Genomic DNA, 52467 nt, shown 5'->3' with positions numbered 1-52467 from the left:
GAGGCCAGCGGAGCCTCGAGAGCTGGGAGACGCGAAAGAGTTGGCCTTGGTTGCCCAAAAGTTGGGTCAGTTGACGTATCGTTCGAGCAAGGCGTGGAATTTGGCTGAGTATGAACCGTGGCCGGCAGCAGCGTGTACTGCAGGTACTTGCCCGGGTTCCGATCATTCGGACGATGCCGGAAAACAAGACAGTGACCGAGTCCTTGAGAATTTTAGTAAGCACAGGGTGCCGTTCGGCGGCCAACGTATTGCGACTTCGGTGCGGCAACTAGATGTGCTTGAAGAAGAAAAGTTAACCCGAAAGAACTTCCACCCACATAGAGGCGTAAAAAGGAAAATGGGAAGACTTCTCGAGTGGAAACAGTGTTGCGTGTATCATGTGGAGAGCTACTTAGGGCGTGTTGCAGGTTCCTCTTGCCGGGTGCCTGATGATGAGGAGCATCCGGTAGTCAATGGCTTGAGTGTGCCAACCATAGGGACGAAGCTGATAAAATTTCAGGCATCGTGTCGAGAATACCTAATCCACGGGCTAAATTACGCGGAGGTAGGTTTTCTGAGCTAACGGGAGAGCGGGTTGCGGACAAAGTTGCGTGGGCGGATGGGGCGTCTCGGCGGCACGGAGCCACACTGCGCTAGGCAGCGCCATTGATAAGAGTAGATCCCGAAAAGTCACATTGGATCGTAGTGAACTTGTCCATGGCCACCTCTGAAGTCTACCGATCGCGGTGGGCGAAGAGCGACGCTGAGGCGTCGATCCCGTCTACACGGCACGGGTTTTCTCCCACTCAATGCCGCGATTCTTTGTCAGTCAGCTGGAATTCGGGAGCGGTCAATTTCTGGCTCTTGAGCGCACTGATGACCATGGTCTGTGGCTGCCACTCACTATTCTTGCTGATGCATGCACACTGTCGAAAGCACCTAATGGTCGCTCGGGAAATAGCAGCGGTGCCTCAGGGGCCGTTAAACACTAGAGGACTAGGCACGTGGTGGACACTCCTTTAGTTAAAACCGACGTGCGCGAACCTGAAGACACTTCAACAGCACCATGCGTTGAAATGTGTGTGTGTCTCAGTGAAGTGAATTGTTTTTCTTGTGCATGTGTGTGTAAGCATGCAGGAGTTATGATTTTTTTTCGTTAATTTCAACAGCACCATGTGGGGGATAGTGTGTGTGTTTCGGAGAAGTGTTACTCAGTTTGGCGCATATGGCTGTCTGATTTATCCATTGTACTTGTGTACCCAGTGTTTTCTTTTTTGTTTGCTTTGTGGTGGCACCAGTTTGGTGGGGCCAAAAGGTTTAAGCAGAAAATATTGCACGTGTTGCAGAAACGCCTCTGGCGTTGAAAGGACTGCGGAGTAAGGCCGCAGGGTTGGGGACGTTCAGCCCCATCCCTTTATGTTATTGTTATTCGCGTAGCTGCACTTAAGCGCTTGCGCGAATCTTGGGAAGGGCGTGTAATGTCCGGCGTCGCAGGCCAGGGGGGTGAGTCTTTTTTGTCTCAAAAGGGCGCGCTTCCCGAAGAGCCGGTTCTCGAGAGACGATAATCCCGGCGCAAAAACGCCAGTTCTGGCAAGAAGACCGTGGTCGGTCGCCGCTTTTAACAACCAGCTAAGTGGTACCCGACCAGCGGAGTGCCGGTGGGCGACATGAGGACATCCGGTGTATAGACGCCCATCCATCTGGATTAGCGTCTGCGCGACGGCTGTCATGCTGGACAGAATCGAATTGAATACTGGGGTTAAACGTCCCAAAACCACCTTATGAGTATGAGAGACGCCTTAGTGAAGGGCTCTGGAAATTTCAACCGCTTGGGGTTCTTTAACGTGCACCAAAATCTGAGCACACGGGCCAACAACATTTCCGCCTCCATCGGAAATGCAGCCGCCACAGCCGGATTCGCTGGACAGCGTAGTCATCTCGCAGTAATGGTATGGGCCCGCAGCCACAACGGCGCCACCCTAGTTCGCGGAACGTAGTGTGCAGACCGGTCCTTTCGTCTCCCTCTCCGACCGAGAGATCGAGTGCTTGAATAAGAGAAAGAGAGCAAGGCGAGAGAACGGCAACAAGTGTTTAGTCTGTCCAATAAACGAACTGAATTACTTTGGTTGGCCGTGAGGAGAATCGGGAGGGGCAACCGAGGGATTCAAACCTGGCTCCCGTATCCTCACCGTGGTTCGGGTCGCACCAAAGAGTGCTCTGCACTATCGGCTCATCCGAGGCAACATGCGAAGGTTGCAACGGAGAACAGTCTTGTAAATTTGTGCATAGGTTTCTGTACATAAAGTCGAGTTGTTGCACTGCACCGAAAGGCGCTGGTCTCCATCCCTGACAAGCAGCAGCAGCCATGGTGAGACAAGACGGACAGCATGCAACCACCCTTTCACTCCCTTCTGTAGCAACAGCTGCTACACAGCTGAGAGAGCTCTGCTCAAGGGAACAGAGTGAGTGGGTAGAAGGTTGAGTTTTACTGTAGGGGATCAACGCCATTGCATTGTCGTGTACGTAGGGCTATTCATACGCGCACGTCATGCCTTCATTCTCTGTGTGCGCGCCCGCAAAAGGAAGGAGGGGGGGGGGAAGCGTTCATTTTTTTTTACCCATTCCGTGGCACGGCGTTGCAAATTTCAGCAGACGTGGTCATGAACGCCTCATCTACGCATTGCGCTTCTAAGCTCAAAATTGTAAAACCCGGTGAGTGGTCCTTTAATGACCCGTGGTTATCCTGCCTACGCACTACGTGCCCGCCCCATGTACATTTCATCTTCTTGATTTTAACTATGATATCCTCAACGCCAATTTGTTCACTGACCCACTCTGCTCTCTTCTTGTCTCTAAGGATACACCTATTTTTTTTTCCTTTCCATCGCTCGCTGCGTAGTTCTCAATTTAAACTGGACCCTTTTTGTAAATCTCTATGTTTCTGCTGAATAGCTAAGTACGGCAAGATACAGCTGTTATATAGTCTGCTCTTGAGTGATAGTGGCAATCTTCCAGTCATGATTTGAGAGTACTTGGCGAGTGTGCTCCACCCCATTCTTATTCTTCTTGTTACTTCAATCTCGTGGTTCGGATCCGCGGTTATTACCTTTTCTAAGTAGACGTAGTCTTTCACAACTTCAAGTGCACTGTTACCTATCTCGAAGCGCTGTTCTCTTCCGAGGTTGTTGTACATTAATTTCGTTTCCTGCAGAATAATTTTAAGACCCACCTTTCTGCTTTCCTTGTCTAACTCCATAATATTGCGCTGCAATTTGTCCACTGAGTTACTCAGCAATGCAATGTCATCGTCAAAGTGCAGGTTACTGAAGTACTCTTTAGTCACTCTTATCTGTACCTCTTCCCCCTCTAGCCCTCTAAAAACCTCCCATAAGCACGCAGTAAATAGCATTGTCGAGATTGTATCCCCCTGCCTTACAGCCTTCTTGATTGGTATTTTGTATCTGTTTTTATATACTACTTACCTTGGTTATGGGCATTTCTGGTTTAAACTATCGTTTTTCAGCAGTACCAGCAAGATGGCACAAAGAGCGCGCCGAGGCACGCACCCTCACCTCTCACGCGTACTTTGCCTCGCGGAGAGGAGTGTGTGGTCGTAAAGCCCGTGAACGCACACTCGCATGCCCTTATTTCGTGGTTGGGAGCATCTTATTTCATAGTTGTCCTTAAGCTTTCACCGAAACGATTCTGTTGTAGTGGCCGGGATCGAAAAGGTCACTGCAATTGTTGCACTGTCCCCGTTTGCGAAAAGAGCGCGCTTTTCATACACAGCGAAGTAACAACTGAGACGCTTATTCGCATTCATCTGTACGTGTAAGTAGGTTTCGTACATTATTTGTGCGTGAGAAACGCGGGGCACGTTTCCATCTGCTTGCCATTCTGCGCGCAACCTTCCAATTTTTTTCGCTATTGCGTTCATTGCTTCACCTTTGTGGCAAAGCTGTGGCTTATTGTTGTTTCTTCTGTTACTTCTGTTCTTTATTCTGTTTCCTGTTTCTTCTGTTTCTTGTTTTTCCCTGCGCTGCGTCTTACTATGAATATGTGCCAACTCGCTCAAGCCACAACCTTAGCAAGCCTTTCAACGTTCTTAACGACCACCTCGCCCTGTGCAGGCTCGCTAACTTAAAGGACCCTTCCGGGTGCCTCGCATGTTAAAGCCTAATACCTCAAGAATTTGACATCACCGTCGTTTTCAAGTCCGGAAAAAAAAAAACACTCTGACCACAACTGCCTATTCGTGTTCCCGTCCACCCACCCCCGCAAGACCACCAGGATGATGACTGTTTCATGGGAACCATAAGTGCTGACGACTTTGCCGAACTACAGCTAGCCGACCCGCAGCTCTGAGCTTCCTATACTCGGCGACAACTTTTCTTGGCACTGAAGGGAAGGGTAGGTGGAGCTATACTGCACATGTGACACTACGTGATGTAGTACATTCTGGAGTGCATCTCGTAACGCTATGGAAAGTGACGGGGGCGCAACATCAGCATTTCATGTAGACGCACATGCCGCTTGGCGTTTGAGGCACACGTAAAAATGCGGGACTTGCTCTCATACTCAAAAACCCGAAGTCAGTACGAGTAATTTAATGTAAATGCGACTATTTTATTGGTGGGAGCTGCGTCCTGTCTTAAATAGCTCCGCGTAAAAAATAAAAGGGGAACTTTTATATTTCACGGTGAAGATACGGGCGCTGTTGTGGAACTACATTCACCGGTGGTAGGATGCCCGCGATTTGGCTCTGTAGCCATCCCTCCGATGCCAAGAAAAGCTATCGCCAAGTATAGTAGAATACCAGGATAGAAATAGAAGCACAGCCTGTTCGAAAAGTGTATCGGTGAGTATTTGCTTTCTTTTAAGGAAGTGCTCTTAAAAAATAAGTTTTCGGCGGCGCGAGCCTACTACCTTATCATTGTATCATTGGCACTAAGACACCAATCACCGAGCTGCGTGTTTGGAACATAATGTTTCTTTACAAACAGAATATCGCCGTTGACACACCTTTCGTATCATGGACACGCTTCGTGAACGTGCCAGTCGTCGGCACAGTTGAAGCACCTAATACAAATTAAGAGGCACTAATAAAAGGAACCTAAGTGAAGCATTTTATTTTCGCACCTGTTTACCACCCGTTGCTAGGTTGATTGATATGTGGGGTTTAACGTCTCAAAACCACCTTATAATTATGGGACATGCCGTAGAGGACGGCTCGGAAAATTTTGACCACCGGGGCTTCTCTAACGTGCACCCGAATCAGAACACACGGGCCTGCAGCATTTTTGCCTGCATCGAAAATGCAGCTTCTGCAGCCGGGATTCAGTCCCACGAACTGTGTGTCAGCAGCCCAGTACCTTAGCCTCTAGACCACCGCGGCGGGGCACCCGTTACTAGGTTATTTGTATATTTGTGTATATTTATGTTGGATATGTAGCTGGGCTCATAGACACTGCTGAACATCCGGTAAGGCGACAAAGTGATTACAAGGCAATGGAAAAATCCTTTAGTTACGTTTCGCCTGTGTTCCACCTTGTAAAAACAAGTGCTTCTAAACAACTTTTTTTTACTTTCCCGCCATTTTTTATTAGCAAACAGTGAGTGATCGTTCCCATTATTTAACTGGACCGTACACACGTCCCGTTGCCAATGTGATAAGTTGGAACAATCAGACCGTGCCGAGGGGAAAAGCAGACGCAACCAAGAGGGCAGCCACTTCCCTTGCCGTTAGTAAAATGGCACTGCAAAGGATAAGTAACATGTTTAGGTGGATGACACCATCTTCCATTAATTTTTGCCGCACAGATAGTGCAGAGTGCATTCCCTGCGCACCACCAAAAAAGTATTTCTATTTGTGTTAAGCACTTTATGAACACTCCATGTGATGTCTTGTCATTACGTAGATGTTCTGTTTAAAGTAGGAAACGACAACAGCTCATATCGCGTCATTCATGTACGTGCATTCCTGTAGCAAAATAGGTCGGGACGTGTAAGCGATGACTTTAATCAGATGAAACGGCATCGCCTCGCCGCCTGACTCGGAGCGTCTGAGGTTGAGGCGTTGCTGCGCGTGCGCGTGCCCTTTCACGCTCCCAGCCATGTCTTTGTACTCACGTGCAACTAGATGACTACATGGAGCGTTTTGCAGTAGGAGTCCTTTCTTTGTTCAATCAGTAACGCGCTTTTTTCAACCGTAGCGCATTGGTGCCGAACTGTACGTGACTCGCACGTGTTCTTGTTAAACTATGTTACCGCGCGGAGCGCGTTGTCATTTCCATGTTCCCCAGAGGTTACATGAAAGTCTATGAGAACTGGTAGCGTAACTTCCATAGAAACCCGTGTATCCAATAGTCAGCACCTCGTTGCCACCGTCGCCATCTACGTATGAAGGAAACAGCTAAAAGCAATAAAAAAATATTCAATATGACGTCACAGCCGGAAGTGGTAGCGACATCGTATATTTGCCCTCCATAGCGCGAAATTGAAGTTTTCTTTTTTAAAGACCTTTACGTGCCGTTATAAGAACGCAATTTTATTGCACTTTATGGCTCACTAATATCGTGAGCGAGCTAAAAGGAAGGAATCAGAGTTATTTTCTTATTCAAATTACGTACTTGCAACATACACTGAAAACTTTGCAGATGAATAAATAATGATATAACTTGCACAACAGCACGATTCTTCAAAAACTCACGTTGCCCAATCACAAGAAACTACTGCAGCGAAAAAACAGCCTTGAGAATGTCGCTTTCGCAGCCGTAGAGTACAGCACCTCGTCGCTTGGCGTGTCGCGCGTTCACTGTCGCCAAAGGCCGTGCTCCAGTTAAGGCAGTCATCTGTCACAGGAACACTATTTACACATCCTGTGAGAGCTAGTTCAGCTCTGAAATGTCACGCTAGCGAACAGCACATAAGCAAATAAACTATGTACGGAAGGTACGCACGAAACTACCACGCAAAAGCGAGTGCATGCCTTGCTGACCCGGCAATGCGCCGAACTTAACACTAGAGGGAGAGTAAAATGAAGGAAAGGCCGAAAGGTTAATCAGAAAATGGAGCATCAGGTTTGCTACCCTGCACTGAGGGAAGCGGGAATGGGGAAGAAAGATGGGAACAAAAGTGAAGAGGGAAATAGACGCGCGCAAAAAAAAGTGGGGGGGGGGGGGGGGGCTGGGATGCTATAGTCTATACAATAGGCCACTGCCACGCAAAAAGTTCAGTAAGGCCTTCGCTGATTTTCTGTGAGCACACAAATCATGTCGTCTTTCCAACACTGATTGTTCAGACAAAGGTCTGTCGTCAAGGCGAGCTAACGCAGCAGCTAGTTGCCGTCTTTGCACGCTGTAACGAGGGCAGTGACAGAGAATGTGCTCTATAGTTTCATCGCTGCCGCAATGACCACAAGCAGCACTGTCTTCCATGCTGATTCGGAAGGCGAAAGCTTTGGTGAAGGCAACACCAAGCCATAGTCGGCAAAGCACCGCTTTCTCGAGTCGAAAAAGTCCAGACAGAGGCCGGAGTCGACGAGACGTGTCCAGTCTATGCAGTCGTGTGTGCCATAAGCACTCGGCGTTCCACAGGACTTTTAATTCTGCATTAGTGATTTTTCGGATTGTCATTGCTGCATCAGTCCTTGAAAATGGTATAGATTCTTCTTCACCATCTTCGTGGGCTGATCGAGCAGCTGCATCAGCATGTTCGTTGCCCAATATGCCGCAGTGGCTTGGAAGACACTGAAACGTGATTTTCTGTCCTTCGTCAAAGAGGTGGTGAAGCAGCTCTCTAATTTCCAGCACTAGCTGTTCATGAGGTCCCCGGCGTAAGGCGAATATCAAACGCTGTAGTGCTGCCTTAGAGTCCGTGAACACGCTCCATTTCTTGGCTTCTTGGTATTTAATGATTTTAACTGCGCTACGTAGAGCAGGAAGTTCCGCAGCTGTCGATGATGTCTAGTGGGATAACCGAAACTTCACCGTTGTCGCTGTTGCAGGAAAGATCACCGACCCTGCAGACCCATCCACTTTAGTTGAAGCGTCAGTATATAGATGAGTATGTCACTGTACTTCTCATATAACAAGAGAAGAGAAAGCTGCTTTAGCGCTGGAGACGAGAGCCGGGCTTTTGACCCTATGCTTGGAACCGTGAGTTCAACATGTGCATAAGTCATACTCCATAAGGGAGTTGAAATTCTGGAGGAAGTTGTATATCCCGTAGGAATGCGAGTGCGACATGAGAAGACTGTCTGGCAAAATGAGGCATGACGTCGGTCTTCTGGCAGTGAAGCTAGATGATGGGCAGGGGCGGGAGTAAGATGCCTCACATATGCTCTGAGCACTTCCATTATGATATGCGTCTTGATCTGGTAGTCATTAGTGATCTCGATTGTCTCAGCTGTTGATGAACATCGCGGTAGCCCCAGACAAACTCGCAGAGCCATAGCCTGGATGCTTTCGAGAGTCCGAATGCTGGTTATACAGGTACTGGTCAATACATGCAAACTGTAGCGCAAATAGCCAAGAAAAAACGTCTTGTACGATTGCATCATTGCATGTATTGAAGTCTCCCAGACACGGTAAGGGCATCGATGAATAGGTCTTGCATCTGCGGTGTCAGTTTGATGGGTCACCAAAGATATTTGTCGAAGTTTTGGTAGAGCGAAATCAAAAACATCACTGTAGGATGCCTACAAAAGGCGTAGGTACAGGCTTTGAGAAGGGTCAAAGTCCGGGGCAATCATGAAAAGATGCGAGCCGCGGTACTTGAAGTGTTCACTACATATACGCAATATACGAATGGACAGACAGACGGATGGATAGACGGACGGATGGATGGACGATTCATGGCTCACCAATAAAACCCTCCAAAACTATACCCCATTCATTATCATTTTTTTAAAGACGACTGTCTTTCTTGGGATACTTCAGCACAAAAAAGTTGGTCTGTCTGTTTGTCAACCGAAACGGCTCAATCATGACCACATCCACAGCACCCATGAATATTGCTCAGGTTTTTGCGTTTATACTTGTGCAACTGTTGATAAAAGAGCAAATATTTCGCACATCTGAGGCACAATATCAACACGTAAATATAGTGCAGTGCGTTATTTCATACTAACAAAAGGCATACATGAGCAATTTTAAAACTGTAGCGTTTATTAAGCTGCGCTGACAATGCAATGCCATACACAAACTGCGAGTTTTCTATGTTTAGCTAAGATGATACGGTACTGCCACTTACCTTAAAATTTACGAAACGTGGCCTCCAAGATTGTGCGCACATTCTATCGTACGCTGCGTGCTTGCTCCAATAGAGGCCATATTTTCGTTTTCGGAGATTACCGCCAGATAATGCTCATGTTTCAAGCAGCGCCTCTCGAATCCTTTTCACCGAATTTGTCGCACAAAACATATGGTGAATGTTTTGTTCTGCTCACTCTTTTCAGACGGAATAATATCAACTTTTGACGAGGTTGGCAGTCGAACATGCAGACAAAGGGCCATTTTTTTACTACAGTCGGTGATAAACTAAGAATAAATGTAAGCTCCGCTCACAGTGGTCACCATTCCACACAATCTGAAATGGCATAAACGTCCCATTTTTTTCCAAGAAACATTTATTGTCACAGACGTCAATAGCATTTCAACGGAACATTTTCTTCTTAGACATAAAATAACAATGAGGACACAACAGACTTCATTTACATAAACATGAATATAAAATGACGTGGAAAAAACATGTACATTCGATGGTTCACACAAACACAACCACACAAAATGTGTCACAAAAGGAAACAGAATTCCAATCGGTTATTAATGTGAGATGTGTCAGGCAGGGTTCACGGACTTAACGCATATCACTTGGCTTTACAGGCTCGTGTTCATTTCACTAGTTTTCGTTCAAAAAAAATTATTTCTCTACAAGTTTCATCAAAAGGCCTTACTGCACTGCATGCCTTGTCAAACATAACGCTTCAAGAATAAACGACGAACCTTTACCTTATAATATGTGTAGCGCTTGCGTTACCAGCGAAATTGTGCCTATATGGTTAGAACGTAAGTCGCCAATCATTTCTCTTTTGCAAGGATGAAGGACAGGTGCACAGCAGTTTGGGGGTGGAGTGTGTATCTACTCTTAGGTGGTAACCGACTGCGTCAGACGCTGCCTGCATAGACCTTGCGAGATGAGAGAGGAGGAGGCAAGCAACAGTTATTGCAGGTGTCTTCCTGGGCCGGTACAAGACACGAGCATGTGAGTCTTGGCACGAGGCGTAAGAATGCGGCCCGAGATGCGAGACGCGAACATACACAGGATGGATGGATGGATAGATGGATGGATGGATGGATATGGCTGTACCCTTTAGATCGGGCGGTGGCTAGCGCCACCAAGCCGTAACACCTAATGAACCAAAAACTATATTTATTTTTTTTCCTTAAAAAGTGAGTTTGAGGATTCGTACTTTGCAGTGAAGAGTTTAATTTTCACTCGTGTCTTGACTTTAGCCACCAATCAGATAACCTCCTTCTGGTTAAGTCTACCCGCTTAAAGTTTATTTTGCCCTCCCGGTCCCTAAACCCCAGTGCTTTGAAAAACTCTGCGCCATCATCCTGAACTATAGGGTGAAGCCCTTTACAGAACATTATCAAGTGTTCGGCAGTTTCTTCTTCCTCTCCACACGCACTGCATACTGTGTCTATTCCTTCGTATTTGGCCCGATATGTCTTGCTTCGCAGTACTCCCGTCCTGGCCTCAAACAGTAGAGAACTACCCCGAGTATTATCATAGATCCTTTCCTTGGCAATTTCCTGCTTAAAAGTTCGATAGATCTCTAGTGCGGACTTCTTAATCATGCCCATTCTCCACATGTCAGTCTCCGTTTCCTTCACTTTCTTCTTAACCGATAATTCTTTTTGGTTTGGCCACCTGCTGTTTTCTAAGTATTTACCAGTCAACTTCCTGGTTCGCTTCCTTCATTTTGTATCGACATTCTTCATGTACAAGTAGCTGAAAACCTTCCTAGCCCAACGCTCTTCCCCCATTTCTCTCAATCGTTTCTCAAATTTTATCTTGCTGCTAGCTTCCCTGCCCTCAAATGATGTCCATCCCATATCACCTTGTACTCCCTGATTTGGTGTGTTCCCGTGAGCTCCTAAAGCAAGCCTACCTATTCCACGTTGCTTAATTTCTAATCTTGCTTGAACTTCTGATCTCATGCACAAGACCGCATTGCCGAACGTCAGCCCGGGAACCATGACCCCTTTCCATATTCCTCTCACAACATCATACCTATTGTAATTCCACAGTGCCCTATTTTTCATGACTGCTGCATTCCTGTTACCTTTAGTCGTCACGTATATTTCGTGTTCCCTCAGATACTCGGTTCCATTGCTTATCCATACGCCCAGATATTTGTATTTATCTGTTATCTCTAGCGTGACCTCCTGTATTCTAAGCTCACTACCTTCGTTGTCATTGAAAATCATGACTGCTGATTTTTCCTTACTGAATCTAAAATCTAACCTATCTCCCTCATTACCGCAGATGTCCATCAATCTCTGCAAATCTTCCTTGTTGTTGGCCATTAGCACTATATCATCTGCGTACATTAATGCTGGTAGTGCCTGATCAATAAGTTTTCCTTGTTTGACTAAAGAGAGGTTGAAGCCCAGTCCACTTCCCTCTAATTTTGCCTCCAATCCTTGTAGGTACATCATGAATAATAAGGGTGACAGGGGGCACCCCTGCCTAAGCCCCCGTTTTACCTCTGCAGTCTTGGATACCTGTTTTTCCCACTTTATAACTACCTTGTTACCTTTATAGATACCCTTTAAAAGATTAGTGACTACATGTTCCATGCCTAGTGTGTCCAGTATTCCCCACAATTCCTCTTGAACCACGCTATCGTACGCTCCCTTGATATCCAAAAATGCTAGCCACAGGGGCCTGTGTTCCTTTTCTGCTATTTCGATGCACTGCGTCAGTGAGAACAGATTGTCTTCCAACCTCCTGTGTTTCCGAAACCCATTCTGCAGTTCCCCCAGCACCCCCTCATCCTCTATCCACGCCTGCAGTCTTTCCTTTATAATTTGCATCGCCAGCCTGTAGACCACTGATGTCACTGTTATAGGACGGTAGTTGTTTATGTCAGCTTTTTCCCCCTTTCCTTTATAGATCATGCTCATCCTGCTAAGTTTCCATCCATTGGGAACTTCACCATCGATTATTATTTTGCTCACTGCCTCCCTCAAAGCCTGCTTAGACTTCGGACCTAATGTCTTTATCAGCCTAATTGGAATGCCATCTGGGCCTGTTGATGTACTACCAGGAACCCTTTTCTCGGCCCTTTCCCACTCTTGTTGTGAAAATGGAGCCATTGCACCACTTGATTCGTCCTTGTCTATTGTGGTGCATAAAGTACTTCTTTGTTGAAATTTTCCTGTCACCCTTGTTCTTATATATTCAATAGCTTCGTCCCCTTCTAGCCTAGCACCTTGGGCTGTAGTTATAAAACTCTGCTCTAGGCTCGTCTCATTTCTTAGGGAGTTTAGATGGTTCCAAAATTTCGCAGCTGCCTTTCTATCTTTTTTATGTACTTCTGCCAGCCACTGAGCTTCCTTCCTTCTAATTTTTTCATTAGAAGGAAGGGAGCACAGTGTAGGTATGGACGGCGCCACCACCGACGCCGAAGCGCGACATCGTGCGACTAAGCATTTAAAACTCAACATTGCTTCGCGGTGCATTGAGCATGCAACGCGAAGCAATGTTGGCCGACTTGGTGCCAACTGGGCCCCTGCTCCTCTACAGCGTATGTCTTCACCACGATTTTGTCTTTCGTCACGGCAAGCTTCCAACCGGAGCCATACGTGCATGCCTACTCGTTTCGGACCAATCTAACAACAGGAAATATCTCCACCAGCCGTTGACTACATCTCGTGAAACAATTATGCACCAGTTACGGACTCGGGTGGCGGAAAAAACGAGAGCTACGCGAGAGAGTGAGGAGGACGGCGTCGAGAACAATGATTGTCGCTACCTTGAAAACTGTAAGGGGCGAAGCTTCTTAAGGCGTGGATTGGTCGTCACCTGTATGTACGCATATATTTAGTAATTACCTCACAGCATATCCATGTAGTAAATGATGATGAGTGGGGCGAAGCTTCGGAGGGTTTATCGGCAGACCGTTAATCATTCATGGGCCGCGTCGGTCTATTTTCTGACTGTCTGTCTGACGCACGGACGAACGGGTGCAAGGACGGACGCGTGGACAGATGGACAGAAGCAAGAACGAACGGATAGACGGAAGAGTGGACGGACTGATGGACACTTCACGCCACTCATCATCATTCACTGTGTGGATATGCTGTGATCTTTCTTCATATTTAAAATGGTCGCGTCACTTTGCCCCTGGCGTTGAGCAGTGGCTATAACCACGGAAAAACTCTACGACTGTGTTGCACTCTGTTGCGAAGGCCGGAAAGTGGAACGCGCCTTCCTAGTCCGACCGTACCTGTACTTTGTTTCGAGCATCCTGGTTTGTGCTTCAGAGGTGTGCAGCAAGCAACGAGCTGCTTGTGGTTATTTCGGGGACATTCTAATTTCTTGTCATCGCATTCACTGCTTCAGCGTCGTATACATTTCTACGTATATACGATTGAGAATGTTTTCACCATCTTGCTTGCAGACATGAACGCAGAAGCTCTTAATGGCTGTTATTGTTCCCGTATTATGGTGACAACCTGCAGGATCTCCACCACACGCCCAAATGGAGTTTTAATTTTGCGAAATGTAACGGAGTCAAGTTGCGGCTTACCGTTGCATTGCAGGACTGCAATACAGGGCCTGGACCTGAAGGTGGTGTTACTCGAGCATCAGCGTACAACCTTGCCACCCTGCAGTGGAATATAATTTGCTTTATGAAAGCGGCCGTACACACCCTGCAAAATATTCTAAAATTAAAGATTTTTATGCCGGGGTTCCCCATAGCACTTTTGACGTATTTCTGCACCGATAGGGCTTTATAAAGTATGCACTGATGTAAGGCGAAGAAAAAACTAGAAGAAAGATTCCTTCAGTGGAAGTGGAACCAATGACCCGCTGCTCCACAGTGCGGGGTGCGAAACGACTCACCCACACACCTTTTTTCTTATTGCCTTTTAGACTACGGGTCAATGTAGTCAACGGTCACACATCAAAACCGTTTCATTGATTTATATGTGGGACTTGACGTCCCAAAACCACCTGCTGTTAAGAGAGGTGCCGTAGTGGAGACCTCCAGAAACTTACTACCGTTCTTTAACGTGCACTTAAACTCGTTTCATGCACGTTTAAGCATCAAACAAAAATATGAAATCTTTATCACAGTCAGTCGTCTTATGAACATATCGCACTTTGGTAACAGCTTCCATGAAACACTCATGAACATTGAGAACCTTGACATCACAGTGCCTGTATGATAACATTCTATGTCACACCGAATGAAGACCAAGTAAAAAGATAACATCCAGATGTTGAACACAACTTTTACAAGGCCACTAATCCATGTGTAAAAAGAGAGAAATCTATTTTGAAGTGTTCTGTAAAACGTCCCGAAAGAAAATGACATTATTCCAATCAATAAATACATGTTCAATGGTTTCAGGATTATAATGCAGGAGGCAGCTGCTTGCTCATGGTAAATACATTCCTCTCTATTCAAGCCACGTTTTCACTGTCAACGCACCCGTATGAAGCTTGCAAACGAAAGTTTTTACGTAAGGCGGTATTCACGTGTTTACTTTTATTCGCTTGAGTATACGTCTTGCCGGTACACTTCTCTAAACATTAAACGGTAAAGGGGTACAGAAAATACATTCTCAATAAAATATATCACAAAGCCGTTTTTATTTATTTTAGATAGGTAATCCATCGAAAACATTGCCCTCAAGAAGCGATATGACAAGAAAGTTTCGCACAACAATGGTGACAAGATGTTTCATTCTCCACTGTGTGAGAGAGAAAGAAGGAATATAAGAAAGGTAGGGAGGTTAACTAGACTACGCCCAGTTTGATACTTTACACATGGGGAGAAGAGAAAGTGAAGTAAAAGAGAGAAAGAACGAAATAAGCAGGTGCACATTCCATACAGCACACACACCGCACGCACAGTACAGGGTTTCCCAGGTGGTCGCTCAGTGACATTGTTCTCAAGAATTGTAGAATGGCTTCTGTGGTTTTCCGGGCTGCTGTAATTGAAGACCACGTACACAAGCTCTTCTCTTGAGTAAATGAACGATGATCCAGTCTCCTCGAGGCTCACTGGAGAGTCCAGCAATCCTGTTCAAAACCGGGACTATGGCATAGGACATGGTTGAGGGTTTCCAAGCGATCACAATTATCATATTTGGGGGACTCAGCCATCCTATGGGATAACTTAATGAGTTTTTAAAGGCTACGTCGACCCACCACGTCTCCAAGTATTTGATAGCAGCTGTAGTTAAAGTAACGAACCGAGATTCTATGGGCGTCGAGGGGACTTCAGTGAAATATTTCAGTGCATAAGTGTGGCATTGTGCGGGATGCGGCGAAATCGGGCATGGAGTCTAATAACGTAGTTTGAAATCAACAACATAAAAAAGGTCTCTTCGGTCTCTTGTCAGTACGAAACGTGAAATTACTTAGTTAAGAAAGAGTTTACACAAAGACAGCTTTTCTTCCTTAACACTATAGGAAATATGTTTATCCTTGATGTTGGCTCTCACCTCACGTTCTTCACTGTACTAACAACAAACTATTTTACAACATTTACCGTTGGCGGTACTCGCAACTCGGTGTTACTTCACGTTGTCATTATTTCTAGCGAGGTGACGTGAACAAGGCAGATACAACTGGTATCGAAGGCTCCATAGAAGCCCATATGTTCAGAAAACGGCGGCTGATCAGCTGCTCATAGGGTCGGGCACTTTAGCTTGCTGGACACTCAGGGCATCGGGGCTTAGCGCTCTGGCGGCTGCTGCTGCCAGAGCGCTAAGCTGCTCCTGGGGCTGCTTTTGGGGCTTAGCGCCATCTCTGTGAGGAGGTGACACTTCCGGCGGAACAAAAAAATAAAGCAAATGCAACGCAATAGTTGGTAATGAAAGGATGTCATTTTGTGTGCACTAGTACTATTTGACTCCAAAGTACTTTTTATAGGCCCCTGATCGCTAAGGACTCGCGCTAAGGTGATCACTGGCGACTCATCTACGAGTATGCCTCAAGTCAATGCGGCCTAATTTGATATATTCGGCGTTCATGGCATCTTCCGCACATGTATTGAAGTAACCAAGAGTGTATACCTGTCATATCTGCTCCGTTGCTTATTCCCTTCAAACATACCAGGGTTCTTAAGCATGCACAATGCTTGTGTTCTTCAGCTTTAACAGGAAGGAATGAAGCCTAGACCACGAAACTTATGAGATTCATTTTTATTCAATTGTCACAATAACTCAAATGTATCAAACTGCGCACAAACGTAATAAGCACAAAAAAGTTTGTGGACACTACTGGCATTATGATTTTTAGCGGTATTCTCCGATAAAATACCGCTACGTATGGAAATGCATACATGTGAATTTTAGCGTGATAGATAACTTGGCGATCTGCTCACCGATAATGCGAAGAATAGTATGTGCTGCATGCTCAAGAAGAAAACCGGGCTGCAGGAATACTGACGGATGAAAGTGCAGCGAACACTGTATTCCGAACCGTTGCACGTGTTGCTAATCATATGTGAGGTTTAATGTCCCATAACCACCATATGTGTATGAAAGACGCTGTAGTTGAGAGTTCCAAAAATTTCGATGACTTGGAGTTCTTTAACGTGCAGCTAAATCTGAGCATACGGGCATACAGCGTTTTCGCCTCCATCAAAAATGCAGCCGCCGCAGACGGCAATCCATCCCGCGACCTGCGGGTAGCTTCTAGCTCTTCTAGCTTTCGCTGTGACAGTGCTGCTCTTTCTACGCAGGCCTGATGTTTTTTATATGTTAACTCTATCAATTTTTCTCTATATCTTTTACTGTCTTTCAGTTCCCAATCCATGTCGCGTTATTGTGTGAGGCCATTTGCCAGAGCACTGCAGCTTACACGTGCACCGGTGTGTTTTCGCCACATACCCTTTCGAGCTTCAGGCTAGCAGTGACATGCGTGCCTTCTCAACATTCCAGGAACTAAGTGCATGTCAGGTTGACGGAGACTTCATAACGCAAATGCTGGAATCGTCGCAAGTTTGAAACCAGGCGGTAATATGTCCGGATGATTTGTAATAATACCGCAGAACGAAGAATGGGGCCTCCGCGCTGTCAAACACGCTAAATGATCTGACGGTAGCCATAATGAATGCCGAATGTGCGCTCTCAGCGTCTCGACAATGATGTGCGTTGTGACCTGCTGTTCTTGTGCGATAACAATCGTTGCCACTGTCGATTAGCATCTTGTAAGACCAAGACATGTCCGAAGTGCTTGGGCTTGTACGCTCTGTAGTGCATGGATTTAAGTGTTGCACGTGTTGGACAGAAAGGGAAGGCTGCACCGGACAATTCCGAGAAAAAGGGTTGTATAAAGCTGCAACATAGAGTGCACGGATGGGCCCCATGATTTTCCGGCGACGAACTTGGATACATTCTCAATGCCAATGAGCTTTTTTCTTCAGGTATGCGACATGAGGGCTTTAGGTTAGGCCACGATCTACGATGACACCTAAGAATCTATGGCTGCTCTTATATGCGATTGGTCTGCCATCGATGCACAATGGGTAGAAAGACATCGGTTTGCGTGTAAACGCCACCGCTATGCATTTTGCTGTGGCGATAATCAAACCTGCTGGCGAAGGTATGCCGATGTTATTGTTGCCGCTTTCTGTATCCTTGCGCGAACATGAGGCCATGTCACGCTGGACGCACAAATGCAGACATCAGCGTAGAGAGATATATAAGTCGTCTGTGGCAGCATTTCGGTGAGCCCCACCAGAATCAGGTTGAAAAGAGTCGGACTCAAAACGCCGCCTTGTGGCCTCCCACGACTTGTGAAATGCTTATTCGTAGGCCCATCTTCAGTTAGAACGAACATGTATCTCTTTGTGAGGTAGCTTCTTACCCATCAAAAGATACAACCTCCAAGTTCAGCTGCTTCAAGAGCATGGAGAACAGCCTTATGGGTCACGTTCTCATAGGTGCCTTTCACATCTAAGAACAGAGCTACTGACAGCCACTTTTTAGCTTTCTATTGCTGAACAGACGTCCCTAAGTCAATGACACTATCAATTGAGGACCGACCTCGTCGAAAGCCAGCCATAGCATCAGGATAGCTGTTATAATGTTCCAGGTACCATTCCATGTGCGTAAGCAGCATCTTCTCTATGACCTTGTCGACGCAGCTTGCTAGTGCTAGAGGCCGGTATGATGCCAAATTCGAATAATGGAGACTTTCCGGGCTTCAACAAAGGCACCAACTGACTGCACTTCCCCTCATCAGGCACCATTCCATTATGTCAAGACTTATTGAAAATGTCTGAAAGACAGCGCTGTGCCTTCGGGCCTAGGTGACGTAGGACAGTACAGGTCACTCCATCCGGACCTGGGGACGATGAGCGTCTGCATGAGTTCAATGCTGCATGAAGTTCTTCTATAGTGAATGTAACCTCCATTTGCTGATCTTCTGCGACTTGCACGACCTGTGGCAATATATCGATCGGTATAGAGATGTCTCCAGTGATCCTTGCACGAAATTCACCATAAACATCAAGCTGTGAGCGACGTTGATGTAGCGCCGGAGTGGTGAAGGGATGACGCTGTTGCGGATGCGAGTGAATACCTCGAAGAGTCCTCCATACGGGAGACAAAGGCTTTCGAGGGTCTAGCGAGTCATAAAAACTCTTCCATCGTTGTTCTTGGAGTTTGTGCATTCAACGTTAGATTTTCTTCTGAATGCGTCTGTATTTTCTAAGGTCATAGATAGATATCGTGCGTTTGTATAATATTTCGGCACGTCGGCGGACCACTCGAAGTTGTTCCAACTCTTGGTCGAATGTGATACGTCTCGATTCTTTCGAACATATCTTCGTGTGAAGTCTCTATCGCACAACAAATCACTTCTTCAATGGATTCTGGCAGTTCGTGCATGCACTTGTTCTCCACTGATGTCTGATACTCTTCCCTTTCAATAAGTCTTGAGTGTCCAGTGGAAGGATAATCGTCCAGACCTCTTACTGTCATGTACGTGGAGATGTGGTCGCGGCCGTAGGTTGCAATTTTTGTGAACCATTGGACTTTCGTGGCAATGCTATGCGACACTGATGTCAAGTCCAAGCAACTGCGATAAGTTACTCCTCGGAGATAAGTGGGGCTCCCGTCGTTCAGCACCTGAAGCAAGTGCTCTGATGCGAGATCAACCAGGTTCGTGCCTTTTCGATTTGTCCTGATGCTTCCCCACAGTGGATGATGGGCGTTGAAGTCACCCATCAATATCCAAGGTGCTGGAGTCGTTGCAAATATATCATTTAATATCTGTTGATCCAGTCGACGTGACAGTGCTATATATGAGCCTATCAGCGTAAACGTCAACTTATTTTTAACATATAGACACACGTAGGCATTTCCATTGTGAGACTCTGATCTTTGGCGAAAATAAGTGAGTTATATACGGATGCACACAGCAACGTGACTTCATATAACGCATGATGAAGAAACGAACGATTCATAGCCCGACAGTGGAGGTATTTTTTTAAAATTGCGGTTCACAAATGACGATGATATGAATGTTATTCTCGAAAATGAACTGTCTGAACTCAGGCATTCTTGACTGTAGACCTCTGGCGTTCCACCGAATTATGGAAGCACACTTGACTTTTCCTCGTAAAGGCTCATGTGGTCTATGGTGAGTCATCTTGTTACTCAAGTCTGGCAAAATTGATTCTAGTGTATCCAGGACTTGCAGCGCGCATTTAGCGGCTAGGATCTGTTGACTAGCCAAAAGAGTGGGAATAAAACTCATGAACGACCTCAATAGAGAAAAACTTGTACCTCTTTGGGCAGATAGACTACCTGCTCGGGTCATGTTCATTGTTGACTGTCGATGTTGTTGTTCCGTAGACACGTGTACCCACGGTAAAGCGGGCCAGTCAGAGCCAGATGTTCTCTGTTCCGCTACAGTGTCTTCCAGCACCTCTGGACGTACCCCGCCTGGTGGCGGGGGTGGGGGAGGTCGCTGTGGTCGTGGCGGCGGTGGTGGTGGCATTGGCAGTGTAAGTGAAGGCGCTTTCAGCACAGGACTGCTATTTCTTTACTTCGAGCACCGCCGTCAACGGTAACGCCGTCGTTGAACAACCGTTACCACTTCCTTTCATGAAAATCCTTCTTTCACCATTTGTCTCAGAATGTTCCTCTCATTCTTGAGTACTGGGCAGTCTTTAGATGAGGTCTCATGGTTCCCGTTGCAGTTGCTGCATTTTAGGAGGGTTGCTTGGCGAGCCACTGCTTTGTGGGGTCTGGCGCAACATGTGCATGCTTGCTTGTTGTTACACACAGCACTAACATGACCCAGTTTTAGACAGTTGTGGCACTGTAGTGTCCTTGGGATGTATGATCGGACAACGTGACGAAAGTGACGAACCTTTACATGTGATGGGATGCAATCACCTCTGAAGGTCACCTTTATGCAACGGGGTTCGCCAAGCAGGCATACTTGCAATATGTCCGTTGCTTCAGTAGCTGGCTTTATCAGCACAGGGAGGTCTGCGTTTGGTATGGAAACATCAACGCCATAAATGACGCCAGTCGTCGTGTCACTATCCTGCGGAATGTAAGCACTGAGATTGATGCCTCCAAGCTTCGTTTGGCAAGGTATGTAGCGCCGCCGGGTGCTCAATGTCTATGGCCAAGATATTCTTCAGTGGGTTGAGTCTAATATCCTTTATCTCATTAGACACGATAGCTTCGAGACGCGCTGATATCTCTTGCCTGTTCATGTTCTTCAAGTTGATGAAAGAGTCGACAGGAACAAGAAGTATGGTATGGCGTTTAGAACTGCACGCAGCCTTCACGGTCCTGGCGAAGACGCGGCGACCATTCTCCTTTTAGCTTTACGCTTCACTGCAGTGATGAAATCTTCATCGCTGTCTTCAATACTCGCCGTGTACAGTTCAGTGCTGTCACTGGTGCTGTCATCCTCCCGGCTGTTGCGCTTCCTTGAGGTTGACGTCAAAAATGATGCCAAGTCCGGATTGCGTACTGTGGGGCCTGGATCCATCGCTGCCCGCAGGAGAGCGATGATCCCCCGATAATGCGTAAATTCACCAAAAAACACCAAAATAAATAAGCAGCTTTCGGCAGAAAAACACTTTGTCGTCGTCATCGTCGCAGTGCTATAAGTGCCACAGAAAGGCAAGGACATTGACGGACGAATGTCACGAGGTGAGTGCTTTGGTGCAACACTCCAGTGCAAAGCAGAACATTTTTTGCGTTCGGGGCTCAATCTACGAAATCTGCAACTGTCGTTCTTGAAACTCCGTGTGGTATGCGCATGAGCCAAGGCGTAGGAAAACCAATGGCTGGGAGCGGCCACATTGGCCTTTCTCTCCTCAAATGAGTACGCATTAAATGCGTGTGTTGAGTACTACCTATCTTTATTACGTTCTTGCTGATGCCACCTTTTCGCGGCGCTGAACATATATGTTACTTACGCTACTTTAATAGATAAATCGTAATAATATATTTTGGTGTCAAATGAAGACATACGAGTAGGCATCAACGTCGGTGCCCCCACCTCAAACAGGGCTATAGTTGTCGAGCACTGATATACCTAGCATGGTGGTGCGCAAAAGGATGATAATGCGGAGAAACGAACACGAAACATGGTGCCAGCTATCAACTCAGAATTGCGTGGTTGTGGAGAGGAAGGTCGAATGTGAGGACCAAGGCAAGGGTGTTTGTATAAGGTCCAGCACAGGGCCAAGAAGTTTGAATGCGCCACTGAAGTCGTGCTCAACCGTGGTGGTCTGGTGGCTAAAGTACTGCGTTGCTGACCCGCAGGTCGCGGGATTGAATCCCGGCTGCGGCGACTGCATTTCAGACGAAGGCAAAAGTGTTGTAGGCTTATGTGCTTAGATTTGGGTGGACGTTAAAGAATCCCAGCTGTTCAAAATTTCCGGAGCCCTCTACTACGGTGTCTTTCATAATCATATGGTGGTTTTGGGACGTTAAACCTCACATATAAATCAATCAATCAATCAATCAATCAATCATACAAATTCAGCTCCCGTATATACTAGCGTACAACATACATAAGGTCTATTCGACAAATGTACAAAGTACGCTACAAAGCAAATATCATACAACACTATAATATATGTCTAAAGGAGTATTAGAGCAGCACACTCCATTAACTCAGTATACCAGTCCGGCTGAAATTGCAGTTAGTCATAAAAGTGTTTTAGCTCCACAGTCATTTGTACAAAGTGGCATCGCGAAGACACCATTAGTTCCGCATGCCTGTCCAACATGCGAGTTTCCTATAAATTATGCATGCCCATAAGCAATGGCATGTCAACTGGCATATCACTGCATTTGGGTGGTACAAGATAACGGATTCTATGAGAATTTAAATCCAGTCGTTTTTTAAAAGCCCTCTGCAGGACGTCACAGAAAACGATGCCGTCTTACAACTGATAAAGCAATGTTCTACTGTTTCTGGTAATTCACAAAGGCGGCAGTTAATTGAGGATACAAATATGCTTTTGGTGTTTAACCAATCTTTTACAGGTATTATTTCCGTATGCATTTTGCAAAAAAATGTCTTGGTTATTGGTGAAATGGTCATTTTCGTTACACGTAATGGCATGTCATGACCATAAAGTCTAATACATAGAGAGAGAAAAAGTGGGGCCGGAAAGAGCACATTCAATACAGCATAATATAGCTCTTTTCATGAGCTAGAGAACAAGTACTCGTTGGAGAATCTGGCTGTGAGAAAACGCACTGATTCGTATACTTCACGCATGAACCCTTGCAGATAGGGAGACGATGCAAAATTAGTAGATAACACTAACTTTGGTAAAAAATCTGCGAAATTCACTTCCAAGAATGTTCGAAGCAGTAGATGAGCGCAGTCATGAATAGGAAAAGCGCCACACCAGTTGTCCAATAAAGAGGTGTACCATCCCAAGATGACCTGCTGTTACGACCGGGGTTTGCAGGCACCGGAGGTCCGAGATGAAGTTGTCGAGGCAGGAGGAAGAGAGACTTGAAGAGGGTTTACTTACATTATATACATAGTGAGCTCTCGTACTTGACGAGCTCTTTCTTACACGGCGAGTTCTCCAATCTGGCGTTTCTCAACATGGCGCTCCTTCAAATGAGCCGGGTGGCTCATTATAAAGGGTATGTGCTCCCCAAATCCCTAAGTCAGGGAACACATGCAGATAGTACTGTCCAATTACAGATCACATTATGGGCAGTACCAGCGCACAAACTCATGGGACGAAAAGAAGAGACACAGCGCTTGAGAACAGCACTTGTTTGTGTCTCTTCTCTTCGTCCCGTGAGTTTGTGCGCTGGTACTGCCCATAATGTATCATCACAAGCCCAACTATCAGTCCTGCTACACATCACACACAACTGGCGAGAGGGACGAGCATGCACGGCCCACGTGAACGTTCAATATTGAGGCGTGACTCTGCATTCCAAGGTAGCGCCAGCGGGGATCTTCCTCGTCATGTGTGTGCCGCTGGTCGAGGGGTCCCAAGCTTATGACAGCATACTTCAAAGGGTCCGCCGAACTGCTCGCTTAATTAGCGGGACAATTTGCGGTGAGCGCCGCGGTCTCTTCCAAAAAAAGATGCTGCATTTGTCCTCTCTCGAACGGCTTACGGCGTCGTTGCGACACGACGTCTCACCCTCCGGCTAGGAGGGACAATGCCTGGCGGTCATAGGTAGCCGGCCTGTCGGCTACTTGTTTGAAGATCCAAAGAGCGCCGCTCTCTCGTCAGCTCTGGCACCAGTCACAACAGCTCGTCCGCCGGCGGGAGATTCGACTTTAGGGTAACCAGCTGCAAGGTTGCCCGAAGTGTCGTAGTGTGGTGCCGTCTTCCAGGCCACTGCGGATGACACCCACCCAAGGACTCTTTCTCGCTCGTTCCTTGTGGCTCTCTTCTGGGAAAAGCATTTATAGACACCACCACAGGCACGGGAGAGCACCCTTCCCGCCCTGAGACACATCGAGTCCTACACTTTCTCCAAAACAACCTTCCTTAAGTAGTCTCACAACACAAAGCAGCAATCGGAAGGTTTGTCTGAACTTTCGCCAAAAGTCCAATCTTGATTCGAGAATTATCTTTCCATTAGACTGCTTCCGAGAAAATTAACTGCCAAATGAGGCGTTCCCCGTGGCATATCTGTGTGCTAGCGTGAGCAATCCGCTGTAACCTACCAGGCCTCATACTGATAAAATAAAGCCTTTTGCTTTGTGCTATCTCTTAGTTCCCCAAATGTTGTGCCGCCAAAGCTATTCGTCAGTTCCCTCAGAGCTGACGAAGAGACAACTGTCATGCTGCGCCTGCATAAGGAACATCCACATCGACAAATGCACTACACAGTGCTCCTGCCTGGATAAACTACTACTTAACTTCTCCTTGGGGTTTCTACTCTCACAAAGCATGCAGATAAGCTTATGAACTAGCTTTTCTTTCTCACACACCCGACACATGCGAACAAAACGTTATATTAACAAGTAAAAAAGCTGTCGCATGAACCATGAAAAACTCACAAGGAGTATCTTTGCGTCCCTGCGCTCAGTCGTACTTAGTTCCTAACGTCGCCCCTGCTCATTTACGCGTATCTACCATGACGCAGGCATGCGTGTCGTTTATGCAATCGCACAACGCTTACCTTATAGAAACGTACAACGCCCAAGAAATGGACAAAACTAAAACTGCATTTCCTAAACACTATGTAGCAGCCGACATACTTAGAGAACACATTCCTCTATAGTGAACTTCGTCGAAAGCTTATGAGTGTCTACTCCCTTTTCAGACAAACGCGCGGTGTCGTGTCCTGTGGGTCTTTCTTGGCGAACGGGAAATGGAACAATGGCAAAACCCATTCGCTTCGCCTCCGACCCTGCAAAGCTCCTCGCTTGCAACCAGAGTTCTTACTCTCGCCCAGTTACTATAGCGAGCCACGGACCTCGCACTACCGCGGTCCATCAAACATGCGGTCGATAGAGTGACGAAAGGCTGACCATCCCCTTCCTTTCGTTTGCTTCTTCACCCAACGTGCTTTTTTTTCGTTTTGTCCAGCGGCTCGGACGCACACATAGCAACTCCGGCGCCGACGACAAACGTTCAATTCTTTAAACTGCCCTCGAGCGTTTACTAACTTTTTCAAGCGGACTCTTTGTCGTACTCTTTGCTTTACGACGCCGCTTCTGTCTACGCTTCTTCTCAAGGGGCATTTCTGAGCCTGTTGCTCCCATCTTCTGTACACTCTGCTCTTCCAAATCTGGTGTTCTTGCCTAGATGGCTTAAATCTTCCTGGACACTGCATGCAAGATTCACCGTCGGAACAGCCTCACTGTGTCTGTGCCAGATGTTCTAAAACTATCTTAGCTGTTTCGCTAGATTTACCCTGAAACAGCATCTCGTAGTACTTATTCTAGCCTTCGTCGACCTCTTCTCTTAGCGTAGCAACATTCGCAGTTGTCAAACTCGGTTCATTCTGGAACCTGCCATTACCATAATAGCTACCAGACTCTGCTCTACGGCTTCGATCTTAACTGCAACGTAGTCACTATTCAACTAGTGGTACGCTAACATGCTATTTCCCTTTGTCTACGCATGACACGCAACGAAAACGCCATACACTCTTTTCAGTCAGCTGCCGTCACCTTATTTTGAAGGAGCTCATCTCTCAACCCCTGCGACTAGCTCTAATGCGTATTACTATCCTTCCGATAGTTATGTATACAATGCATATAGGCTAACAAAACGATAAAGCGCAAACAAAACAAAGTTCAAACTAGTTATGTACAAAACCACCACAGTAACAAGCAAAACATTCCTTTCAACACTCCTGAGTCAATATCTTTGAGAAGTTAACAGCTGTTCTGAACAACTTTGAGTCAAACTCGTGGTGGTCGCGCCCGGAACGATTTTCTTGACAAGCAGGTTGTACAACACACGTAAAAGCCAATCGCTTTGCTACAAAACCCCGTGACGTTCCTCGAAGCAGACTTGCCGTCGTACCTTCCTGTCAGTTCGCGAAAACCACCGACCTCTGTGTGCCGTACCCCGTCCAATGCGCCGTGAGAACAACCGAAGTGTCCCTTACCCTCTGACCACTTACACGCACAATGCGTTTCTCTTTTCTTTGCTCTCCGGCCGCTCGGACGCTTGTGATACGGCAACTTTCTTGAAATTTCGCTCTGCCATTTGAATGCAATATTTAAACGCATCACGATTTCCACCTGCTTGTTTTAAGACGCTTCCTTCGTTTTTCACGCTTTTTGGGGCCATCTACGGAGCGTCTCGCCCACATTTGATGCTCATCAGCACCTACATGCTTGTTAGCTCTTTCACGCGCACTGACCTGAAGATTGCCTAGCAATTTATCATTTGAACACTGCCGCGTACGCTGCGCTTTTCTTTTCCGGCGGCTCGGACGCATACGATACAGACCCGTCAGAAATGACAATGACGCTTTTCTCGCGATCTCACTCCGCTGTTTGAAGCCCTTACTCAAACGCGTTGTGCTCATCGCGAGCTTTACCTTACTGTTGCCCTTCGGACGCTTTCTCCCCCGTGCAAGCTTCTTTTCGTGGACTTGAGAGCCTTTCGTCCAACTCTGACGTTCTGCATCATCGATATGCTACTCTGCTGTCTCGCGCGCACAGTCCTGATGATTGCCTATCAGTTCATCGCTAGGCTGCGGCCGCGCAGATTGCGCTTTTCTTTTTCTTACTCTCCAGCCGCTCAGACGCATGCGATTCAGGCCAGCCAGAGAAGACAACGGGCCTTTTCTCGCGAATCCGCCACGCCGTTTGAAGGTCCTCGTCAAACACGCCGCGCTGATTACGAGCCTTGCCGAGCTTCCGTTTTTCGGACGCTTTCTCCGTTTGGAACACTCCTTGGTGCCAACTTTAGAGCCTTTCGTCCGCCTCTGACGCTCATCGATATCGATAATAGGGCTGCAAGGTTCAATTCTCGTGGAACACTCTGTTAATCTTGACTCCGTTTCCACTACCACGGAACCCTCACACCCTGCTTCGACCGCGAGCTCTTTTTCTTCGGAACGGGTTCGAATCTCAACCATGTCCTTACAGGTACTAGTCTTCTCTTCGGCCTCAAATGGCACCGCCACTACATCACACCGTTCGTGCACTACATCTGCAAATGTCCGGCCTGTAGCCTTCTCTTCGGCCTTAAACGGAACCGCCGCTACATCGCGCCGTTCGTGCGCTACATCTACAGATGTCTGGCCTTTTTTATGCAATGCCCCCACTTTACGATGCATCCTTTCTATCTAATCTGATTTCTGCATCTGCTTCCTGTGCTCTTCCTTTCTGTGCTCTATTTCATCTTTTTCCCGCTTGCGCTTCTCTTTCTCTTCCTGATCCAATAAATACATATTCATGAAGTGCTCGATTCCCGCCTTTTCACTTTTGCTTTCAAGAATTACTTCACGGGGTTAAGATGCAAGCATATCGTCGTTAAATTTAGATCGAGATCCCAACACAGGTTCAGCAGGTTCTCTCTCGTCAATCTCCTGGAGTCCATGACTACTGCTTTGCTTTGGCTCAGCTGTGACAAAACACAAACCCACCAGCGTTTGAGTTCTGGGTCTGGATAAATTGAAGCCTGGCGAATCCAACAGTGGAGATCACAAGCTTAAGCAGACAAGTAGCACTACCTGGTTAACCTCCCTTTTTAACCTGTTTCCTGTTTCTTTCTCACTTTACTGGTTTTTACAACATGCCAAATTTTACCGAAACATACCCTTAAAACTCCCTCAAATTTTTTGTGATATAGAATTATCTAAGCCTTCCTGCTTAACTTGCTCAGATAATTATACAGTGCTGCTCTGTGCTGAGATAACAACCACGGTGGTCAGGCAGTTATTGGTTATATCTATCTTTTAACGGGTCTAGGCTAAAAGACTCGATAAATCTCAAGCACAAAGCCAGTCACTCACCCCATTACATGCGGTTGTGGTACGCTGCGCCGATCCCACCAAATTCCAGGGCTTTTGGCTGCGGCCTCCGGTCCATGTCGTTTTCCGTCGCCGAGTCGTATCCCAACGCTGCCAACCAGTTGTTACGGCCAGGGTTTGCAGGCACAGGATGTCCGGGATGAAGTTGTCGAGGCAGGAAGAAGAGAGAATTGTAGAGGGTTTATTTACATTATATACGTAGTGAGCCCCCGTACATGACGAGCTCTTTCTTACATGGCGAGCTCTCGAAACTGGCGTTCCTCTACATGGCGCTCCTTCGAGTGAGCCGGGTGGCTCATTATAAAGGGTATGTTCTCCCCAGATCCCTAGATCAGGGAACACGTGCAGAAGGTACTGTCCAATCACAGATCACACACAACTGGCGAGGGAGATGAGCATGCACGGCCCACGTGAACGTACAATATTGAGGCGTGACTTTGCATTCCAAGGTGGCACCAGCGGGGCTCTTCCTCGTCGTGTGTGGGCCGCTGTTCAAGGGGTCCCAAGCTCATGACAGCATACTTCAAAGGGTCCACCGAACTGCTCGCTTAATTAGCGGGGCGATTTGAAGTGGCCACCGCGTTCTCTTCCAAGGAAGATTCTGTACTTGTTGTCCTCTCTCGAACGGCTTACGGCGTCGTGGCGACACGACGTCTCACCCTCCGGCTAGGAGGGACAATGCCTGGTGGTCATAGGCAGCCGGCCTGTCGGCTACTTGTTTGAAAATCCAAAGAGCGCCGCTCTCTCGTCAGCTCTGGCACCAGTCACAGCACTGCGCAGACAGGTGTAAAACATTGTCTCACCTCATCTGTTCATAGGTTTATGACCAAATAAAGATAGCAAACATACGGTGGAGTTTCTGTATGGAAACTTTTGATTTATGTAGTGTAGCCAATGTGGAAAATAAGCAGTACGGTGCATATAAGAGTAGCGTACAATTTATTCAACGTCAGGTTGTCTCGCACTCTCTTCAAAGCTTACATTTTGCGCCTGAAGTTCATCGTGACAGACATCATTGGGCATGAACCTGTCGGTCAGGCACCCCAATGATTGGTGCTTGGACGGGTGTGCTGAGCCCAGCAGGTTCTGAGAAGTAACTTAGGCACTTGTGGTAGAGTGAACGACTGATCCCACAGTCACTATCGCATCTTCTTGCGTGGTGTCCTCAACGCGGGACGTAGCCGCTGGAGAGGTTCCCATCTAGTCAAACCTTCTTTTATTTGAACGCAGTCATAAGCTTGTTTAAATGTTAGAGACAATGGCCATCTTGAAAGATCTGTGAACCCCGTTGGACACCCCAACCGTTTTCGACAACGGTTGTATGGAGTGCCTCCCTTCACTCATTCTTGTAGGCGGAACGCTGAGACGGAGAGACAGGGTCTGGCAGGAACATCTATCAGTGCTTTTCCACCAACTCAGTGTTTGGAACGCGGAGCTATAAATGCTGAAGATTTTCGTACCAAGATGTTTATTATGATGTGAAATATGAAGTTAAATAGTACCTTAAAAATATTTAAATAAAGGTAAGTTTTTTGAACGCATTCTCATTGCTGAAACACATCAGCTACATGAACGACTGTGGGTGCCAGCTATACCGTCCCGCTAAATGCAATCTTCTGCGGCAGAGATAAAAAATTGAAGCAGTTTCGCACAAGTGGTGGCAAGCCTGAGGGAAGTGGGTGTCTGGGCTGTTTTTTTTTTGCTTTTTGCATTTTTTTTCTCTTTCGGGTTTCCAGATATGTAAACTTCTTGTTTCTAGTTATTTTTATTAATTTTTGTTTCAATTCCTGCTTTCCTTTTCTTTCTCTGTCTCTCTCATTTTCGCCTAATTCATTTATTTTCTCTGTATATACGTTGTTTTACAGGCGTCACACCTAGCGACGACAGCATGACAGTGTACCACAGCCCGGACACTTAATGTGCTCCGCACCATCATAGGGCTTTGGATTAACACGAGGAATAAAGCTTCTCTATGGTGCGAGCGTTCGGTTGATTGCTGGAGCACATGCCCGTTGAGGAAAAACTCGCCTTGTCAGGACACTGTGATTTTTGCGATATGAAATAGCAAACCACAGTTCAACCACGAGCGTTCATTAGCCCAGAATAATCTGACTAGCTCCCAAGGGAAATTATTGAAGCTGCACAGATGAAATATATTGTTATGGGGAGATGATGGAAAACGGGTGTATTTACAATAATTACAGTCAACGTAATGTAGGTAAAAACAACTAAGATGGCTAGAGCAGGCACCACCTAGTTTTTTCACTTCTTCGTCCTCTGGGTAGGCTTCACATAAGATTATACCCTCCAGTGGTGAAGGCACCGGCCTTCTGGAAAAAGAAGGTAGTGGAAGCGGTCACAATACATGTGCGTTTGGAGTGCCCGGTGTATGATAAGGCTTCAGAGAGGCAACATGAACGATGTCGGTGCGAAGTTGAGTCGACGAGGATGAAGACAACTGTTCGATTTCATACGTGACGACGGTCACTTGGCGGCGCACATTGTATGGTCTGGAGAAATGGAACAGTAGCTTCCCATAAAACCCAATATGGCGTGCTGGAGACCATAGGAGGACAAGAGATCCCGGAGAAAAGTGCGAGTTTCGGCGACGGCTGTTGTAACGAGATTGTTTTGCCGGCTGCGAATCGGTTAGCCGAGCGCGCGCAAGTTGACGTGCATTGTCGGCGTGGGCTATCGCTTCTTAAGCGTACTCAGTAGGTGGCGACATCGAAGGAGGCATCATCGTATCCATAGGCAACGTTGAATTTCGGCCAAATAAAAGAAAGAAAGCCTAATAGCAAGCCGTCTCGTGCCGCGGCATATTGTAGGCGAATGTGACAAAAGGCAACGCTGCATCCGGATCCTGGTGGTCGGCAGACACGCACTATATACCCAGCACCTCCACAAAAAATGTTACTTGGAGATGACAGAAAACTGGTGCTTTTACATTATATATATTCACTGTAATGCTGGTAAAAATAACCAAGATAGTGAGAGTAGGAACCACCTAGTCTATTCCTTCTTCGTCCTCGAGGTAAGCGGCACATAACATACAAACCCGGTAAGTTGCCTTTGAGTTTGTTTACCGGAAATAACATATTTTAATTTTTTTGCGTCAGCAACTGGCCAGGTTTGCTGTGTCAATTGCCCTCTGCGGTGTTTAACTGCCCCCCACCTCTTTTTTCTTGCGCAGTGTCGTCCGTACATACATCAGATCAAGTGTAATAAACACTGAGTTGTTCGCGCTGTGTCCCGTCTTGATTTGTTGTTATCCGTGCGATACCTTGTGATACTGTTCCGAGTGACGAGTTTCGTTCAGTTCATTCGTTCATTCTGTATTATGCAGTTGTTATAGCACGCACAAGATATCGCAAAGCATCGCTGATACGGTAACGGAACCCAAATATAACTTTTCACACTGTGGCAAATACTCCCGTGGCGAGAATTTGGCACTCGGTATTTCGGCTTGGGCCAGTATTTCGTGTGAAATCAGCATAGGCCGTACGCCCACGGGCGTACGTCTCATGCTGTTGGTCCGAGGACAACAAGTTAGTTCACCCTTCTTGGGGTGCCATCTTGAAGTACACAGCACGTCACCTATGGTGCGTGGGCATTGCGAATACGCACCACGCGATTTTAAACTAAGAGGACGTAGCCCTATGTTCTTGTTCCTGTGTTTGTCTTGACCTCGTGTTTGCCCTAACATTATATTTCAGCAACAAAATTAAGTGTGAATGAGGCTGGTTATGTTTATACTCATAACTGCAGTAATGGTTTTTTTATTCTTTTAGCTGTGGTGATGCCCTACGCAGTCTAGACGTGACTGAGAGGCAGCCAGGCCCATGTCTACTAACATGGGTGCGGTGACATGCAGCCTAATTCACGCCCTGAAGGACCAGAATAAAATTATTTCAATCCATTGAGGCTGAGTAATACGGCTATGTTGCAGCAATTGTACCTGCACGTCCTGCACACCAGATCTACCGACACATCCTGCAAGCCTTCTGCACCTTAGCACAACCACACTATTTTCCGTATTACAATTTACATTTCTTCGTGCTGAAGCAATGGTGTGCGCTGAAACAATAATCTAGGTTGCTATGTCTATAAGGGTAATCCTTTAAAATATTTGGTAAAACATTGGCCCCGAATTTGCATGTTATATTGCAAATGTCGTCGAAAGACGATAGTCTTGCGTCTGGAGAGTAAACAAAATGTTTATTTGATGTTCTGCGCAAGAAAATTGGTGAATGGTATTCTGGAGGCACTGCGTTAGTGCCTCGAGCGTGTAGCGGAGGCGAACAAGCACATCGAGGCGCGTTAGACACAAGCGCCATCTGGCAGTTCGAAAACGAAGGAAGGCGTGCGCGCCCGCGGAGAAAGATGCGCACCTGTCTCGGAGGTGATAAAGTGTAGAACGCAAAGCGACGGGCAGGTGCCACCACCGTGTCGTCTCAGCAAAGCGTTCGAAGCACTTATCTTTTTTGAGCATCGCATTGCACTGTCAGCGCAGCGTGATAAACGCTACAGTGCTTAGAATTACTTGTGTGTGCCTTCTCTAGTATAAAGGCACACATACGAAACATCGACGTGTTGTTATGGTGCCTCAGCTATGCGCAATAATTGCTTCTTAATTGACAATCGCACAAGTATAAACGCTGAATCTTGAGCAATATTGGTGGGCGCTGCGGATGGGGTTGGTCATTAGGTGCCGTTTGAGGTATCGGTAAGGGCGGACAAACAGACAAATGTAGAGACAGACAGACAGACAGACAGACAGACAGACAGACAGACAGACAGACAGACAGACAGTTAGACAGACCAAAATTTTTCAATCGAAGGTCCCCAAGAAAAACTGTCGTCTTTAATAAATGAAGTACTAAAATGTAGTGGCCTGCACTAATTTTTTCGTCTTGCGTTAACGTAAAACTAACGCCATTTCTTATGTGGTTCGGATTATATCGCGGTGCCTTGTTTGGCAAGGTGAGGAAATTTGTGGCTACTGTAGGCTTTTTTTCAGCTCATTCGCTGAGCGCTCTATTTGTACCTGTCAAGGTAGAGACAACACTTTTGGGACATAAAAATCCCACATTTATTGGTAAACAATATTAATTAAAGCACTATATTTATTGGAACTAAATGTTTCAAATGTAGCTAAACTTACCTAGTAGGCTACCAACTCGTGACAATTTTTATTCATTAAAACAAACAATCACGTAATATTGCTGTTTAGACAGCCGTGGCTATTGCTCGTCGCTTAGCGAACGAATAAATAATCTGAGCGGCTGCCAGGATGTCTCACATAGACCCCTGGAGACAAGCTCCTCAGGACCTCCTAATAATGTTCTTAACTGACTGACTAAGAAAGACCTAACAGAAATGTCACACGATAAATATTAGCAAGTGTACAATAGTTTTTGGGAGAGGGTGAAACTTTTGCGACTTAGCATTACAAATAATGCATAATAAAACGAGTGAATTTCATTGTGGTAAAGAGCATAATAAAACAGGATTCTTCCATCTTTCAACTTCTGTGCGAGTCTTAAAGCATACTCACAATATAATGGCAGCAGTTGCCAAAATTACCAAAGCAGCAGTTCTAGTTACAGCCATTCGGAATTCACTCCAGTGACTGGCTTTCAGAACAGTGTAGTAAAAGAGGAGACTTTGCTATCCTTTTATACATTGGTTTAAAATTACAATATGTAATTCTTTCTCCAGAAGCACCTCACAATAGTCTCAATACCGTTCTTTTCATTGTCCCGGAACACACAGTATAAAATAACGTACTGGACCACAAGGTAATATTCCTCTTTGACTAAACTTTGCACATTTGTATAGATGTCCTTTAAGTCATTCCATTCACCTGCCTGAAACTTTTTTGCTACATTGTGCTCTACAGGCGCTGTGAAATGTACAAGGCGGCATCCATAAGATATTGTAGTCACGAGGCTTCCGAATGCTACTGACGTCAGTTTTTTCATAGTGAGGTCATAGTAACGAGGCAATCGCGATTTCGCAAAAGGCTTTTTTAAAGAGCGACGAAATAGCATAAAAGTCTATGCATATTGAATTCTATTTTGAAAACAACGCTGTTAATATTGACTGAATCGGAATTCTGCAAGTATTCCCTACTGAAAAATCCTGTACAAATAGGACCCGTATCATACGATGTTATTGGATACGGGGATTATGGGCCATATGGGGGATACAGGGATTACGGGCCATATGGGGGATACAGGGCTTATGGGGCATACAGGGGTATATGGGTCATACAGGAGTTAAGGGGTTTGTGGGTAATATAGGTGATAGGGGTCCGAGGAATTCTCCGGTCCTGCTGAAAATCATAATATAGTGCAAAAAAGAGAGAACAGTCACACAAAACCACACACCATATAATTTTAAGCAAGCATAAACTAGCCCAAAAACAAGTCCTTCCGCAGAACAACCCCGGTTACTTTGGGCAAGTAGTAAGGGTCATAAGTAATGTTTGCCTAAGCATGGTAATAAGGCTATGCCAGTTTATAAAGTGTAAAAAATATGAATATGCCACAATGGGCAATTTAATGGTGCTTCGAAAGTGCAGTTGATTAAAGGGGTGGAAGTGTTGTATGTAGTGTAGTGTCGGGACATTTGAGAAAAACAAGACAAATACTTTTGCATCCTCGAATTTATTTATATGATCAAACATTTTGCAAGGAAGTGTGTTTATCTTTCTCAGCCTGCTAGGTGCATGCATATCTGCTGGCCGATTCACAAATTTTGCAAAACCATTTGCTTAGTACTGGGCAAGCACATGTAGCACTTACTAAATACTTTAGTTATTTGTTTAACTGTAAGTTAAAACATAAAGCAAAATACCATAAAGAGTACTGACACAAAATTTTGTGGCTAATATAGCCTACGACATCGATTCCCTTGAACATGCGTATATCTACAAATTGGATGAACAATTATAGCTCAGATGGCCAATTATATGAATATTAAAGTTTGCGTGCCTGAACCAGTGCTATATGCCGCATCTCGCATCATTGAATCACTGAAAGTGACCTGAAGCTGAGTCCCAACTTCCAGGTGCCACCATTGTTGCCGAGCTCAGAGTTGGCACAGCTACATTATTGACATCATAGTCGTTGTTGCCTTTTGGCCACACTTGTGCTAGGAGGCTACTATTCAGTGACTGCTGTGTCCATGCCTAATGTAAACATGTGGAACGTGAGGATGCCCCAAGAAAATCTTTGCACCCAAACGAGAACGATCAACTTGACGACAACGACATTGTGCTGCATATGCAGCAGCAAAAGAATGTGAGCACATAACGCAGGCAGCACGGAAGTGCGTCAGTGTTCTGTGTGTAAGGAGGAAGAAGAACAATACGCCATAGTGGACCATCTCTTAAGCCAGAAGCGCCGAGCGGGAGCTGTTTGCCCCAGCGGCTTGATTACTGTGTCGGTTGTCACCGCCCACTTTCACTATTGATAGACCTGCTGTGCAAGTGCTTACACCTGGAAGCCCCGTTTATGTGTACCATTTAGCACACTAGCTGGCATATATTTGTTGCATTCCGTGGCTCGTGTTCTCAGAGCTGTGCCAAGATAAAACTAGTCTGTAATAAACAGACAGCAATTGTCCATCTGTCCCATGCTGCAGCAAGCAATCCGCCACATTGTGACTAATAGGCTGTCAACAATGTTAATATTGCAAGACAAAAATTTGCGTCAGTACCTCTTTAAGCAATATTCACTAGCCACAACCTCCAAATTTCTCACTGTCAGGGCCCCGTTCAGGGGCACCTGTTTGTCCTCTTGATGCACAAATACTCCAACACGGGGCTACTATGAGGCTCTTGTTCTAAAGCTGAAGGACACTCCACAGGAGCTTTGTGGCCTCCTTGCATCACGACCGCAGCCTCGCCCACTGCTCCTTCTTCTGCCTCTCAAATGAACCTGCAGGAGAAAAATGTCTCTGTGATCGTTTTTTCTGGTGTGGGAGTTAACATCGTTACACTCACTCTCAAATTATTGCTTTAAAACTTAAAACTTACTAGCACAACTACTTCAAAGAACAAAGTTTCAATAGTGAAAACTGATCCAAGAGGTTCCACAATTTTGAATTCAAACAGGTAAATAGAAGGTCTCACAGAAGAATATGCGTGGAGCTCTAGGCACGTGCATGAGTTGTGATCTGTGGTCTTAGCACAGCATTTAGAAGGGCACATGTCTTTTCTACTGAGAACGAAAAATGGGGTGAAAAATGTGAAGTAAACAATAAGTAGGGGTACACAAATATTCATATTTTTGAATATCTTTTGAATAATGTTTGCTATTCGATTCAATTTGTACTGCAAATTTTGCTATTTGAACTATTATAACTTACCAGAGACAAAACAAAGTCAATGTCTGACTGATAGGGACCCTCCAAATTTTTAATATGTTTCACCTCATCACACTCGTATTGCGTGAAAGCTGCCTTTCTGGCTCTGCTACGGTCACAAATGTACTGACTCTAGAAAAGGTGGATCCTAACAAGGAGATGATAGGTGTGGCAGAGGCAAGGGCTTATTTATAGTGGTTTTTGACCTGAAATTTGATCAACTCTTCGGCTGCATGAAATCGTGCATATAAACACATTCGTGCATACATAAATTCAATTGTGCAGTGCCTTATTCTTTATAAGGCAACTACGAAATGCCACCTTACCAACACTTATCAATTTTGCCAAAAGGAAGACTTTCATCTCATAAGAATAAACATTGGAAGCCTCTCCAACTTTTTTCTAGAATTTCACATGAAGTATTTGAAAAAAATTCTAGAAGTATACAAGAAATTTCAGAAAAATATTCAATTTGCACACACACTTCAATATTAGAATTCACTTTGGCACACATACTATAACAATAAAGTTCAAGAGAAGTGGGAAAATCAGAAATAGTTGAGCATTTTATCGGACACTTGTGCCACAGAGAATTATTCTCCTTGTTCTTCAAGCACTTTGAAGATGTTGAAGCAGGCAAAACCATATAAAGCATAGCCAATTAAGGGCACACTTGCACCAGAGAGAGCTTTTCCTCCTGTTTTTCAAATGCCTTGACGGTAACATTTAATGTCCAGCAATTTAAGGGCCCCGGTCATCTACTGTCATCACTTAAATCGTTTTCAAATTGTTCTTATAAAGTGTAGCAGATGGCAGATATACAGGAATTAGGCATACTAAAATGGGCATTTCTTTCACAAATTCAGTATAGTATACACAACACTCTCCATGAAGCAATTTAAGTCGCCCAGCAACCCTTTTCGGGCATGGTCAGAAAATGCTGCCGAGGGTAGTCGAGGCACCTGAGAGCATGTGAGACAAACATAATAGGGCAACACGCAGCTTGTTATTCATAATTTATTATCAGTCACCTGAAAAACGCTGTTTCTCCTGAACAAATAAGGCTCCGAATTCAACTGACTGCGCTTCAAGTGCAATGTGTACAACCGAAACCGGAGGCTGCCACATGCCCCTGCACCTGTTCGTGATTACACTGAAAAGAAGCCTCATGTTTGAAGAAAAAAAAGGGGGGGGGGGAATAAAAATAAAAGAGCTCAAGTTTAGAACGCACGTTGATAAAAAGGCATAGCTTCTTGTCCCCCAGTCATCCCCTCCCGCGTGGCTTTGAGTGAGCTCACTCGAACGAAAGGTAAAAGAAAGTACGTAAAGCATGTGACGAATTCCTGTAGCTCCGCTAGTACTTCGCAGATTGCAAAATTTTTTCCAACAGTCGATTTGGGATGAATAAGTTTCTCTAATGAAGACATTTGATGATTACTTGGAAAGGCTTTTCAGGGCTTCTTCATTACAAGGCAATGCGAACATGTGCCTGTAACATGAAGGTAGGAACTCTTCAACCTGATATGGTTTTGTTATGGCACAATGTAGTCATCACAATTCCAGCTTCCAGTTTTAAATTTAGTCGACCTGTTCCAAAACTTTACCCACTGTACAAACCACACCTTTAAATCAGTAAACTATTCAAAAATGAAGAAAATGCAATTATTATGTGAGCAAATACAATACATGGATATAAAAAAGATAAGTGCAAGCAGCAGGAGTGTAAATGGCATGCATGAGGAATGTCGTGGAACTGGTAGAGATTAGTATTAATGCATCAACAGCAAACAAAACAAAAATTTTCAAAAAAAAAGCACAGCTGCCTACTTTGTTGTTTATGAGGGCCAGAACTGTAAGCGGCAGTCCCATCACTGGGTGCTGCCCCTCGAAAAGCAAAAAAAATTTATAATTAAGTCAGCTATAAAATAAGGTGATTCCACACAAGCATGCAACCACAGCTGACACAAATGAGCACTTAAACAGCATTAAAAAAGAAGCGCCCAAGCACAGCCCCTAATGAGCCCTTTGCAGCTACACGAGCTATCAATAGCTGTTTCTCTGAAGCATGCATGCTCCTGCACCCTCCTCTGAAAGAAGGCACCGCGCAATAGCCAGCATGCTTCACACCAAATGCTGGTGCAAAAGCCCCCCGAAAAAATGAGAACTCAGGACACAATGTCATGTGGAAGCCGCTACAGTGCTATGAGAAAAGCATGCAAGAAACTTATTCATTTCAAGCCTTTGCCTTTATTTTGCTATGCATGGATGAGTCATGTCAATATTCCTCGAACCAGGGTGCAAATGGCAACTATTGGCACCCTTGTTCAAGAATTATAGCAATTGAGAATCGATATTAGCAGTTACCTCTTTTGGATTCAATCTCACTTAACTCTACAAAACAAAACGCTGGTTAAAGCAAATGTGAGTGCTCCCAAGAGTGAAGGGTTTTTGTGTTGTTAGTGACTAATGACGAAGTCTGGTGAGTCAACTTACGAGTCCATTAAAATATGATTATCTTTTTCACCTATAGTTTCAGTGCTCCATAAAAGCAATATATTGCATAATAGGTGCTCCAGCTGGCACCTTGCAGTGTCTCGTGGCAGTGTAGCGGCCTCCCTCCACATGGATTTGCGCCTTGAGCTCTCAATTTTCACAGCTCACACATATCTCAATGCACAAGCATTTGTGCACCGACTCAATATTTATAGCTGAGAGGCCAGAACTACAAGTAGGGGGGGGGGGGAGTCGAGGTTCTTTGACATGCCCTCCTGTGAATTTCTTCCCGGGACATTCTCATAAAATATCTGAGGTGCCATCTCTTTGAATACAGATTACCTTACTGGGTTGCAGTCACTATATAAAGGTCTGAGATTGAAAGGTTGTAACTGGAGCACCAATTATGCAACACATTGCTGTTAAGGAGCATTAAAACCATGTGTGGAAAAGATCATCAACTGGAGCACCAATTATGCAACACATTGCTGTTAAGGAGCATTGAAATCATGTGTGGAAAAGATCATCATATTTTAACGGACTCGGAAGTCTACTCACCAGACTTGTCAGACTTGCAATGAGCAGCGAGTCTGAGTCCACTAGTAAGGCCTAAGGAAAAAATATATTTCATGAGTGAGTGTGAATGATTCGCAGATTTCTTTTTAACCTATGCAGGGTGCTGCTCAATATAAGCACGCAGAGACAGGGTAAATGCAGAAGTGGTTCAGCTGGTAAGGTAATGTGTTATGATATAGAAGAGTTCTTCGGTTGTCCAGAGAAGTGTTACATTATTAAGTAGTACCATCGATCATCTTACATCGCTGCCGAGAAAAACACTGACCAGAAAAAATTTGAAACAATGCAGTGTGATGTTTTGCATACAAAACAGCTCCTAATAGCACCTTAATGGGGCATCAGTCAGTCGGTCTATGATGATTTTATAGATGATGCTGTGCAGTCACTGAGGAGGTGTTTTGAAAGAGAGTCTCGACACTGAGGAGTAACAAGTATTCACCGACTGCAGCAGGGGAGCTCCTGGTCAATACTGCAGTCTACATGGAGGGACTAGTCGGGCTGGTGATGAAATCATTGCTTGAAGGATTGAATATTCTGGAGTGCCTGAGTTTCATGCTTGCGATGAGTAATACTTGATGATTGTCTCACCATCATTGTTAGACCCATTTGAGTTGTCAAGTGATTTAACTAGCCATTCATTTAGAATAAAATATTGCAATGGCAATTATATGGACACTTTCAACAGCTGCTACCATTGAACATAAGGGCGCAGTTATGAGTGCTGGTGCGTGCTATTTGGATAAATATCACTACACGACTTGTTTACGTGGTGTGCTCTCAGCACTTTCTATTCGTTGAGACTACCGACAGCACAAAAACCCACTCACTCTCCGCAGCACTGACATTGACTTTAACCAGTGTTTCGTTTTGTGAAATGGAATCTCAAGAGTTAAGTGCTAACCTTTGTATAGCATTCCCATTTGCTCCTATTTCCTTCATTGCTTCGTGCTTGTAACAAAACTCTGAGCTAAGACTTTATCTTTGGACCCCAACCAGCATTTGCTGGCGTGCTAAAACAGGGGTACAACAGCCGAAATAGCATTTGGAGCAATTTTTGGAGCAGCAAAATGTTACTTTTGGAGCACTAAATTCCAAGTTCGGAGCTGGTTATGGAAAAAAAGAACATGCATTTTTATCATGACATAGCGAATTTGGAGCACTATAAAAAAAGGTGGCTTACATTTAGAGAAAAAACATGTATAAACAGTTCAACATAACCTAAATTATGTAGTGTGAGCATACTATTTACTACTATTTCAATGAAGGTAGTATTTTGAACCACCTCGCTAAGGAACCAATGATAAAGTCTATATTAGCGTTTACTGAACCTGTTAAATCAATTGACAAACTCTGAGAATTTCAATATCAATCTGCCGATATTGTGAGCTTGAAATTTGGAAGATTCGTAAAAACGAGAAGTAGAGGTGGTGAAAAAAAAAATTGGCACACAATTTAGTTTATTTCTGTAGAGAAGCATAAATGTCACACACTGCTTCAAATGATTGACAGTAGCTTATTTATACGTCAGTAATTATACTGGTACTCAGAATTTAATGGTGTACAAACGCATGAGTAACTGAGCAAGATGTGAAGTGTCCCAGTATCGCGAACAGCCCCTTGTAAATCTCAACACGCTTTTTCGCAGGCACCGGTCTAGTGCGGCAAAGGTGACTCAAGTAGCTTTAGAACGAAAGTCAACAAATTTTCTTACCGCTCACCACCCCCCTCCCACCCACCCTTTTCAGCATGGGGCTATGTGCCGCTTCGGCTACCTTGCAAGACGAGTTTGACCAGATAAAGTAACAACGGCGCACCCCCGTTGCCCCGGCGACGGTACTAGATATCTATGGTCAAGACCGTGGCAAGGACACAGCTTCCAGCCAAAATTTGTTATTTGCCACTGCTAAGGTAATCAACACCGGCATTTACAGCACGTCGAAGCCTTATTAAGCCATATCCGCGTTTCTGGCAAGAGAACTTACATTTTCCGCGAAGGGTTGGTGCAACACATTTTTGTTTTAAAGTTCTGCCATCCCGCCGATACGTATCTGTTGTGGTCAGCGGACCGATAGACATGCAGTGTTGTTACTTTATCAGGTCGATCACGTCTCACGAGCATAGGGTGGGTGGCTAGATTATTTTAGGTATATTCTAGGCAGTTTACTTCGGGTTTGCACGCTTTTAGTGATGGTGCAAAGCTGCAGGTGGCCGACATGGCCTGCATTGCTCACCGCAATTAGTACACCTGAAAAAAAATTGAGGCTTGCTGGGCATTTTGGCGCAGCGTGGTGCAATTTTAACAATTTCACGGGTTTGGCCCAGCTCGGTGCAACAATCAGGAATTGTATCAAATTGGCGCGATTGGCACAGCTGCTGCACCCCTGCTAAAAGGGCCTGATGTTAAACTGTTCAAGCTTTAGCAGTGCATTTTGGGGGATGTTAAGTCAGCCATTGGAGTCTACCTGGTCACTGCCTCCAATTAAGGGGTAGCGACAATAACTTTTCTGCTCTATGTATCTACTTTGCCATTATTGAATATGACAGCTCTGCAGGTGTATGTAAACACTGCCTTACTTCAGAGCACTGTGTTGATTAGAGAAGACCGGCAAGTCCCAGACTTCCACAAATTTTTTACCCTATTGTAATCATTTTTGAGCATGTAATGATAGCAACCAGAAGTTTATACTAATTTGTTCAGAGCCTTGCGTTCTATTGACCGAACCAAAGTATGGTTTACTTTATTTAAAAAATTGCATTTCTTTGCTCCTGTATATGATTTTGGACATTTTGCACACTTTCTTTAAGATCAAATGAAAGTTATTCTAAAGGATCAAGTTCAGTTCAGTACACCACCATGTGTTGCTTGAGTACGTGCACAAACAATCAGCATGACATCTTTTGCCATTTTAAAATTATCATACTGACATAACAAAAAATGCCATTTCGAGAAGATGGAGTTCTACATATGCAATAAAATTGCACATTTTTTTTTCTGTGCTGACTTATTTTTTTTACTGTGCCACCTTATCTATTTCACTGTGTCTGACTTCGGTAAATGCTTAAACAACACTAGTTGGACAGCCTTTTCTTTTTGCTAAAAAATGCTAACTTCATGCTTTTCGTCAATTTAGAAAGAAAATAAGCTACAAATATACCATATATAAAAGGGCCATTTGCTTTCAGGTCGCTTTTTTCAGTTGATTAAAAAAAGATACGCAGGATGAGGACAATACTGTAATATATCAAGCAAGCGCCCCAACATAAGCAAGTTCCATCCTCTCTCTTTCAAGATATTTAAAACATGTACGAACAACTGAGCAAGCACTCCCCCCCCCCCCCCGCCTTTTTGCCATTTCTGTAGTTTCCTTCACTTTCTTTATTTAGAAGCGCAACGAGGTTGCAGAATCATAGTGAATTCATGCATATTTATTAAAGTGTATCAGTTTCGTTGGAAGCACATGCGACTTTTTCACCATAATCTTGATTTTTTGATGCAAGACAGAGCAAGAACCCCCCCCCCCCTCCAATTCTCGTCACATTCACCATAGTGGGAGCACTCGCTCAGGATTGCACGGTACACGAAAATTGTAGAAAAAGAATCTGCTTTCATGTCTAGTAAACAATGAAAAAGTACTTTCTTCTAACGTTTGCTTACCCTGCTCCCTTCATACACAAAATTAATAACATAACCCTTACAAATATTATTTAGTTCTGTAGCAAGGAAATATGCTGCCCACTGATATTTTGAACTGCTCTTCTGTCAAATTTATGAACAGAATTCAGAACTTATCTGAACACCTGTATACTATACAATGTGCATATTTCTTGCTCTTACTTGCTTTGTACATAAGTTCGATTTATTGTCCTCACATTTTTGTGTATTCAAGTTCAAGCCATTCCTGCATTGGCCCGAGAAGGGGCCTGCAATATTGTAAAATAAAATAAAAGTAAGCTACTTCGAAATTCACATAAACTTGGTTCCCTACACTGACAGACACACGTAGTCTCAACCCTGTTCAAGAAGCATGAAGTTGGCAGACTTGTCACTTATTCTGCCCATTGAAAACATCAGTGCTATTGAAAGCTAAATTTCTTAACAGTACACACTTGCCTGACAGCTTCTTCTTGAAGCATGTGAAGCCCTGTCAAGGTGAGGCATCATTGGGAAGGACTGTGGTAGCGGCTCAGAAGTTGTAATACTGGTTGTGATGCAGCAATGGCTGAAGTGAAATATAGGTCGTGGTGGTGGTAGCAGCAGCTGCAGTGTTTCTGCCGAAGGTGCCTGACCTGGAGGATATCATTGAAACCTAAGGGGTGACAGATAATAGGCATTAGAAATCATGAAAAAGAATGTTCACTACATTATAGAAATTTGCAACTTAGAGTAATGGACAGCTGAGCTTATTGGTAGAGATTTATGTTGGACTTCTGTGAACATAATAAGCGAGAAGCGTAGCATGTAAAGGGTGTGTTGTGGGTAGTACCTACATTCACAACATAGCTCAGGGGCTAAATAGAGTGATAAACAGATACAACATAAATGCATTATGGCCACCAATAGACTAGGTACTAGGCGAGATATAATGTCATGCTGAAAAACATCGAGAGGGGACAAGAAGCTGGACTCACATTTGTTTCGTAAACACACCAAAAATTTTGTTGATTACCATACAGGCGTAAAGTAACATGTTCCTTTTAGCTTCGGCCATACCTACATAGGGAAGATGGGCCAGTGTTAACTATAGATGAATGAAAAAGAAGAGAGCGCGAACTACAGGCTCACCGAAAATTCTATCTTTAAATTGTCGAAGGTGTGTTGAAAGCACAGGCCGACCAAAAAAAAAAGAGTGAAGCTCACTCAATCGCAAAATGTATTTGCACATATAGCTCATTCAGATTCTCATTTATGGCCCAATCCGAGTTTGAGTGACTCGGCTTGTGAGGGAGTTTGCCGACCTATGGCTGAGAGGGGCTCTGAAGTCTGCCATTCCTTTCCTCCAAAGCCTCTATTTGTTGCTCAATCCACTCGTTCAATTGTAAAAATTTTCTCTTTCTGGAGGAGGCTCAATCAAACAAGCTTCTAATTGCCAGAGCCATCCTACAGGGCTCTTTTTCTTTCTTGAATCGCTGCCTTCTGCGACTTTTTTTTTTTTGGAGGGGTGGGGTGGGGGGCCTTGGGAGTGTATATAAAACCCAAAATATTACCACTCAGTAGAGACGCTCTAAATGCCATAAAATCCAGAGTAAGCACCCCTGACAGAGCAAGCACCTCCCTACTTTCTTGCTAAATAGAGGTGCTAAATAAGTAGCCTCTTCTCCTCTACCACCATCTTCACTGTTTTCATTTGCCGAGTGAATGCGAAATAAAGCCGTGTATGCATGGGCATTCAAGAAAGTGCTTAAGTAGACGCACAGATGTGCATTTTTTATTCTCAGTGATTCTTCCACTTCCACGTTAAATGTTGACCGATGACTGAGCAAGAGCCTACTCTTCAAATTTTGTCGAATTATCATTCACTCTTCAGGAGCACTTGCCGAGAATTTTTTGATAAACACAACATACTACAAAGTCTGTACTTTCCAGTTACATGTACCTCAAGACTAGAGTTGCAGTAACTACCTTACTAAGTCATATATTACTTCATAGGTAGCCATGAATATTCACTTGAATATCATACTGTCTGCTGTGTTGCTGACCGCAACAACTGCATGTGCTCCTTAATTTATAACTATTCAATAATTGCACATCATATTTGCAGACTGATGTTTATACAGTGATTTACCAACATGAATTTATGCAAATCATTACAAAATTAACTGCTTCATGAACGTAACAAACATATAGTCAGCATGAGTATAACTTGAGAAGCTTGCTTTGGCATGTTGACACTCCGGAGATACATTTCAGCTCATAAAATACAATGCCTATATTTTTCAAAGTCAAACTGGCCTCCGAATAAAAAGCAATTAAAATTTCATGATGCAACGCATATGTGTTGTACGATTTCTTTAGTGTGCCTGTCTATCTTATGAGGTCACAGCTTTCAGTTCTTGACGCAAAACCCATGTAAGCATGCCTCGGATAAGTGTGAAATGTGTGCTAGAATTCAATTTCAGGGTGCTGAGCAGTGCAGTGCAGCTGAAATTCATCAAATATTGAGCAACGTGTACAGCACCACTTTCAATACATGACAGCAAGGCACTGCAATAGTGTAGAAAATTAGAAGCATGATGTACAATATTTACAATGCAAACTGACTGGGAATGAAGCAAGTGTAAAACTATGATTTTGTTGACTGAACGGATCAGATAATTCGGTAAAATCATGGGGTCAGAATTTTTGGGCTGAGTAATTCATTTCCCAAAATATTGCAGTCAGCTCAATACAGCACAGCTGGTATACCATGGTTGGACACAGAGTGAGACTCTAGTGCTGCAAACTGCGTGCAGTCAGTTCCTAAAATGCTGACTGGTCATGAAAACAAAATGATAAACGGGTGCCATTTTGACATTTCTCTGGCACTACCATGATGTACTCCAGAACTAAAGGTGCAATACAATCAGAAGCATTCCGATAAGCGCAAAGAAATTCAAGTGAACCTTCTCCAAGAAGAAGTGCATGGCTGCTGTGTTTGGGGAGATAAATGGTGGTGTTTCCTTGATAAAATAGGTGAGGCTTAAACCCACAAAGACTCATGAGATTTGCCATCTGCATCGGCTCCTAGTTAAAGATATTCGTGACACGCTGTTTCGCTGGCCACGCTTTTGGAGACGTAGACAGGGCTTTTCTTTCAATTGTGTTGAAATTTAGTCATTTGCACAATCATAGTCAGCTGTGCAGCTGTCGAAAATAGCGCCAAACGGGAAAAAATGTTCAGATTCCCTTGGAACAAAGATAGAAAGTTGAAGGAAATTTTGTGGAGAGACATGACGAGTGGTATATGTCTAGCGTAAGGTGAGTAATATTTATCGACAATCCTGCATGGATGGTTGCATTTGACATATTCGGTATTTACGTACTGGCGCTCCCAGCAAAGATCCATGGAAGGTTGACTACGTGCCATCAAAATATTGGCACGTCGAAAGAGAATCTAAGGCGCCAAGACTGAAGTACAAAAGTCGTTTGGATGTGTAGTTTTCATCAGCACAACCACAATCACTATCTACACAGCTACGACAAGCATACAGCATTTGTTTTAAAATGCACGGCCGCTATGCAACGTGCAGCCAGCTAGCTTGATACAGAAAACAGCAAGACAGAGCAGCCAACAGCCGCACGATATCATGCCAGGGGTGACACCGTGGAATGCACGGCACCAATTGCAGTGATGTATACACAATTAGTAGTGGTTAAGAAGGTGACGACTTCGTACCAGTTGGAAAAAATGATGTGTCAGTAATGCTATGTAGACAAGAAAGGGCGCTCCACTATTCTATATATAGAACAGGTATACAATGTGTTGCTAGTGATTTCAACTGTTCCTCCAAGCATTCATTACGTAGTAAATTTATTCATACCTGATCTGGTACACATGCGAGCAGGACAGGTAACAAGGCTTAACAAACACGGTGCCTGACTGTGAGGTGAGCATCGCCTATACCAGCTTGTTCACAAAAACGATGCAATGCCGAAACGCCTAAGAAGCTCGACTTTACTAAATAAAAGTCGATGTCATTCATGAACATTTTACCAGGCCGTCACCGCTGAACACGTAGTTTTAGTAACATATGATACTCATTGCACATGATGAACGTTGATACAAGATACTATATATCCAACAATCTGAGACAGCGACAGAGTGTTTCAATTGCAAATGCAAAAACAGCTGAGCGCCCTCACTGAGGCAAACACGCAAAAATAAGCACATTAGTCGGTGATGTGCATTATTATGCAAGTGTAAAATTAGTTGAAAGACGTGACAACCAAGGCCACGCCACTTAAAAGAAAACACATAATTGTGATAGCACATACAGTCGGTTGTTTGCCACTTCAAATGAAAATATTATTTGGCAATCACAGCACATGCTTCTCTTTTGTGGTCAGTCGTAGGTGCGGCCATGCTATTGTGTGCTAGAAATTTGCAGCATATGCGTCGGGATACCATGAAGAAAGCGAGTGACACGGATAAACGCCAATACTCAAGGAGTGATGCAGCACGCAGAGAGCCATTGAAATGGTAGCTGGTGCAGATGGCATGAATCCCATGAGCCTTTGCAAGTTTATGCCTCACTTATTCATGGGACATGGCATGACCCTCACTGCAGTATTGTAGGTCTAACTCTCAAATGTCTACAGAGCGCAATTAAGAATAAGCAAAGAGAGACATAAGACACTGTCTTTTTTTTTTTTTCATGACAACAAGGGGCCACAGAGGAAGCAGCGGGAAGTTCAGTCGCCCAACACCATACAGACTCAACTTAGCTATCTCTGATTGCCATATTTTTGCTAACATAAAATGCTGGCTAGGAGGCCTGTGCTTTCACCCGGTCCTGTTCTTCGCTCTGCTGCTTGATGCAGACTCGCTTACTGAACTTCTAGGCGGAGAGTAAAGGAAGTTGCAAGGCAGACAGTTCTAATGAAGCCCTTGATCAACATTTGTTGTGCTGAATACTAAATCACTGAGACTCTTACATTACTAAGTCAAAAGTGTGGTTGCTAACTATTAGTGCTGTTCTTTTTCTTTGTAAGAATCATCCCGGCAAAACTGACGTATTTACGTGTGGTGCCAGTATTGTTGCTAATTATTTCTGTACCATTCTCCTTTCTTGTAATTCCACTGCAGCTTGGGCTATGCTAGGCTGAGGTATTGTGAATAAATAAATTAATGAGTTGGTGCTACACACTGTCAAATGTCTGAATCAAAATGGCAAATATGTACAGATGTAGCTGGTATATGTACCTAAACAATTCAAATTAAGCAGTCTTCATTTTCGCTCTGGTTACTACTTCACGACCGAACAGAAGGAAAAAAAAAAATTGCAACATAGAATGAGTGACCCTTGCCTAGCCAATTAGCACAAATGTACATGAATGAGCGACTATTGTATAGACGTGCGGCTTGTGAAAGCAACCAGGACATTGGAAGTTAGCATTTTGTATATGTTGTTAAAATAAGTTTTACTATTAAACCACATTTACCTTCCAAGTTCTGACGTTCTTTTCACAGTCACTCTGGTAGAAACGATTGTGTTGCACGGCGAGTCGTTTTTTTTCTCCATCTGCACGAGGTCAGTAAAAATAGTTTAATCAGAGAACACATAAAGTTGGAGAGCAGGCTACTATAAATAACCACACAAATGAAAACGTAGAATGTGTGACTATTACATGCGAACAATAAATAAATGCAATGTAGTGCAGGTTTGCCATCAGGAATAGCGACGTCGACTTGTTCATATATTAATAACTCTACCAGTGTCACACCGGACATTTCCAGCCCCATCAGGGCCGACCCGAATGCGGTTTTTGATCGCGATCAACAGTGCCAGCTACAACTTAGGTCACTGTGCAGCCGCACATAATACATTTTGATCCAGATCGGTCATGATTGCGATCGAAAGATCCCATGGGACACGAGCGCGCGGTATCAGGTGCAGCATGCCAACATACACAACACACGGATAAAATGTGCCACATAAAAAAATAAAACACACACGCACTCAAACATGTTTTCGTTGTGCCCTCCTTTGTTCGCCTAAACGCACGCCAGCGAAAACGTCATGGAAAATAAAATGACACTCACCTCAAAGAAGGTGGACATCCCTGTAATAGCAGCTCTTCTTGATGTCCTTACCCGGCTCACTTTGCCGATAATGGCCTTTTTTGCCATATCGGCAACGCTCAGCGATATGAAGCACTTCTCGAGGTTGTCCACAACGGCGCGGTAACCGTCTCCGCAAATGACGAACGTGACTTTTGGTGCACCCCGCATTTCAAATGACTTCTCACGGTTTTACTGAACCACATCTGTTTCACACCTGCCGCACAGTTCGAAGAGGCATAGAGGCTGCACACAGGAAACGTTTAATCCGGTAGCACAAGACAAGCAACAAACCCCTTCGCACAACCTGCAAGCGCCATATTGACGACGAATGACTCCGAAATGGGCTTGTCTTGGCCGCTTGTCGTTAACCGACTCTCCCGCAGTTACAATGAAAAAAAAAAAAAAACTCGAAGCTGGCGAGAAAGAGAAAACTCATTGACACAATTTCAAATTCATAAACTCACGTTTTTTTGCACGCATAAAAAAGCATGTAGTAAGTTTGATTGGTCTCAATAGATTTTTTTTTTTTCACGCTACCAAAAATTTGTATTTTGGCTTCGGTAGTGCGGCTCTCAGGTGGTGTTGACTTATAGCTCGTAAACATCCGGTCGCGCAAAAATGCAAATGGCAGTTAAGCATTCTGCGATGACCCGTTGATTCTCATCGACGCAGTAACAAACTGGACCTACCTACAGCGGAGAGCATGTGGAAAAAAAAAAAGCTTTTTTGAACTTCACTAAGGTTCCCAGCTGATTATTGTTCAGCAGCATGCCGTGACGGCATACGTTAACTGGCGTACATAAGCATACATAATCGCCAAAAGAACGCGACCAGTACACCCAACTTCGAGGAGACCAACAGAAAAAAAACATATAAAAAATAAAATTCGTTCATGTTAATCTAGATTAACGACGAAAGCATAAAGCGCAGATCTGCGAGATGTTGACTATTTTTTGTTCAATACACAGAGTAATGGTAGAGATATTCTCGTCTGGGCCCTGTAATTAGTGTGTGGTGTTGTTTAGAATTTTTTCACGAACCGTAAGTGTTACATAGATGAGTATTCAGCTGACCTTACTGTATCTGTAAGCATTAATATATTCTTTATCTTGTATATGCATATGCCAGAATTCAGCGTAATAGTGTAAAAACAGCTGAGCTGTGGAGAATTATCTTTGGCTAAGTTGTAAATTATGCGTAAAGCTCTGTTTTGAATAAGGTGGAGCTTCTTTAAAGTGCTGCTAGTAGGAAGAACAATTAAAACGTGAGACAGCTTAACGCACGAGACTGGCCTGCCCATCCCTCAGCAACTTTTATGCTAACCAAACTTCTAGAATTTTACATGGCTAGCACATTTTTTATGTTTCTAGAGCTGCAAGTCACTGATTCCTGTCATAGCACATGCTCTACCCCGTGGCAAAAAAGTGATCCCTCTCGTATTAGCCACGACAATTTCTAGTGAACTTTTTTCAGTCACACTCCTTTTTTACTAACCAAAAATTCTACGAAGATTACGATATTACTTAACGCACATTAAACGCGCAGCTTCTTGTTGAAGCAATGCTAACTGCAGCCACATGCACTCCGCAGTTGTAGAAACATAACATTAATTCGCTACATGTTGCCACTAAAACTGCCAGTGCTCAAGCTTCACGCACACCACTATGTGCATTCAAGGAGCCGCGAACTAAGCGGAACGCCTACAGCCACTTTAGGACAATCGAAGCCTGCCACACTGCATGCGCACAAACTTCATTAATAAGGAACGAAAGCGAGGAGTGGGGAGACAGCCTGTGTGACTGAGGAAGCAAACGAGGCTGCAGTCGCTCTTGATATCTACAGACTCCGCGCTTACTCTCTCGTCTTCGATCTATCGGTTACCCCTCCAACGCAAACAGCTAAGCCGCATGACCGAGGAGCACACGCCTTGAGATCAGCTCTCTCACACAACTGTATTATCGGTGCCATAAGTGCATGGTCATCGGCAGGATTCTCTCTTGAGGGGTGAAAATGGCTGGTGTAGGGCGAAAGCACTGCCATAGCTTGGGTGGGTGCAAGTGCTAGTGAGGCTTGAGGGGGACAACTACCCTAATTTTTTCCCCTTACTGACACCCATGCATAAGTGTGCAAAACAAAATTAGTAATATATACTAACAGTCTTGTTAATAATAAGTTAAACAAGAAACAAACCAGTATGCTTCTTTATGTGACTCCTAGCTGGCTAGGATCCAGTGTTTCTCATGAGTGCTAATCAATATTAACATGCTGATGTCAAAGTGACGCATAAGAATTCACAAGTTATAAGACTCAATTGCCATCATATTACGGAAATTCAAGCTTGACACAAAGTATTTCTTGGTTTTGTTTTATGAGTGTAATACTTCCTTAAAGTAAATAAAAAGGGCTAACACTGGACACTTCTCTTCAATTCTTTGAAGAATGAATTCTCTCTGCAGTTACACTACACCAATGTTTTCTTTAAACCATGCTTGCATGGCACTGCAAGATTACGTCCCTCAATAAAATTAGAGAGATGTCTTCAAATGACGTTTTCTAGGTCTTTAAAGAAAACTCAAAACAGGCAAGCAGAAAATGCGCAAGTTTGTGTCACACAATTACTCAGATAACATATTTCAAACAATGCAAATTCGTGCACCACATCATTCGAACTGAAGAGCTAATGGTCAAAATACTCATGTCATGCAAACAAAAGTGGCTCAAGTCGTTGTTTTGAGCTTCCATGCATTGCTTTGAATGGTTTATGAGTGTGTTTGGTGGCACAAGCTTTCTTCATCCTGATACTTGGCTGGGCTATCACAGAGAAGGCGCACAATAGCATATGATTCTCCACGCTATGTTTTGTGCACTTCCATCTGAACCATTGAAAATGGCTTGTTGCACGCTTACGTGTACAGCATCATCCCCATTGGACAGCTATTTGTAACAATACTCATGTCACAGCACATGAGCATCTTGTGCACAAAGCAAAGCGTGGAGCATTATTTGCTATTGTGCACCTTCTCTGTGATAGCACGCGTCAGGAACAAGAAAGTTTGTGCCAC

The 52467-nt window shown here is 44.6% G+C and overlaps 1 protein-coding gene across 4 annotated transcripts; it reads right to left on the bottom strand.

The window, feature by feature from the left end:
- Positions 1-34854: 34854 nt before the first annotated feature.
- Positions 34855-49772, bottom strand: LOC142803937 (uncharacterized). 4 transcript variants are annotated; one of them, XM_075890270.1, is made up of 4 exons: positions 49385-49771; positions 43756-43951; positions 39627-39677; positions 34855-36148 (listed from the first exon to the last, which is right to left on the bottom strand). In XM_075890270.1, exons 1-2 carry the CDS (start codon positions 49571-49573, stop codon positions 43829-43831), a joined length of 312 nt encoding a protein of 103 aa, XP_075746385.1. In that variant the 5' UTR covers positions 49574-49771; the 3' UTR covers positions 34855-36148; positions 39627-39677; positions 43756-43828. The 4 variants fall into 4 exon arrangements, with proteins under 4 accessions (XP_075746385.1, XP_075746387.1, XP_075746386.1 ...); XM_075890272.1 differs by lacking the exon at positions 39627-39677 and adding an exon at positions 48784-48863 and having other exon boundaries at positions 49385-49760; XM_075890271.1 differs by lacking the exon at positions 39627-39677 and having other exon boundaries at positions 43752-43951; positions 49385-49772.
- Between the last annotated feature and the right edge of the window lie 2695 nt (positions 49773-52467).

Source organism: Rhipicephalus microplus, chromosome 3 (assembly GCF_043290135.1).
Source record: "Rhipicephalus microplus isolate Deutch F79 chromosome 3, USDA_Rmic, whole genome shotgun sequence".
Lineage (NCBI taxonomy): Eukaryota > Metazoa > Arthropoda > Arachnida > Ixodida > Ixodidae > Rhipicephalus > Rhipicephalus microplus.
This window is presented reverse-complemented; position numbering and strand designations above follow the sequence as displayed.

Excerpts from the sequence above, each read along its gene's own strand:
- LOC142803937 (XM_075890271.1), bottom strand. The coding sequence starts at position 49,573 with ATGCGGGGTGCACCAAAAGTCACGTTCGTCATTTGCGGAGACGGTTAC. Across the intron at positions 43,952-49,384 it reads GGATGTCCACCTTCTTTGAG|GTTTCAATGATATCCTCCAG; the intron begins GTGAGTGTCATT and ends GTCACCCCTTAG.